We start from the raw sequence: 71,167 nt of genomic DNA, 5'->3' as shown, positions 1-71,167 counted from the left end.
TGCTGGGTAGGAAATTTTTGGCTGGAAGTTGTTTTCTTTCAGAGTTTGGAATATGTTACTCCAAGCCCTTCTGGCTCTCATGACTTGGTTTGGGAAGTCTGGAGTGATTCTAATTGGTTTGCCTCTGAATGTCAGGTGGCCTTTTGTTTTTGTTGCCTTTAAGATTCTCTGCTTGGCTTCCACATTAGTCATTTTGACAATTATGTGGCGTGGGGATCCTCTTCTCCAATCCTGTCTAAAGGGGGTTCTATAAGTTTCCTGGACCTGTGTATTGACCTCTTGCTCTATGTTTGGAAAATTTTCTACTATCACTTCCTTGAAGAGATTGTTGATCCCTTTGGTTTCACTTTCTTTTCCCTCCTCTATTCCAATTATTCTTAGGTTAGCTCTCTTAAAATGGGCCCATATTTCTTCAATGTCAGATTCCTGCTGTCGGATTTTTTTTTCTAAATTAGAAACTGTGCATTCATTTTTGGAGTGATCATCTTCTAGGAGCGAGATTCTATTCTCCATGTGGTCTAATCTGTTGTTTATACTTTGAATTGAGACCTTTACTTCATTGATTGCATCCTTTATCTCTTTTTGACTCTCTCTGAATTCTTTTTGAAACACCTCTATTATTTCTACAGTTATTTTCCTGATTTGATCTTCTAGAAATCTCCGAATTTCTGTTTTATCAGGTTCTGATGTTGTGCAGTTGTGGGCATTCATTGCTCCATTGTTATTCCTCTTTCCCATGATTTTGGAAGTTTGTGCCTTCTCTGGGTTCTTCCCTGGGTGACTACAACTTCACTTAAGGTGCTCTGGATCTCGAGTCTGTGGTATCTCAGTCCCCACTACTCCTTTACTGGTTTGTATCGCAAAGTCTCATACCCAGGGAGTCAGTCGAGGCTGCTTTAGACCATGGGGGAGTGCCAGGTTAGGAGTTCTCCTGCAGGGAGTTTTGACTATGGTGTGATATCTCAGCCACCACCACTCCCCCACTGGGTCAAGTCCCTGGGAGTGCAGTACTTGGATTTCTCCTCTAGGGGCTGCAGTTTGACTCACTGTTGTTGAGTGCGCTGATGGAGTTGTAGTGCTCCACTCTGAGCCTCTGCAGGGTGTGCCTAGCCCAGCCCCTGGAAGCTTTAGACGCTCCCTGAGCCAAAAAATCTGCCAAATTCCGCCCGGCTGATCCACAGCCGCTCACCTTGGCTCGCTGTCTGCCGCTCCTCTCTGGAGCCTGGTGGGCTGTTGAGTGCGTTGGTCTGGTGCCATCTGGTGAACTTGCTGCTGCTGTCGGCAGTATGGCGCTGCTGCTGCGTCCCCGGCCGTGAGGCCGGCGTATCTCTTCTGTGGCTCTGAGCTCCGTTCTGAATCCCCCTCCTCTCTGGGGCCTGGTGCTTCAAGGGAAGATGGCGCCCACCGCTCTGCGCCGTGGCTCCAGCTGCAGCACTGCTGTCTGGTTTCTTTCTGGTGTCTCATTTTTCCAGCCCTCTTTTTCTCTTTCCCTTGTATTTACATTTTTTGTTTCTCTGCTGATGGTGTTTTCTGGCTATGAAAGGCGCTGATATTGTGGTTATAGAGGTTGGTTGTTAGTGGGGCTTGTAAGCCCCACTTTTCTCCATTGCCGTCTTCTCAGAAGTCTCCAAGGTTATGTTACTTTTAAAGAATGATGATAGGATTTCTGACTGCCAGAGTCCAAAGCCCATACCCTCTTCCTGTGTGTGTGTGTGTGTGTGTGTGTGTGTGTGTGTGTGTGTGTGAGAGAGAGAGAGAGAGAGAGAGAGAGAGAGAGAGAGAGAGACAGACAGACAGACTAGGAATTGAACCAGGGCGTGTTCTACCTCTGAGCTACCCCAGCTTATTCATTTATCTTTTGCGGGTCTGGGGATGGAATCCGGGGCATTCTACCTTCGAGCTACACCCCCTGCCCTATTTTCTATTCTTTGTTTTGAAACAGGGTTTCACTAAGTTGTAGAGGGCCTCACTAAGTAGCTGAAACTGTCCACAAACTGCAATCCTCCAGTCTCAGCCTCCTGAATGCTGGGATTAAAAGTGTGCACCACCACACCGGGTTTATTTTTGATTCTTTATTTTGAAACAGGGTCTCAGAGTCTCATTGGGTTGCAGAGGGCCTCACTAAGTGGCTGAGGCTGGCCACTAACCTGCAATCCTCCTATCTCAGCCTCCCAAGGACTGGAATTATAAGTGTGTGCCACCACATTCGGCTTAATTTTTTTATTAATTTTTTTGAAACAGGGTTCTCACTCAGTTACTGAGGCTGTCCTTGAACCTTGGATCCTCCTGTCTTAGCCTCCCAAGGACTGGGATGATAGGCCTGGGCCTTCACATCCAGCTCCTTTCTACTGTCTTACACTGTTTTTTCTGAAATACTTGCGTCTGAGTTGAGTATATCTGAGGCGAGGGGACTGTGTTTATTTGTGCATGGAAAGTGAACTCAGGTTCTTGGACATGCTGAGCAAACACTTTCTTACTGAACTACTCCCCCAGCCCTCATTTATTAATGATTTGTTTTATTTACCCATTTAACGATACTTTGAACATTATATGTAAGACATGTAGTGCACAGTACAGAAATGAAGGATAGGACCCTTTATATTGCTTAGAATTTAGTGGACCTCAGAGAAATAAATGATCCTAATACAGTTTATATTATACCAAGCTACACAACAGGCTTTATGGGAGCATGTGGAAAGGAGGAGCGGCCAGCCTCTCCTGGTGTGGTGGGAGCTGAGGAGAATGGTGCAGAGGGCACCACAGATAGAAGACCTGCAGGAAGAGGTGCAGACGTTTGTTTACCCACCTCCTGTAGCTGGTCAAAGGAGGCAGAGCAGAGACTTAAGAGCGGCAGCAGCTGAGGTGCTGGGGTGTGGTGAGCCAGCAGAGCAGGTCATACGCTGCTCCCGGGGCGTGGCGATTTGGCTCAGCTCGGTGGTGCCAAGGCGGAAAAGAAAGGGTGACCCAGGCCTCCTGCTTGCTAGGTAAGCTCTGAGCTCCATCCCAAGAAATGTTAATCTGGGAGTGGTGGCACATGTGTGATCCCTGTACTTGGGATTACAGTTCCACTCTCTACCTACTTGTAATCCCTGTGGTCACAGGTTCAGTTCCTAATCCCCCCCCCCCCCCCCGCCACACACACACACATTAAATCATCCATGGCCATTAGGGTGAGAACAAACCAAAACTCCAGAAGAATGTATTTTCCAGAAATTGAGGCCCAAGTGAAGTGTCCCTGAGAATTCTCCTAAAGAGTTTTCTGTGGCATAAAGTGTGATTCAGCACTGTCCTTAAACACATTTTATAATGTGCCTAGTGATGACTGCCACGGTGTATCTGCTGGCGATGGCGGGTGGGCCAGGCAGGTTCTCATGTACTCACAGTGTGGTTAGAGACCATAAGGCCACAGGAGTGCCTATAGTGTGCGTATTTGGAAGCGTTCTCAGCAGTATATAGGAGCAGTCCAAGAGCAGAAAGGTGTGCAGTGGGTACTTCTGAAATTCAGCCCAGCTATGACACAAGTCTCAACTAAGGAAAGAGTGCCTTTATAGTTTTTTTTGTTAAAAAATATTTAAGTTTTTCCTTTTTGCTGTTTTTTTTTTTAATAACTTAGACTCTTTACTTCTAAGTTTTATAAGTTAGTATGCTTTACAAAATGCCAAAGCCAGGGTTGGATTATGGCTTTTGCTTCTTGATGTAAATTTATTGGATATAATGGTATTGCAACATATTTAGTTAAAATTATTCTTAGACCTATAGGATATTCTTCATACAGTAACAGACTATAAAATTTGTATTTTTAAAGTAAAAACTTAGCCAGGTGTGGTGGCTTATGCTTGTAATCCCAGCGCTTGGGAGGCTGATACAGGAGGATCGCGCAGGTTCAAAGCCAGCCTCAGCTACTTAGTGAGGCTCTCAGGAACTTAGTGAGACCCTGTTTCCAAATAAAGTATAAAATAGGTCTGGGAGTATAGCCTGGAGGTAGAAAGCCCCTGGTTTCCACCCCCAGCACCACACAAAATAATAAATAAATAAATAAATAAATAAAACCTTTGTTGATCTGAGTGGACTGGAAGAAGATATCTCTATATTGAGAAGGGCAAGATTAACATTAGCACTAAGAGACTGGGGGTTTGGCGGACTTGGATGCCCCTCCTCGAGGGTCAGGCTGTGTCTTCCCCAGGATCCAGCATGGGTCTTCCACACCCACACAGCAGCTGCTCACTGGGCACTGTGAGGAGCGGGCGGCAGTGGCCCGAGCCTGCAATCCAGTTACTCTGGAGGAGGAGTGCAAGTTCAAGGCCAGCCCAGGCAACTTAGTGAGACCCTACCTCAAAATGGATTCAAGTAACAATAACAAAAGAGGGCTGGGCATGTGTTTCATGGTAGAGCACTTGTTCAGCATGCAAGAGGCCCCAGGTTCACTCCCAGTACCAGAGGAAAATGATTAATATCCAGGGGACAAATACTACGGAAAAGTATTTATGCTACCAGTTTATCTCAAATATTTCCATTAATACCCTTAAAATACTGTATTTCCTTAAGAAAACAATTATCTGAGGGCAGGTATTTTTGTATTTTTGGAATTGAATAAAATTGGTCACTGTGTCTAATGTTTTTTTTTCCCCTCTAAAGGCATTTGGATACCTTGTGATAGAAAAGGCCCATATCTTCATCTGCTGATGGTTTGATAGTGGGCTGGGAAGGAAAGCTGTGGTCCTCCACACTAGTCAGCAAATACTTGATTTAGTATTTAGCTTAGTCAAGTAAGTTACTATATTCAAAAGGACTTTTCTAAAAGTTAACATTTTGATAACAGAAATTTAATTCTAAAGAACTTCAAGCCAGTGGCTTCTTTACTGCAGATAAAATGTTAGGGTTTTTTTTTTTTTTTTTTTTTTTTTTTTAGTAGCTTGGTTAAAAATAAATGGTACTTGGTTCTTTATTTTCTCTTTCTCTTTCTCTCTGGTGGTACTGAATACTGAACCTTGGGTGTTCTGCCACTGAGCTGTCTTTCCAGCCCTTTTTATTTTCCAAGGCTGGCCTCGAACTTGGCAGTCCTGCAACAGCATTCTGAGCTGCTGGGCTTACAGGTGTGTGCCCCCATGCCCAGATTAAGTTTTTTCCTTAATAAACTGGAAATTGTTTTCAAAGATAGAGCTATAAAGTGTTTAAAATTTTGAGCTGAAGACTTGTTTCAGTGGTAGAGCATTTGTGTGGCACATAGGAGATCCTGGGTTTGATCCAGCACCATAATAATTGAGGAAACATTTTTAAAATTTAAAATACTTAGCTGGTGTTAGCACACGCTTGTAATCTCAGAGGTTGAGAGGCTGAGACAGGATATTCACAGGTTCACTGGCAGCTTCAGCAACTTAGACCCTGTTTCAAAATAAAGAAAAACTCAGGCTCGGCTGGAGCTAGGAGTAGAGTGGCCCTGCTTTCAGTCCCAGTTCTGCTGGGGTCCAGCCCTAGCAAGAGTCGAGGTTCGTGTGCTAGTGAGAGGAGAGTCGAGGTCGTGAGAGAGAAGACAGTGACACACGAGAACAGATGGCTGCTTCTCGAACTTTATTCTGATGGAAGCTTCTCCAGCTTCTCTCTTCTTTCTTACTACTTTTCTTACTCTTACTCCTTTCAGGATTTGTTACAATCTTTATAGTCATGCAGACAGGAACTTCAAGGACAGAAAAAGTTTTTTACAGACTTCAGGGCAGGGTGCCAGACATTTAAATAATCATAGAAAGTATGCTTTGTCTCATCACAAGGCCAGCTTGAACTTAATCTTATATATTGGCCCAAACTAAGGTCAGTTTGAACTTAATCTTTGGCCCAAACTTTATCCTTGGTAAAAATATCTTTGCTGCCTGAGTCTCACAAGCCGCTGCCCATCAGTTTTAGTTATAATGCTTATACATAAAATTCCAATTATAGATGACTTCCGGGAAGATGGCGACGGAGAAAAGCAGCGTTTACGAGTCCCGCTAACAGTCGATCTCTATTACCACAAAATCAGCACCTTTCATAGCCAGAAAACACCATCAGCAGAGAAATAAAAATTAAATACAAGGGACAGAGAAAAAGAGGGCTGGAAGAACAACCAGACACCCGAAAAGAAACCAGCCTGCAGTGCCGCGGCCGGAGCCGTGCCAGCGCCATCTTCCCTTGCAGCACCAGGCTCCAGAGAGGAGGGGGACTCAGAACTGAGTTCAAAACCACAGAGGAGATACCCCAGCCTCATGGCCGAGGACGCAGCAGCAGTGCCATACTGCCGGTGGCAGCAGTGAGTTCACCGGATGGCTCCAGATCAGCGCACTCAACAAGCCACCAGGTTCCAGAGAGGAGGGGTGGACAGTGAGCTGAGGTGAGCAGCTGCAGAACAGCCGGGCAGAATTCAGCAGTTTTTTTGGCGCAAGGAGCGTCTAAAGCTCCCAGGGGCCAGGCTCAGCACACCCTGCAGGGACTCAGAGCTGAGCTCAAAACCAGAGAAGAAATACGCCAGCCTCACAGCTGAGGGCGTGGCAGCGGCGCCATATTGCCAGCGGTGGCAGCAGTGAGTTTACCAAGTCCACTACAGCTCCATCACCTCACTCAACAACCGTGAGTCAAATTGCGGCCCCTAGAGGAGAAATCCCAGTACTGCACTCCCAGGGACTTGCGCAGATAGGCTCCCTGGGTCGGAGATTTTTGAAGTCCAAGCCAGTGAGGGAGTGGCAGCGGCAGAGGTATCATACCATAGATGCAGCTCTCCATGGGAGAATGCCCAGCCTGGCACCCTCATGGTCTAAAGCAGCCTTGATTGACTCCCAGGGTCTGAGACTTTGTGATACAACCCAGTAAAAGAGTAGTGGGGACTGAGATACCATAGACTCGAGATCCAGAGCACCTTAAGTGAAGTCTTAGTGACCCCGGAAGAACCCAGAGAAGGCACAAACTTCCAAAATCATGGGAAAGAGGAATAACAATGGAGCAATGAATGCCCACAACCGCACAACATCAGAACCTGATAACACAGAAATTCAGAGATCTCTAGAAGACCAAATCAGGAAAATAACTGTAGAAATAATAGAGGACTTTCGAAAAGAATTCAGAGAGTAAAAAGAGACAAAGGATGCAGTCACTGAAGTAAAGGCCTCAATTCAAAGTATAAACAACAGATTAGACCACATGGAGAATAGAATCTCGCTCCTAGAAGATGATCACTCCAAAAATGAATGCATAGTCTCTAATTTAGAAAAAAAAATCCAACAGCAGGAATCTGACATTGAAGAAATATGGGCCCATTTTAAGAGAGCTATTTTTATTCCTAAGTATTTTATTTTATTTTATTCCTAAGTATTTTATTTTTTTTGTGGGAGATTCTGAGTGGAAGGCTTTTCTAAATTTCTTTTTCAGTGGATTTATGTTGGTGTACAGGAAAGCTTCTGATTTAAGATTGATTTTCTATCCAGATAATTTGCTGAATTTGTTGATCAGTTCTATAAGCCTTTTGGTTGAGTCTGTTGGGTTTTCTAAATATAGTATCATGTCAGGCCGGGCGTGGTGGTGCACGCTTGTAATCCCCGCGTTTGGGAGGCTGAGACAGGTGAATCGCATGGGTTCGAAGCCAACCTCAGCTACTAAATATAGTATCATGTCATCTGCAAATAGTGAAAGTTTGAGTTCCTCTTTTCCTATTTGTACTCCTCTGATTTCCTTTTCTTGCCTTATTGCTCTGGCTAGAGTCTCTAGTACTCTATTGAAGAGAAGTGGTGATAATGAACATCCTTGTCTCGTTCCTGTTTTTAGGGGGAATTCTTGAAGTTTTCCCCCATTTAATATGATGTTGGCGGTGGGCTTATTGCAGATTGCCTTAATACTGTTGAGGTATGTTCCTTCTATTCCAGTTCTCTGCAGTGTTTTTATCATAAATGGATGTTGGATTTAATCCAGTGCCTTTTCAGTATCTATTGAGATGATCATGTCCTTAAATTTATCTGGAATAACAAAAAGCCCACTTTGGAAAGCAGTATGGAGAATCCTCAGAAGAATGGGAACAAATCTACCATTTGGTCCAGCAATACCACCTCTGGGTATCTACCCAAAAGATAGGAAACCAAACTACCAAACGAATGCATGTGTATCTATGTTCATAGCTACACCATAGCCAAACTATGGAACCAGCCAAGATGTCCATCAACAGATGAATGGATTACAAAACTGTGGGATATGTACACAATGGAATTTTGCTCAGCCATTAAAAAAAAAACTCATTTTCAGGGAAATGGATGGAACTGGAGGACATTATGCTAAGTGAGATTAGTCAGTCACAAAAAATAAGAAATCAGATGCTTTCCCTAATATGTGAGAGTTAGGGAGAAATGGGTCATAGGAGGAACCCTTGAAAGAGGAAATCCTATAGAGGAGCAAACAAGACAACCTAAAGGAGGAGAAAGGAGGGGAGAAGAGGAAAATCTCTAAAACTACACAATGTACTTTAACATATCGAAGTCAATCACTAAGCCAAGCAAGGGAAGGAGGGATGGGGAGAGAAGGAGGTGGGAATTGGGTAGGGGTTAAATCAGTGATGTGTACATGTATGTACACACAAGTTTTTTACCCCAATATGATGTATGAATATAATGCACCAATAAAAATTAAAAAAAAAAACCTCAGGTTAACGAAAAAAAATTCCAGTTATACATATTGATCCAAAAAGTCCTAAAATAATTTTTTGAAGAAGGAAATGCTATACATACATCATGGGGGATCTATGCCTTTGCGGGTCCCTGATGGAGCTTTCTCAAGATCTGCATGAGATGCTGTAGCACAGTTCCAAAAGAAGTTTTTAAAAAATTTTTACTTAATATATTTTTTTAAACAGGTAATACATTCATATGATGCAAAAAGTTAAGTCTCAGCCAGGCATGGTGGCACACGCTTGTAATTCCAGTACTTGGGAGGCTGAGACAGGAGGATCTCAGGTTTGTGGCCAGCCTCAGCAACGTCGTGAGGCCCTCTGCAACTTAGTGAGACCCTGCTTCAAAAATAAAACATAAAAATAGCACTGGAGGTGTAGCTTGGAGGTAGAAGTCCCTGGGTTCAATCCTCAGTACCACAAAAAAAAAAAAAAAAAAAAAAAAAAGGTGTCTCTGGTCTCTGTCCGTGGAGCTGATCTCCCCCTCTGGTCCCCATCACCCAGTTGCTTTCCTCATAAGGAAACTAAGGGACTCTTTTAATGTGATTCTTTTCTTTCTTTCTAATTATAACAGATTGAAGATCTCAAACAGACAAATCATGGCTTGGAAGAATATGTTAGGAATCTCTTGGATAGTAAGGAGGTGGTAAGCAGCCAAGTAGATGATTTAACCAGTCACAATGAGCATCTTTGTAAAGAATTGATCAAAATTGACCAGCTAGCAGAGCGACTAGAGGAAGAGAAAGACTTTGTGGTGGATACCGCCGACAAGGAACTTGAAGACGCGAAGGTACTGCTTCTGGGTTACCACTGCCCACTTCCAACCTGAGGCTATGGGATGAGATCCAAGGGACATGGTCACGGTGCCGCTCAGGCGTTTACACTTGACATTGTATTTACTGTCTGTCCTGTGGCTTAAATCATACTGGTTTTTGCATTTTATTTATTTTAAACTCTTTTGCTTAAAAAGTTTTCTGTCAGGTGATTCCTTTGGTGTATTCATTCGAGTCACCCCTCTATGCCAGTCTGGTATGGAGCTGTACCTATCCTCTGTATTTCTTTCTAATAAACTTCTTTAAATCTTAAAAAAAAAAAGTTTTCTGTCAGATGTAGTGGCGCACACCTGTAATACAGTACTTGGGAGGTTGAGACAGGAGGATCGCAGATTCCAGGCCCATCTTAGCAATTTAGTGAGACTCTCAGCAACCTAGTAAAACACTCTTTCAAAACAAAACAAAACAAACAAATGTGAAAAGGAAGCCGGGCGTGGTGGGCACGCTTGGAATCCCAGCATTCCGGAGGAGGCTGAGACCGGAGGATCACGGTTCGCAGACAGCCTCAGCTATTTAGTGAGGCCCTCTGCAACTCAGTGAGACCCGGTTTCAAAATAAAGAATAAAAAATAGGGCAGGGGGTGGAGCTTGGAGGCCAGATGTAGCTCGGAGGTAGAATGCCCCTGGTTCCAGCCCCAGACCCACAAAAAAAAAAAAAAAAAAAAAAAAGAGTGAGAAGGGCTGGGGATGAAGCTTGGTGGCAGAATGCCCTAGAGTTCAATCCCTGGTACCACAAAAACAAAAATAAAAACGCATTCCAAGTTATATATAGTAATTGTAAAACCAGCAAAGTCACCGGAGCACTCTGTGAGTAGAATGCTGCTCTCCCTTTCTAATTCTCTGCAGAGGGTCTCTAAGCAGATGCTTTCGTTTCCATCTGTGTTTTTTTTTTTTTTTTTTTTTTGGTGGTACTGGGGGTGGAACCCAGAAGCTTTCTACCTCCGGGCTCTACTCCCAGACCTACTTTTTATATTCTATTTGGAAACAGGGTCTCACTAAGTAGCTGAGGCTGGCTTCGAACCTGTGCGATCCTCCTGTCTCAGCCTCCCAAGCGCGGGAATGACAAGCATGTGCCAGCACACCCGGCTTCCATCTGTGTATTTTTATGTGCACAATTTATTTCACACTTAGTAAGAGATTTCTACCCAACCTTTAAATGTCTGCATATTTAAACTTGCCTTTTCTTTCTTTATTGAATTTCACATTCTGTATTTTGTTCAGGCATTATCCCCTCAAGATGTACAAAGCATTTTCTAAGTTGTGGAGGACCTTGCACTAAGTAGCTGAGGCTTTGCACTGTGATCCTCCTGTCTCTGCCTCCCAAGTATTGGGATTACAGCTGTGTGCCACCACACCTAGCTCATGTTCTTTTTAAAGTTTTTTTTCTTAAATTTAAATGGACATAAAATTGTTGATGCAGGGAAAACATGGGGGCTCCAGAGAAGACGACCTGGAAGTGGATGCTGTGGCTTGTCAGAAGGCCCCGCAGAAGGAAGGGCCAGACCTCAGGGCGTGAGCCTCCCCCGCGGCGCGGGTAGGAAGATGGCACGCCTGTCAGTCCAGGGCTTTGGAGCTGAGTCTGGAGGGTCTTGGGTTTGAGGCCAGTCTCAGCAACTTAGTGAGGCTCCCAGCAGCATGGCAAGACCTTATTCCAAGGACAAAAACCAAAAGACTGGGGTGTATCTCAGAGGTAGAGCGCCACCCCTGGGCTCGGTCCCTAGTCCACAAAAGTGAAAGTAGGTGCCTGACCAACCCCGGCACATGAGCAGCAGCAGCTCCGTTGCCTTTCCAAGTCACTGGCTGCATCATCGCCGGAGAGAGTCCTCGGCTCGCTTTGGGATGAGAATGTCCAATTCGATTGCTGCGAAAGACTGCTTGGGTTTCCATAGCGTTTGAGATTTTTCTCTAAATATGTGAACATAGGGTCTGAGGCTAAACATGTTAATTTGTTTGGAATTGAGAGAGGATGAATTCTTTTTTAGCGGGAAGAGTGTTTTAGTTTGAAGGTCAACAGACTTAATTTCTCCCATTTAAGTGTTTGAAGAAGCATATTATCTATTGTGTGTAGCAGATTATTCCTAAACCTTAATGCTTCAGACAAGCATTTGCGTCCCAGGTTTCCTGGGCTGGGGTGGGATGGCTTGCCCAGCTGCTTCCTGTTCAGACAGCTGTGAGGAGGATGGCGCGACGGGCCTGACCACCTCGCTGCTCAGACCTCTCACCCGCCTGAATTCCGAGGGCCGGAGGCTTCTGTCCAGGCCCAGGTTCTCCACCTTGCTGCCGTATTCTCCTTGGAGCCATCTACAGTGGGCACAGGAGGGACCACAGTGCCTGCGGTGGCCCGGGCTGGCAGGGCATCCATCTCTTCTCCAGTGAACACAAGGCCCAAATCCAACCCGTTGCTAGGGGGACGAAGATTAGGCTTTACTGTTTTGAAGGAAGGAGTGTTAGGACTTTCACCATCACAGCTACCCCTTCCCTCTTTCCTCTGGTCTTGAGCTGCTCAGATAATAAAATGTGAAGAAGCGGTTGTAGAATTCTCAGTTTCTTTTCTGTAGTTTATGTTTAGTAGATGCAGAAGTCATTGGTGGACGGACCTCTGGCACCTTTGTCTTTATTGTTACCTTTGTATGTGATTCACTTAATCAAAATTATTCCAGTTTTTTTTGTGTGTGTGTATGTGTGGTACTGGGGATGAACCCAGGGGTCTTTTAACTCCAAGCTACACTCATAGACCTATTTTATTTTTATTTTTTTGTAACAGATTCTCACATAGTTGCTGAGAGCCCTAATAAATTCCTGAGGCTGGCTGTAAACCTGCAATCCTCCTTCCTATCCCAGCCTCTCAAGTACTGGGGTTACAAGGGTGTGCCACCACGCCTGACTAGTGTGCCATTTCTTTATTAGGTTTGTTTATTTATTCATTGTAGTGTTAGGGGTTAAACCCAGAGGTTCTTTACCACTGAGCTACATACATCCCCAACCCTTTTTACTTTAAAGGTTTGAGACAAGGTCTTGTTAAGTTGCCTAGGTTGACCCCAAACTTGTGACCCTCCTGCCTCAACCTCCCATATCTCTGGGATTACAGCCATGTGTCACCGTGCATGGCCTTGTTAAGTTTACTTTTTCTGTTATTATTTGCAGCTGAAGCATTAGAGTATTAGAGATCCCTCAAAAGACAGGGATCTTTACCTGGTTTGTTTGCTTTTTTAAAAAATTTCATCTTTCTAGAACAGATATGAGTGTTCATTGTATATTTTTTGAGTGACACATTACTGTCTCACATATATTTTGACCCTTTTTCCTTTTTACTAGGATGTATACTCCAAGAAAGTGGATACTTTGTCTCTTTTATTCATTGCTTTACCAGCACATATCACAATGTCAGGCACGTAGTAGGCATTTATTAAACATGTCAATTAAGTGAAACACTGGGTTAACATTTTTCACTTGGGCCAGTAATACTTTTTTCAGTCAGAATTTTCTTGTGTGTGTGGTACTGGGGATGGAACCCAGGGGCATTCTATCTCCGAGCTAAACTCCTGCCCTATTTTTTAGTCTTTATTTTGAAACAGGGTCTCACCGAGTTGCAAAAGGGCCCCACTAAGTAGCTGAGGCTGGCCGTGAACCACGATCTTCCTGTCTCAGCCTCCTGAATGCTGGGATTACAAGCGTGCCCACCACGCCCGGTCTTCAGTCAGCATTTTTAAATCATTATAAAAGCATGGGCAGGGGTTTTGGCTCAGTGGTAGAGTGCTTGTCTAGTACAGATGAGGTACTAGGATTATTCCGTAGCACTGCAAAAAATAAAGTTTTTTAAAAATAAAAATTTCGGTCTACATAGAAAAATATAATGAAGAAAATAATATCTACCAAGCCAGGCGTGGTGGCTCATGCTGTAATCCCTGTGCTTGGGAGGCTGAGACAGGAGGATCCCACAGGTTCAAAGCCAGCCTCGGCTGGCTTAAGAGACCCTGTTTCCAAATAAAAATATAAAATAGGTCTGGGAGTATAGCCTGGAGGTAGAAGGCCCCTGGGTTCCATCCCCAGTACCACTAAAAAAGAAATAATGATAATAATATCTACCATAACCACACCTTGCTCCATACCTAGACATAATCTATCTTTTTTGTTTATATGTTATTGCTCATGTCTTATCTATATAGGATGTGTGTATAAATTTATTTTTATGAGAAAGTGTCATAGTATTATTATTATTTTTTTTTTGCAGAATTGGGGATTGAAACCTGCGGCAGTCTACCTCTGAGCTATGTCACCAGTCCTATTTTCTATTCTTTATTTTGAAACAGTTTCACTAAGTTGTGAAGGACCTCATTAAGTAGCTGAGGCTGGCTATGACAGGAGAATCACAGGTTCGAGGCCAACCTCAGCAACTTGGTGAGAACCTGTTTTAAAATAAAAATAAAAAAGTGGCTGGGGATATAGCTTGGAGGTACACTGCCTGAGTTCAATTCTCAGTACAAAAATAAAAAAATAAATAAGCAACAATTCCAGTAAATTTAAATGTAAAATATAGCAGGTATGTTAACTTTCTGTTGCTGTGACAGAATACCTCAGAAAAATAAACCTGAGAGGAGGAAATGTCTCCCTTGGTTGACAGTTTCCGAGGTGCTAGCCAGGCTCTCGGGGTGCTGCGAGCCAGGACCCCAGGGTAGACGCGTGGCCAGTGGAAGCTGCTCACCGCTTGGTGGCCGGGGAGCAGAGGGAGGGAAGGGGCTGGGGCCCCACTGTGTCCTTCAGGCACCCAGTGACCACGCGCCCACCACCAGCCCCACCTCCTGCATCTCCCCGCCCACAGCAGCACCATCAGCTGGGGAAGTCTTCCACACAGGAAGGAGCTTGGAGCACCGTTGAGGCTGCAACTGTCAGAGCAGTCGGAGGGCAAAGCCCAAAATTAAACGTAGGCACGGGACCAAGAGGCTCGCTTTTAGCCGAGAGCTTGGTTACCTTGCATGAAACCGAAACCCTGGTCATTATCCTTTAGAAGTTTAATGTAAATGTGTAGTGTAAACATACATTAGATGTAATATAGGTTACATAGTATATAACATATATAATGTGAATATATGGTGTAGGTATTTGCTAAGTATTTGACTGTAGGCTCTATAAGACTGGGTATGCTCAGGATCATAGAAATGGTACAAGTAAGCCGGGCGTGGGGGCCCACACTCGTCATCCCAGCACTCGGGAGGCTGAGACCGGGGGATCATGGTTCACGACCAGCCTCAGCCGCTTAGTGAGGCCCTCTGCAACTCAGTGAGACCCGGTTTTAAAATAAAGAATAAAAAATAGGGCAGGGAGAGTAGCTCGGAGGTCGAATGCCCCTGGACTCCATCCCCAGACCTGAATAAAAAAAATGGTACAAGTAATATTTTGTGAATTGAATTGAACTAAACTTCTAAGAGAGTTCTGAGGAGAAAGCAGTCTCTTGTAATGGGTAATTTGGGAATATCTTCATTCCGGTCATTCTTTTATAGACTCCTTATTTTCAGAATTATAATTAATACTAACAGTTTGTTCCAGTTCATGGGGAGTAACTTTTCAAAATGAAATCAACTAATATATTGTACAAACATTGTGTAATTTGAAGGAATTGTATTTTGTCCTTGGTTTACCACCAAAGGTAGGTAAGCACAGAGGTTGTTTTTTCTTAAATATTCACTATCTTCATGTTTTTAAGTGACTTCCTACTTTATTTATTTATTTATTTATTTATTTTTGGTGGTACTGGGAGTGGAATCCAGAGGCCTTCTACCTCCGGGCTATACTCCAAGACCTATTTTATTTGGAAACAGGGTCTCACTAAGTTGCTGAGAGCCTCACTAGGTAGCTGAGGCTGGCTTCGAACCCGCGCAATCCTCCTGTCTCAGCCTCCCAAGCGCGGGGATGACAAGCACGCACCACCACGCCTGGCTGACTTCCTACTTTTGGTGCTCTTTCCATCCAATCAGGTTAACTTAAGCATCCTTAATATAAGTAATGGAAATTGTTTCTTATTTTTCAGATTGAACTGATTTGCCAGCAAAATAATATTATAGTATTGGAAGATACAATAAAGAAGCTTAGATCTGTAAGTCCATTTTCCATAAATGTTAAGGAATACATTTATTCAGATAGTAAGCTACAGAAAATTACAGATCTATTTGGCTCTCATGCCTCTAGTGAACAGGCCGAGGTGGCTGTTTTCAGAAGTCCGCTGTGGCACGGGCCACTTGCTGGGGGCTCCCTGGCTGCCGGGCTGCCTAGAGAGAGGACGCTGCCCTTGGCTGGTCTCCCAATGCCTTTAGCTCTGCTGTCATTTACAGTGATGGCTGTGAAAAAGTCTTAGAATAGACCATGGATTTGTCCACTCAGTAAACTTCCCTCATAATATATATAAAATATATATATATATTTTTTATTTTTCTTTTTTCGGTACTGGGGATGGAACCTAGAGGCATTCTACCTCTGAGTGACACCCCAAGCCCTATTTGTTATTTTTATTTTGAAACAGGGTCTCACTAAGTTGCAGAGGGGCTTACTAAGTAGCTGAGGCTGTCCGCAAACCATGATCCTCTGGTCTCAGGCTACCAAATGCTGGGATTAGAAGCGTGCGCCACCACACCTGACTTAATTTTTATTTTTGAAACAGAGTCTCACTAAGTTACTGAAGGCCTCACTAAGCAGTTGAGGCTGGCTGCAAACCTGCTATCCTCCAATCTCCCTAAATACTGGGATTACAAGCGTGTACCACCATGACTGGCTTAAGAGAAGTGTTTCTAAATACATTAAAGTGAATTGGAATTTATGGAAATGTACTTGAAAGTACTGAATATGTAGCATCCACTTAATTCATTTATTTGTTGTCATACAAAACTTAGACACTATAACATATTTGTTAAGAGTAACCTGTAAGCCAGCTACAGTGGCCCATCCCTGTGATCTCAGGACTTGGGAGACTGGCAGGAGGACTGCAGGTTAGAAGCCAGCTGGCCTCAGCAACTTAATGAGACCCTGTTTCAAACTAAAAAGAGATGGGGGTGTAGCTCAGAGGTAGAACACCCCTAGATTCAGTCTCCAGTACATACACACACACACACACAAAAACCCAAACAATAAATTACTGATAAATAATTTTTAAGTATTCTTTTTAAAGAAATCAAATTTAATGTTTCTAAGGGTCCTATTTAATTTTCTTTAGAAATGCACGCTCTAGTTTAGCTTGAAATAATGGTCTAATTTTTTCCTCCTCGGCAAGATAATTTTAGAGACCGAAAAAGCACAAAATAAATCTCCTTCCAGACTTGATTCCTTTGTCAAGACTTTAGAAGCTGACAGAGATTACTACAAAAGGGAAGCTCAGAATCTGAAAAAAATGATGAGAAGTAGGTCTAAAAGTCCAAGACGTCTGTCTCCATCTTCCCGGGTAGGTTTGGAAACATAAATACTTGGCGTTTATTGTTCATACACTGACTTTTGCTGGGCGTGGTGGGCAGCTTGTCATCCCTGCATTTGGGAGGCGGAGACAGGAGGATCTCATTTCGCAGAGCCTCAGCTACTTAGTGAGGCCTCTGCAACCCAGTGAGACCCTGTTTAAAAATAAAGAATAAGTCGGGCGTGGTGGCGCACGCTTGTAATCCCCGCGCTTGGGAGGCGGAGACAGGAGGATGGCGCAGGCTCCAAGCCAGCCGCGCTGGCTTAAGAGACCCTGTTTCCAAATAAAAATATAAAAAATAGGTCTGGGTGTGTAGCCTGGAGGTAGAAGGGCTTCCAGAAACCCCAGTACCACCAAATAAATAAATAAATAAATAAATAAATAAATAAATAGAATAAAAGATAGGGCTGGGGGTGTAGCTCAGAGGTAGAATGCCCCTGGGCTCCATCCCCAGTATGATGAAACAAAAAACAAAAACACTGGCTTTTAATCTTTGATTTCCTCAATGTGGGCGCAGTTCAGTATTGATTTGGTGTGGGTGGCTGTGCTAAGAGGTCCAGAGGCAGAGGGCTCTGGTGGCACAGTGGACCACAATGTTGTTCTCTGTTCCCTGGCGAGTAGAGGTTGGGAGGTAATAAAGCACGTTGGAGCAATTTGGAATGAAGCTGCTGTTAAGGGGTGCTTCTTGTTACACTAGTAGTGACTTCCTTCCACTTCAGTGAGTAGTAGCATCTTTTTATTGGCACCATATGTCAGTGCACATTTGTTGACCTCAGCATCACATTTGCATTTCTTATATAACAATTGCAGGGGGCGAACTGTGATGTGGAGCTGCTGAAGACAAGCACGAGAGATCGCGAGGAGCTCAAGTGTATGCTGGAGAAATATGAGCGCCATCTGGCAGAAATCCAGGGCAATGTCAAGGTTCTTACATCAGAGAGAGACAAGACCTTCCTTCTCTATGAACAGGTAACTTAACTCATAAGAACACATTTTGTAAGCAATCATTTCACTTCTAGGGGTTTCTAGTTATTATTTTAGTTGTCATTTTGTGGTCCTGGTGATTGAACCCCAGGGGCATTCTACCTCTGAGCTACACCCCCAGCTTTATTTTTTATTTTTTTGTGGTACTGGGCGGTGGAACCCAGAGGCTTTCTACCTCCGGGCTACACCCCAGCCCTATCTTATCTTTATTTGGAAACAGGGTCTCACTGAGTTGCTGAGGCTGGCTTTGAACCTGTGCGATCCTCCTGTCTCAGCCTCCCAAATGCTGGGATTAAAAGCGTGTGCCACCACACCCGCCTTTTATTCTTTATTTTATTTTTGTTTTTGTTTTTTGGTGGTACTGGGGTTCCTGAAAACCCTTCTACCTCCGGGCTACACTCCCAGACCTATTTTATACTTCTTTATTTGGAAACAGGGTCTCCTAAGCCAGCGCACGCGGCTGGCTTTGAACCTGCGGGATCCTCCTGTCTCCACCTCCCAAGCGCGGGTGTTACAAGCGTGCGCCACCACACCCAGCTTAGTCTTTATTTTGAAACAGGCTCTCACTAAATTGTGGGCATCACTAAGTAGCTGAGGCTGGCTGTGAATCTACGCTCCTCCTGTCTTAGCCTCTCAAGCACTGGGATTACAGGTGTACACCACCACGCCCAACTAGATATTTGTAATTCTTAAAGTTCAGTGAGAGTGCTTAAAGCTGCCAATCAAATTAATCTAACATTGGATAATTCAATTTGTTGTTAAATATTCTTAATGAAAAGTAATTTATACATTTCCAATATAATAAGTATATGAGTACACCGGTTATTCCCATACCTCCCAAAAGATCAGAGCAATGGACCAGCAGGAAGAATTGACAGGCTTTCAACAGAAGCGAGCCCTGTACATGATTGGAGATAGGGGGAACTGGTGAAGAGGGAGCTGTTCAAACATAAGAGGAAGTAATTATCATCGCGTTGAGGCTTTCGGAAGATGTGATAGGAAGTGAGGTTGGGGTCTTAGTCTTTTCTGTGGAACTTGAGAAGAAGGTCTCTTCCTCTGAGACCCTGAGATGAGCTCAATAGGTCACTCCCAAGTGGAGAAGAGAAGGCAAGGAGACCTCTGCGGCGAGGTGGGCCTGAAGCCATCTGCAGGACATGGATGGTGCCAGGGCCCGAGCAAGGGCAGAGAGCGGGCTCTGTGAGGCCCGTGGGCCAGGAAGCGGGGATGCCTGTGACCTGAGGTGGAAGCAGACACATACGGAGAGAGTCACTAGACCAGTGCTCTCCATGAATGTGCCGATTCGGATTTATACTGCAGAATGGCCAAATGGAGCATACCAGGTGTATTTCTTAACAAAATGTTCTCTGTTGCACTTTTACCAAATTAATTTTATTTTAAAAATTTGGCAGAGATGGTATAAAGGGAATTTCTCTCTCTCTCTCTTTTTTTTTTTTTTTTGGTGGTACTGGGGTTCCTGGAAGCCCTTCTACCTCCGGGCTACACTCCCAGACCTATTTTTACATTTTTATTTGGAAACAGGGTCTCCTAAGCCAGCGCACGCGGCTGGCTTCGAACCTGCGCGATTCTCCTGTCTCTGCCTCCCAAGCGCGGGGATGACAAGCGTGCGCCACCACGCCTGGCGGGAGTTTCTCTTTAAATTCATTAATTTGCATTGTTTGTAAGGCTTAATTTGAGAATAAAAGCACAGCTTTTTGCTGCATGCATACTACTATAGCTTTGCACTGTAACTGGTGGAGATATTCATGTATAGTTTCAAGCTTGTTTTACAAACTTCTTTCTGTGTATTTAAATAATAGGCACAGGAAGAAATTGCCCGACTTCGACGAGAAATGATGAAAAGCTGCAAGTCTCCTAAATCAACCACGGCTCATGCCATCCTCCGAAGGGTGGAGACGGAGAGGGACGTGGCCTTCACCGACTTGCGCAGGATGACCACGGAGCGGGACAGCCTGCGGGAGCGGCTGAAGGTCTGCAGAGCTCCTCTGCCTGAATGCAGGCGAAGCGCCCACAGTGACGCTGACAGACTCTGTTTTGTCTTTTGTTTTTACACAGATCGCTCAAGAGACAGCATTTAATGAGAAGGCGCACTTGGAACAAAGGATAGAGGAGCTGGAGTGCACAGTTCATCACGTGAGGTCCCCTTGGCCGCGCCTGGCTTCCCTCCCTCTGTTCCTTGTTCAGAGAAGCTCTTCTATATTTCTAAGAAACATACAAGTGTTTGTTGTTCTGAAATACTTAAAGCGATATGCATGGTATGAATTGTCACTTTTCTTCTTATTTCCTTCTAAAAATGTGAGTAATTCTGTGTGTGTGGTTGCAAAGTGTGTTCTTTTTTAAAACAACTATCAGGGTGTGTTCTTGGGATTTTAACAACATCCTCATTTTCTCATTTTCCTTTTTTTTTTTTTTTTGTGGGTCTGGGGATGGAACCCAGAGGCATTCAACCTGCGAGCTACACACCCTGCCCTATTTTTTATTCTTTCTTTATCTATTTTCTCTTTCTCTCTTTCTCTCTCTTTCTTTCTTTCTTTCTTTCTTTCTTTCTTTCTTTCTTTCTTTCTTTCTTTCTTTCTTTCGTGGTACTGGGGTTCCTGGAAACCCTTCTACCTCCGGGCTACACTACCAGACCTATTTTTATATATTTTTAATTGGAAACAGGGTCTCTTAAGCCAGCGTGGCTGGCTTGGAACCTGGGTGATCCTCCTTTCTTCGCCTCCCAAGCGCGGGGATTACAAGCGTGCGCCACCACGCCCAGCTCTTTATTTTTTTTTGAAACAGGCTCTCACTAAGTTGCGGAGGGCCTCTCTAAGTAGCTGAGGCTGTCTGCAAACCGGATCCTCTGGTCTCAGCCTCCTGAATACTGGGAAGCATGCGTCATCACATCTGGCTCTTTATTTTTTTACATATTGCCAGATATGATGATATCAAGGATTTGAGGTGCTTTGAGTATATACTTTGAATATATACTTTAGATGTTATGACTATATAAACAGAATTGAGATAATCTGACCTTCTATTACCAAGTTTAATTGTATATACTTAAATTTCTCTGTAGCAAACACTAGATAGGAGAAAAATTATTTTCATAATTCTACTTTATATGTGTGATTTATTAATGTTGTTTAATAAGAAATTCTTTGGTAGCTAGAATATGCATGTAATAGTCAAATTGAGCCATACTGAGACACATAGAGTGCTATGAGGCTTTATTAAAAGGCTGCTCAGTAGCCAGGCGTGGTGGGCACACTTGTATTCCCAAGCATTTGGGAGGCTGAGACAGGACATCGTGGTTCGCGGATGGCCTCAGCTACTTAGGCCCTTTGAAACTCAGTGAGGCCCTGCTTCAAAATAAAGAGGTAGAATGCCCCTGGATTCCATCCCCAGCACTGTAAAAAATAAATAAAGCTGCCAGCGGCTTGCCTTGTTCCTACCACACCGCCTTAGCCACGAAGCCGCCGTGCTGGTCTGACCTCACCTCTTACTGAGTTTTTTTTTTTTTTTTATGGTACTGGGGTTCCTGGAAACGCTTCTACCTCTGGGCTACACTCCCAGACCTATTTGGAAACTGGGTCTCTTAAGCCAGCGCGGCTGGCTTCGAACCTGCACAATTCTCCTGTCTCTGCCTCCCGAGCGCGGGGATGACAAGCGTGCCCACACGCCCTGTGCTCTCACTGAGTCTTGCCGTGAGCCTCAGTTTGTAGAACTGAGAACTGCTCCGGCCTGGAGCGATGCCGTCACCTTGTCCTTCTGCTTCTGTAGCTCGATGATGAGCGGATGGAGCAGATGTCAAACATGACGTTGATGAAGGAGACCATAACCACTGTGGAGAAGGAGATGAAGTCCCTCGCGAGGAAGGCCATGGACACGGAAAGTGAGCTTGGCCGGCAGAAGGCCGAGAACAACTCTCTGAGGTAAAGCAACCTGCCAGCAGCGGTCAGCTGCAGCTGCTAGCTCGTCCGCCACCTTTTCGACTATGTTTCTTTTTTTTCCTTTGTGCTGTACTGGGGTCGGAACCCAGGGGCATTCTACCTCTTATGTTTTTATTCTTTATTTTGAAACAGGGCCTCCTTAGGTTGCACGAAGTAGCTGGGGCTGTCCTTGAACGGTGATCCTCCCGTGACTCCCAAACACTGGGATTGCAAGTGTGGGCCCCCATGCTAGCCTGTAGCATATCTTACAGTGATGATTATTTGATTTTAATCTCTGAGAGGATATCATGAAGCAGTTATAGGAACCTCAAGACACATTCAGATTTTTCCAAGGCCAGTCACAGACTAGTAATGGTGCGCTTCCCTGGGCGCACACGTCACATCTCGGCTGGGTGATGCCCCACCTGGAACCAAAAGAGCTTTTACAAAGTCCTTCTGGTTCTGAGCATATTTTACTTCAGTATTTCCTTTTTCCTTTTTATTTTTTGTGGTTTATATTTATTTTGGGGGAGTTAGCTCAGGGACATTCTCTCTCGGAGCTATACCCTTAGCCCTATTTTGTTTATTTATTTTTTTTCTGTGTGGAACAAGGTCTCTCCAGGTGACTGAGACTCTTGCCCCATTGCTGAGGCTGGCTGGAGCTCTCACTCCTCCTGTGTCAGCCTTCCAAGTACTGGGTTGCAGGCCCATGCCACCACACCTGGCTTTACTGGGTTGCAGGCCCATGCCACCACACCTGGCTTTACTGGGGTGGCAGGCCCATGCCACCACACCTGGCTTTACTGGGGTGGCAGGCCCATGCCACCACACCTGGCTTTACTGGGTTGCAGGCCCATGCCACCACACCTGGCTTTACTGGGGTGGCAGGCCCATGCCACCACACCTGGCTTTACTGGGTTGCAGGCCCATGCCCCACACCTGGCTTTACTGGGGTGGCAGGCCCATGCCCCACACCTGGCTTTACTGGGGTGGCAGGCCCATGCCACCACACCTGGCTTTACTGGGGTGGCAGGCCCATGCCCCACACCTGGCTTTACTGGGGTGGCAGGCCCATGCCCCACACCTGGCTTTACTGGGGTGGCAGGCCCATGCCCCACACCTGGCTTTACTGGGGTGGCAGACCCATGCCCCACACCTGGCTTTACTGGGGTGGCAGGTCCATGCCCCACACCTGGCTTCCACTCTACTTTTATAAACTTAAATTCTCTTCTGGAATATGAACAGAGTAAGAAAATACAAGGCACAGGTTTGACAGTAACTGAGAGCAAGGGTGACTTAGGATATAATTAGGAGAGAAATAGCATGTGATAGAATTCCTGTTAATTGAATGCCAAGCACTTAGCTCCTCCAACATACTGGCATTATAGCAGTAAGAAATGTCAATTCAAGCAACCTATAGACAGTAAGGATGGGAGAATACACTTTTGGAAGATCTCTTAGTGTGCTAGTATCTGTTCACATGAAACATGGAGGTCTACAGACCCACTAAGCATGAATCTCATTAATCCTGTGCTTGGCAGTCTAAGGCAGGAGGGTCTCAGGCTTGTGACCAGCCTCAGCAGCCATAAATAAAAGAGGGATATGGGTGTAGCCCAGAGGCAGAATGTCTCTGAATTCAATCCCTAGTAAAACACACACAGTGGTTCATGCGAATGTGAAATGTGTTTTTGACTCACAGATAATACTTGGTTCACATGTGAATTCTCAGTCTCCATTTGATCTTTCCAGGATCTTGTATGCGTAGGTTAAACCACTTACCAGGACAGATAATTGCTAAAATTCTTACTTTTTTTGTGGTCCTGGGGTTGGAACCCAGGGGCTTTCTACCTACAGGCTACACTCCCAGACCTATTTTATAATTTATTTGGAAACAGAGTCTCACCAAGTTGCTGAGAGCCTCACTAAGTAGCTGAGCCTGGCTTCGAACCTGTGCCATCCTCCTGTCTCAGCCTCCCAAGTGCAGGGATTATAAGCGTGTGCCACCACGCCCAGCTCCCTTTACTTTTTAAAGACATTTACTCTAATAATATTATGAACTCGGGTAAAATGAAAGTAATAACAGAACAAGAGGACAACCACAAAGTAAACCTTGGGAGATAGAAAAAAGTGTGAAAAAATTGAAGTCACTCGCGATTCTGTAACCCGGGAAAATATTAATAGAGAGAGGTTCCCAACTGGAGCTTAACTTGTCTCTACGTATGCATACGCTTTCTGTGTGATTGAGATTGGTCCTTGTATCGTTTTATGTTTGGCTGGATTCATTTAATTATACATCACACACATTTACCTATATCATTACGAGATATTTGAAGACATTCTAGTAGTTTATTATACTGTTCTAAGAGATATAAGTTTGTACCTTTGCTCTAAGAGTTTGGTTAAAGTATAGCAGAAATACAGTAGACTGCATATCTTATGTGTGTGGTCTGGAGAGTTTTGGCCTGGGTACGTATGCACCTGTAAGACCAGCCCCACGTTCTGAGCAGTGGCCTGGTCTTCCCTCCAGAGCTGCATCTAGTGTTGTGATTTTAGCTTTGACATTTAGCTATATGATCCAGTTCAAGTTAATTTTTTGTATGGTGCAAGATGTAGGTTGAAGTTTACTTTTTACATGTGGGTGTCCGGGTGCCCCAGCACCACTTGGTGAAAAGACTTAACTTTGGTGGGTTGCTTTGCACCCCTGTGGGTCAGTTGTTTGTATTTCTTTCTTTTTTAAAATTGTGGTGAAAAGCACATTGCAATCTACCTGGTTAAACACTGATGTGTACTGTACAGTTCTGATAACCATAAGAACCCTGTTGCACGGGTCCTATACCTAGCCCTCCGTGTCCACTGAAGAGCACCCCCATCCCCTAGCCACTGCTTCACTAAACTTGGTGAGTTGACCTCTACAGGTGGGGCATTGTGCAGCGTTTGGCTGTGCCTGTCTATTTAACTACTGTAATGTTCTCAAGGTTCAGCTTGTTGTCGCTATGACAGAATCGCCTCCTTTTCAAGGCTGAGTAATCTCTTGAATGTATATGCCTCATTTTCTTGATCCATTCATAGACGTTTGGATTGCTTTCACCTCTTGGCTATTGTGAATGGCCATGAACAGAGGAATGCAAATATCTCTTTGAGATTTTTTTTTTCCGTACTGGGGATGGAACCCAGGGGCATTCTACCTCCAAGCTATACCCCCAGCCCTATTTTTTAGTTTTTATTTGGAAACAGGGTCTCACTGAGTGGCAAAAGGCCTCACTAAGTAGCTGAGGCTGCCTGTGAACCACAGTCGTCTTATCTCAGCCTCTCAAATGCTGGGCCACCATCCCAAGCATGCGCCACCATACCCGACTCTTTCTTTGAGATCTTAATGTCTATTCTTTTGAAATAATACCCAGAAGTGGGATTATTGGATCATATAGTAGTTCTATTTTTTTTTTTAGTTTTTCAGTTTTATTAAGGTATAATTATTGAACAAAAATTGAATATACTGAGGTGTACAGTGTGGTGTTTTGATGTACATATATTGTGAAGTGATTACCTCATTCAATGTAAGTGACATATCTGTTTCCTCCCATAGTTCCTTTTGTGTGTGTGAGGTGACAATATTAAAATCGGGTCTTTTGGAAAACTTCAAACCTATGGTATCTTATTATCTGTGGCAGGGTGTCTCATTGTTAGCCATGCCTCCCTGCTCCTGGTCACCGCTGCATCTGGTCACCCTGCGCATTTGTCTCTTGACCCTTAAGACTGCAGGTTGTACGCTTTGAGCGGAGTCGCCCTGCTTCTCCACCCCCAGCCATGGCGACTGGTAGCTGCCTTTCTACTCTCTTTTTAGTTCTTGGACTTTTTTTTTTGGTACTGCAATTGAACCCAGGGGCATTCCACTTCTGAGCTAAACTTCTAATCCTTTTTATTTACTTAATTATCTTATTTTTTGCAGTACTAGGGATTTGTGAGCCCAGGGGCATTCCCTGAGCTACAACCCCAGCCCTATTTTATTTTTTTATTTTGAACAGGGTCTCGTCAGTTGCTGAGGCCGGCCTGGAGCCTGCAATCCTCCCGCCTCAGCCTGCCAAGTCCTGGGATTGTCCTCCCACGTGCCCGGCTTGTACCTGCCTACACTCCCACCCGACTGTGGAAGGGCTTCCTTTTCTGCACAGCCTGGCCATCTCCTGCTGTCTTCTGGCCCTTTGGCACCAGCATCCTCTTGTCCACGGGAGTGACATCTCATTATGGTTTGGGTTTGCATTTTCCTGCCTAGTGATGTTGAGCACCTTTCCGTGTACCTGTTGGCATGCATGTCTTCCTTGGGAAATGTCTGTTTGAGTCCTTTGCTTGGCTGTGTGTGTGTGTGTGTGTGTGTGTGTGTGTGTGTGTGTGTGTTGTGTGGTACTGGGGATTGAACCCAGGGGCATTCTACCTCTGAGCTGCACCTTCAGCCCTGTCCTTTTTTTTTTTTTTTTAATTATTATTGTTTCTTTTTTTTTTTGTGGGTCTGGGGATGGAACCCAGGGGTATTTGACCTCCGAGCTATATCCCTTGCCCTATTTTTTATTCTTTATTTTGAAACAGGGTCTCACTGAGTTGTAAAGGGCCTCATTAAGTAGTAGCTGAGGCTGTCCGCAAACCGTGATCCTCTGGTCTCAGCCTCCCGAATGCTGGGATTACAAACGTACACCACCACGCCCGGCTTTTTTTTTTTTTTTTTTTTTTTAAACAGGGCCTCACTAAGTAGCTGAGGCTGGCCATGAACCTGGGATCCTTTCTGTCTTCGCTTCCCAAGTACTGGGATGACAAGTGTGCGCCACCGCTGCCCACTCCTTTGCTTGTCTTTTAGTTTTTTAAAACCATTTTTGCTGTTTAGTTGAATGCATTGCTTCTATGTTTTGGACATTAGCTCCTGTTATACAGCCAGCTTGCATGTTCTCCCCATGCTCTGCCTTTTAATTTGGTGATGGTTCCCTCTGCTGGACAGAGGGAAGAGCTCAGCTGATGTGGCCCCCATTTGTTTAGTTTTGCTTTTGCTGCGTTTGTTTTCTGTGGTTTAATGTTTCAGTTCTTCTGTTTATTTCTTTAGTCCATTTGATTTGTTGGAGACTTACTTTGCCCCATTGGCTATTCTAGCTCTTTGGCATTCTGACCTTGGAATCAGCCTCACAATGTATAAAAATAAGCTGGCTTGGAAGCTCGTTGGCGTTGGGAGCGGTAGTGACAGTGTTGAGCCTTCTCATTTCGCCATCCACGCAGCTGTCGACTTCCCTGGGCAGGTCTTGCACGTTAGGTGCCCAGTTCTCCCTGTGTCGTTCTCATTTCTATGCGGTTGGTTATAAATGGAATTTTCAAATTTCACTTTCCAACTGTTTGTTTTAGCGTGGGAAAGTGCAGTTGTTTTTAAATAAATAAACTTTACAATTTAGAACAGCTAGATTTGCAGAAAACTTGTGAAGACTGGAATGTCCCTGCACCTCACACCTAGTCTTCTCTAGCACGATGTTTCACGGTACTAGAGTATGTGGTCGGTCCTGTGAGTCGTGGCTGATAGAACGCACACTCTGCAGGTTTCTCCATTTCTCTCCTAATGCCCTTTTCTGTTCCAGGACCGTGCTCCCAGTTCCACGTTGTACTCAGTGCTCGTGCCTCCTCGGGCTTCTCCTGGCTGACAGTCTCAGGTCCCTGCTTGACACTTGGGAGGAGTGCTCAGCAGGTGTTTTGGAGCCGGCACTTTTGGAGTTTGTCTCCATTTTCCCGTGGTTAGACTGCGGAGCCGTGTTTGGGGACAGGACTCAGAGACGCAGTGCCCGGGTATGTCTGTCGGTCCGGGTGATGGCCCATCCTTGGTTTCATCTTGGCCGCTCCCTAGCGTCCCGCCTGGAAGTCTCCAGACTCCACCCAGCGGTCTGTGCTTCCCCCTCAGCCTATGTTTTGAGCCTGCAGCATCCAGCTCTGGGCCCTTGGCGGTTGTTAAGGACAAAGGGCTGTTACCCTTAACCGAAATGACGGAGAAGTCAAATTTCTTCCTTAAACTTATAAAATGTTCATCTTTTCTATTCTCTTTAGAAATAACACAAGTACATAATACATGCAGAGTAGCCAGTGATGTTCATCTCAATAGATCCTACCCATTCTGCTTCAATTTAAATAAAATCATATGTTGGGAAATGAACTGCTTTGGCTTGAAAGCTTACCACAGTTTTACCTTCTTAACTGAGGTGAATATAGCTCATCCTCGGTGTCAGCCTTACTGAGCACCACAGCCACTCACGATGCCCAGAGAGCTATTGGAATTCCTTTGAACTGGTCGGTGTTCGCCATGGTTACACGTAGCAATTCCTGTGGTCCCACAGACAGACACCTGAAATTTGTAACCACATGGACATATTTTTATCATCTGCTTATCAATTAGATTATAAGGTAGATTACAGAGGGAACATGTACAAATTAGTATTAAGAGGGAACCACCACATTTTAATGTTATTTACTAATTTCCTCTGTGTGTGTGTGTGTATGTGTGTGTGTGTGTGTGTGCATGTGTGTGTGTGTTTACTGGGTATTGAACCCAGAGGTACTCTGCCTATTAGCAACAACCCTAGCCCTATTTTATTTTTAAAGTTTCATAACATGGCCTTGCTAAGTTGCTGAGACTGGTTTTGAACCTGAGATCCTCCCATCTCAGCCTTTCAAGTACTGGGATTACAGGTGTGTGCCACCTTGCCTGGCTACACACTCCTTTCAAATGTATCTTCTGTGTTTGGGTATTACATTGTACTAATAAGGAGAGGCATGGGTGTTTTTAAGACACTTAAGTATTTCCTTCCTTGAAGTAAAAATTGTTATATTAAAAGATAAAGACTAATGACTACAATGCACCAATAAAAATTTAAAAAGGTAAAAGACTAGGAAAATTCAAGAGCAACAGAATCACTTTTTATGGAAACAGTTTTGTTTTTTAACTTTGCACCCAAGGATGACTGCTACTTTGTAAAACAGTTTCCCAACAACAAAGCTTTTAGCTCAAACAAACATTTCTTCTGCTAAAAGTACTACAATAAAAACGGAGCAGACTCTGGGCGAAGCCACAGTCCTGGCTCCGGGACTCAGGGAAGCAGTCTCCAACACAGTGGCATCGAGCTCAGACGTCATAGCTGGTGGAGAAAAGCAGACTGGGGAGGAGAGGCGGGTGGTGGTCCCCAAGGCCGAGTGGGAGGAGAGGCGGGTGGTGGTCCCCAAGGCTGAGCGGGAGGAGAGGCGGGTGGTGGTCCCCAAGGCCGAGCGGGAGGAGAGGCGGGTGGTGGTCCCCAAGGCCGAGCCTCGGCTGCTCTGGAGTCCGGCAGCAGAGCTCGGTGGTGCACACTACCTTGGCGCTTTCTCGCTCTTTAAGACACCGCACACCTCCTGCAGAGCTAACTGGGACTTCAGGAGATGAGCGGGTTGATTCAGGGGTCCTGGCTTCAAGCAAGTATACCGGGCGCAGGTTGGGGGTCCTAGAAATCTCGCTGGCGCTCTCAGTGGTGAGCATCGCGAAAACCTGCACATAACCTTCCAAGTCTGAGTGGCCGCTGCAGAGTGACCAGGGGGCTGGAATGTCGGTGGGGCAGGGCCTGCGCTTAGGAAGCCCAGCCGGTCCCTGGAACGCCCAGCGAGAAGAGCGCGGCTCCCAGCCCTGCTGCTGCTGCTGCTGCTGGTCCAGGCCCTTCCCCTTCAGTTACCTTATGCGCAGCCCTCTCTTTTCTGCTGACCTTTGACGTGCGTGCCCCGCTCCCGGGCTGTCTGTCTGGCTTTTTCTTCCTCTGCATTTTAGACTGGGCCGTTCTGCGGACCTGCCTCCCTGGGCTCTGTTGGAGTCCTGAGTGCCAGGATGACTCCCGCTCCCGCGCTGTGGTTCTGTGTCGTTGCTGCTGCTCTTCCCTAATTTGTCATAATGATTTCAGATTTCCCACTTCATAACATCCGTCTCCTATCTGAGACCTCATGCCATTTTCTTTTCTTGCTTTTGGAGTGTCTTGTAACTTTTGTTGTTGACAACAGTGTGTTGTGTTAGGGTCCAGAAACAGGTCAGAATGTGAGGAGCTGGGTCTTGCTGCTTTTCATGGTGTCGTCTTGGCCTCCCACATGCAGGGATGGAGCCATGTGCCGTGACACCTGGCTGGCTCAGTGTGTTACAGGGATCTTATGGCTGTTTTGGAAAATATCTGGTTCTAATGCCGTGTGTGTGTGTGTGTGTGTGTGTGTGTGTGTGTGTGTGTATTACTGGGGACTGAACCTAGGAGCATTCTACCTCTGAGATAAGTTATACCCCAATCCTATTTTATTCTTTTATTTTGAAATAGGGTCTCACTAAGTTGCAGAGGGCCTAGCTAAGTTGCTGAGGCTGGCTGTGAACCTGCGATCCCCTGTCTCAACCTCCCAAATATTGGGATTACAAGTGTGCGCCACCATGTCAGCTTGTAATGCAGTTTAATAGCGTGAGTGAAGCCGCCATGTACACTGGAATGTTTTGCATGTGTATGGGGGATGGGAGAGACACTAACACCATAACACTTTCATAAGGTTTTACAGTGCTTTATTGGTGCATTCTAGTCTCATATCACAGCGCAGGGCGTGTGATGGTGACAGGCACACGGCACTTGCTGGCTGTCCCCTTCCCTCACCTCCTCCCCACAGGACGCTGAGGCTGGCGCTCGTATTCCCACACACCTGCCTGTGTCGGGAGGTGATTCTCGTGATCCCCCCTCCCTACTCCTCCCCGCCCACCGCTCTGGCTCCACTGGGGCTTCTCCTCTGAAGTTACTCTGGGACCTGACCACGCCACGCCCTAGCCTCCGTAGGAGAACATGCACGACCTTCACTGCCCGTGTCTGCCTGTCTCGCCTGACGCCGTGTCCTCGGGGTCATCCGTTTCCCTGAAATGACGTAACTGCTCACCTTCCTGGCTGAGCAGGATCCCATGTGTGCCCGCCATCATCTTGTGACCCTCTCACCTGCCGACGGACACCGAGGCCGGCCCACGTGTGGCCGTCCTGGACTGTGCCGCTCGGGTACTCCCAGAGCTTCTGCCTCGCGCAGCACGCCGGGTCGGCCTGTCCCCGTCGGCCCCGAGGTGGAGCAGCCTGAGGGGCCTGCCTTGGCATCTGTGGCTGCATGTTGGCATGAGAGGAGGGGCTTTAGAGAGATGATGCCAGGGCCTGCCCCGGGGCCACCCCTGCAGGATGGACCCGGGGCTGCTCTGCCAGGAGGTGGGTCTTGCTGAATTGTCCAGGCTGGTCCTGGGATTGCAGTCCTCCTGCCTTAACCTTCTGAGCAGCTGGATTGCAGGCTGTAGCCGTCGTGCCTGGCTGAGCTTTTTATTCATTGTGTTACTTGTATGGCTGCTGTCTGGGAATTTGCTTGTCTTACTGCTTGAACATAATCTCAGGATTCACAGGACGTTGCGCACACATACAGAAGCGCACGCACCCTTCACTCGGCTGTCCCCAGTGGCTGCTCATCACGCGTACTTCCAGTACAGAGCTAAACCCATGTTTGCGTAGTAGCCAGGGACTATTCCCCGTGTAACAGTTTCCAGTCAGAAAATAATGATTTGGAGCCGGGCGTGGTGGGTACGCTTGTAATCCCTGCGCTTGGGAGGCTGAGGCAGGAGGATCGCGCAGGTTCGAAGCCAGCCTCAGCTACTTAGTGAGGCTCTCAGCAACTTAGTGATAACCCTGTTTCCAAATACAATATAAAATAGGTCTGGGAGTATAGCCTGGAGGTAGAAAGCCTCTGAGTTCCACCCTCAGTGTCACCAAAAAAAAAAAAAAAAAAAAGATTTGGAGGGCTTATAGCCTTTGTATTACAAGGCTTAAAAATATTAAAGATTATATGTAGGTGGAAAAACCTGGATTCAACTTTGAATTTGTATGGTTACTTTAAAATGTGTATAGCCCCCCTCAAAAAACACTGAATAGTGAATACCAACAAGCCAATAGGAGCTTATGTTTGAGTGGTGGAGTGAGGGGCCCTTTGGCCCTTTACTTTCCAAACTTCCTATGATGTGGTTTTATGTTTAAAAAAGTATATTAGTGTCCTTAAATGTTTTAGACTTAAATGCATTAGAAGTTAACAAAACATTAAAATTTTAGAATTAGTTTTATTATTAAAATATTTGCAGACTTTTATATGAAAATACAGAAAAAGATCTTTCTGATACTCAGCGGCACCTTGCTAAGAAAAAATATGAACTGCAGCTTACTCAGGAGAAAATTATGTGCTTGGATGAAAAAATTGGTGAGTTTTTCCCTCTGATATTATTTTTATTTTTTCTTTAGTCTGATAGAAAATTGTGTTCCCTTTAGTTATAACAAGGATAAACTTAGAAACAAGCCCTTAGCCTAAAAGTTTATAAGTAAAAAATAATGGGAAATGCATTTTTCTTTAATAGTAAAATTATTTTAATGAGATTTAGGACCATATTAGAACTTATAGGTTGTTAGTGAAGAAGTAGCTAAACAAAGCAGCAACATTAAAAACTTATGATGTCCTCATATTTACAGTTTTGTATAACGCAGCTTAGAGCTGTTGTCACGGCACATTGTTGTGCTTGTATGTGTGTTACTTTTGGTGGAAAGTATATGTATGTTTGGTTGTATGACATTACTTGGGTTTATAAAAATAACTTTTATAAAATTTCCTATATATGTTTCTTACCACTTATGTATATGAAAATATGGTCATAATTTAGTCTTCTTATAAGTAAAAGGTAATTTTTTCAGAGCTATGAGAGAGTCTATCTTAAGACACAGGAAAATTTTTAACATGTGCTCTTCTGTGTGTAATGTCTAGTATGGCATTAATTTAGGTAACGGAGTTGCTATTTATTGAGACAAGTATTAAAATGTAATATTGACAGAGAATTCTTTTTTTTTTTTCTGCAGTACTGGGGATGGAACCCAGGGCATTCTACCTCCAAGCTCCACCCCCAGACCTATATTTTATTCTTTATTTGGAAACAGGGTCTCACTGAGTTGTGGAGGGCCTAAGTAGCTGAGGCTGGCCTTGAACCACGATCCTGCTGTCTCTGCTTTCTGAGTGCGCCACCATGCCTGGCTGAGAATTTATTTTTTTAATATGTTGAGTCCAAGTGAAGATGTAAAATCAGATGTTTAATAAATAAGTTTGTGTCTCAGAAGAGAAATCTAAGCTAATAATATATATTTGCTATATGTCACTATATATTTTAAAACCATGAAATTGTTGGGCGTGTTGGCACACCCTTGTAATCCCAGTGCTTGGGAGGCTGAGACAGGAGGATCGCACAAGTTTGAAGCCAGCCTCAGCTACTTAGGCTCTCAACAACTTAGTGAGACCCTGTTTCCAAATAAAGTATAAAAGAGGTTTGGGGGTGTAGCCCGGAGATAAAAAAGCCCCTGGGTTCCACCCTCAGTAACACACACACACACACACACACACACACACACACACACATATATATATATAACCATAAAATCACCCAGAGGAGTGTAGAGAATGAGGTGAGGATGCAGGCCTGAGTGGGTGCTGTCCCAGGGGTGAGGGAGCAGAGCTTTCTGGGCGGGTGTGACCCCTGCAGACACTGCTGAGAAGCAGGTGCGAGGAGGGCGAGGCGGGGGCCTCAGAGTGAGTGGCTGTGGGACAGGCTGGACAGTGGTGGGCTTAGCTGCGCAGGCGGCAGTGGAGTGGAGGCCAGGAGGCCTCTGCAGAGCTGGCCAGCGGGAGGGAGGCAGGGAAGGGGAAAGCAAGGAGGCCGCTCAGGGCGTGAGCTGAGGACAGGAGAGCTTTGAACCCGTTGCACGGCTGGCTGACCAGCAGCAGGAATGAGCGAGTGCAGAGCCCACTGTGTGGGCTGCCTTAAGGCCGCGCGGGGTGAAGGGGCGCCGTGCACCCCGGCGCTGCCTGGCACAGATGGAGCGGGCTAGCCAGGATTCGCCTGGCGGCTTCAGAGCTGCATGGCACAGGGAAGCTGGTGGAGAGCACGGGCCAGGCTTCTGGGCGAGGGAGGGCCAGCGCGGGAGTCTGCCCGCCCCTGCCCGCCCCCGGCTTCGGATGCCCGGGCCTTGCTAGGGCCCCGCTCAGAGTCAGCATGGGCTGGGGGCAGGGGTGCGCTGAGCGCACATGCTGCCCTGCCCACCCCCAGGAGCCAAGCCAGGCGGAGGGAGAACTGCAGCTGGAGGGGCGCCGCTCTCCTCCGCCACCTCGGCTTGCAGGCAGAGCCTCGCTACCTGGACGCCTCCCACCCGGCAGGGATTCTAGAAGAATCTCCATGTCAGTGACATTTGACTTAATTGGCTGTATTAGGAAGCTTTGTTACCAGTTTGACATACAGCAGTCATTCTAGGTAGACAGAGGGGGGGAAACTCAGGAGGGCAAAGGCCATAGGGGTTTTGATGCTCCACCTACTTCGTGCTCTCCTCTCTGCCGCATGAGGACTTAGGGCGCAGCTTTCCTCTGCTAATGGATTCAAGGCTCTTACGTGTACTTCTACATTTATGAACCACTTAGAATTTCACAATTCATTGCAGTTTTTAATCACTAACAACAAAAAGCATTTTTCATTGGGATAGAGTCTTCTTGTTGTTAACTGTAGACTGTAATGTAGGAGAACTTTGAGAAGTATTTTCACCTGCTTGATTGGAAAAAAGATGTTCTCTTGATTAAAACAACACTCCTGTGATGGCATAGATAACTTCACCAGGCAGAGCATCGCGCAGCGAGAAGAGATCAGCATTCTCGGGGCCGCCCTCAACGACCTGGCGAAGGAGAAGGAATGCCTGCAGGCCTGCTTGGATAAGAAGTCAGAGAACATCGCCTCGCTCGGAGAGAGCCTGGCAATGAAGGTGCAGTTGGGGGGAGTGGGGGGGGAACCGAGGTGGGGGGACCGTGGCCAGGGGGGCTGAGGCAGGGGGGGCTGTGGGGGAAACCACGGCTGGGGGACTGAGGCAGGCGGGGGAACCGTGGTTGGGAGCCGTGGCACACCAGAGGTGCTCAAGTATTGACCTGGCTCCCTTGAATCTGAACGGAAGGACTTTCTCAGAGTTTTTTCTAGAGAGCCGAAACTTTTAAATCAGACTCTGAAATATTCGACGATAGCCTTAGGAAGTATGTGTACGAACCTACTGGCTAATGTTTTAAATTGGTTTTCTTTCTATCATGAATTAGTGACTAATATTCACTGGCAATAACTAAATCAAATGCAGAAAAAAGCAATAAGACAGTTTCTCCCGGAGCCGTTTCAGGCAGCCTGGGGGGCTGCTTCCTCCGTGACGGCCGCTGTGGTGGTGAAGCGGGAATGCGGGTCTCATCCCCCAGCCTCTGGAGGCAGGCTGCGTGGTGTCGCGCAGAAAGCCAGTTGGTGATTCCGACCCCTCTTGTGCTGTCACTGAGAACAGCGGAACAGGGTTAGCCCAGAGACACTGGCGCTCTTCCTGGGCACGAGTGTTCCCAAGCCAGTCCCTGGCGTGCTTCCCACGGACGTCTTCAGCAGTGACCGCACCGTTAGAATACGGTCTTTCCCAGTGAAGGGAGCTCATTCACCAAGTACCCACCCAGCCACCCACCCGTTCTTTCTACAGACATTTGTTGGCAGGTGCCAGGTTAGGGTGAAGCGGAGGCAGGATGAGCTGTGGAACAGTAGACGCATGTGTGAGGTGCCCTAGGCCTGTGCGCAGGTGTCTCGGAGTCTTGACAGCTTCCTGCTTGGGCCTGGGAGTTAGCGGAGGGAAGAAGGAAGTGCGAGGAAGGCTTCCAAGGAGCGGCTCTGCCTGGGTTTCCTTGAAAGTCACCAGAAATTAGCCAGAAGATGGAGCTGGAAAGGAAAGTGGGGCGGCCATCCAGGCCGGCAGAGCAGCCACAGAGAAGCCAGGGAGTCTCATGGGAACTCCTGACCACGTGGCATGGCCAAAGAATAGTTTGCAAAGGTGTGGAGGGCCAAACGAGAGCCGGGACAGAAAGCTAGCTCACAAAGACGGGGCGTTGGTGGGGTCTCCACCGTCACGGTGTGGCTGGTTGATACGGTAATGTAATGAAATCGTTGGATCTTTATTTTATTTTATTTTATTTTATTTTTTGGTGGTACTGGGGTTCCTGGAAGCCCTTCTACCTCCGGGCTACACTCCCAGACCTATTTTTGCATTTTTATTTGGAAACAGGGTCTCCTAAGCCAGCGCGTGTGGCTGGCTTCGAACCTGCGCGATCCTCCTGTCTCCGCCTCCCAAGTGCGGGGATGACAAGCGTGCGCCACCACGCCCGGCATGGATCTTTATTTTAGGACAGATGTTCTAGCATTTGTAAATCCATAAAAGGTGGATTATGAGGAAACGGGAATAGCATCAGGGACACCTGTGCGGAGACAGAGGCGTGTTGGTGAGGCAGGTGTGAGGTGGGGAAGCTGGGCCCCAGAGGCGTCCTGAGGACAGGCACAGGATTTGTGGTAGGACCTGGGCTGCGCTCAGTGGCCCTTGGGACATGCAGATGAATATTCGAAGGCTCTTGGGGTTTTAGGTTTGGAGAAAACACTGAATAATAAACAGACTTGTGAGTATGAGCTTAGCTGGAGTCATCAAAGGTCACGGAACAGCACAAACTGCTTTACTTGCTGGAAAGCCTGACTCATTATTTTTGAAATTTTATGATTTCTTAAGTGGAATTTTTCTTCTCCTTATATTTAAAACTTTTTTTGTTGTTATTAGGGATTTAATCTAGGGGCATTCTACCTCTGAGTTACACTCCCATTCCTGGTTTTTTTTTTTTTTTTTTTTTTAATCGTAAGGTCTTGTTAAGTTGCCGGGACTGGCCTTATAGCTGTGATCTTCCTGGGATTACAGGTGTATGGCACCATAGCCAGCCAAAGCATTTTTTGAGTAGCTAAGCATAATATCCATTTAATTAATTTGCAGTACTGAGGTTGAATCCAGAAATATTCTACCTCTGAGCTATAACCCCAGCCCAATTTTATTTTCTATTTTGAAACAGGGTCTTGCTAAGTTGCTGAGGCTGTCCTTGAACCTGCAATTCTTCTGTCTCTCTGCCTCCCAAGTACTGGGATTATAGGTGTGAGCTACCATGCCTGGCTCATAATTTCCTTTTAAAGCACTACTATTTAGAGACAAAAATCATATCTTTCAGAATCTCATTTTTCTCTGCCATAACTAATATTTTATATATATTTCATTCTGCTCACTATACCAATGTTAACTTTCTTTCATAAGGAATACTGAGTCACAAGTTCATTTCAAAATCAAAAATCTTATATAAGATATTATAAAAGTAAGAACATTTGTCCTCTAAAGGGAAAATAATGTTTAAAGCTCGTGTTAGTTAAAGAGACAATGTTCTCTGTGACATTTCAAGACTGAACTAATAAACACCCTTCAGTGAAGAATAGGACTATTTTATAGTCTAATATGGAGGTTATAGAAATGAATTAATTTGGACAAGTCTGTGTTATTGTGAATAAGGAGAACATTTTCTGGTGATCATAGATTATTTTGTGTATGTGGTATTGGGGATGAAACCCAGGAGCATTCTACCTCCAGGCTACCCCCTGTCCCTAGTTTTTGGGCCTCACTAAGTAGCTGAGGCTGTCTGCAAACCCAGATCCTCCTGTCTCAGCTTTCCAAATGCTGGCATTACAAACATGCACCACCACGCCCAGCCAAATTCATAGATTTTTTTTTTTTTTTTTGGTGGTACTGGGGTTCCTGGAAGCCCTTTTACCTCCGGGCTACACTCCCAGACCTATTTTTACATTTTCATTTTTGGAAACAGGGTCTCCTAAGCCAGCGCGCACGGCTGGCTTTGAACCTGCGCGATCCTCCTGTCTCCGCCTCCCAAGCGCGGGGATTACAAGCGTGCGCCACCACGCCCGGCTAAATTCATAGATTTTTGAGTGAGAAAAATCAGAATTACTTATATAGTTTTTCTTAGTACATTTATGATCATCTCAGCCAAAATGAATCCTCCCAGTTCCCATGAACCTTTGTTCCTGGCTCTATGAACATATTGGAATATTACATTTCTAGTTGGTAGATTTGAGGATGGGGGTATTAGGATCCTACTAAGAGAAAAATAAGGGGACATATTCTTGTATCCTGCTCAGTAATTTTGTTTCCCTGGATACTTTACAATGTTCAGAAATATTCAAGGTGAACTTCTGAGTAAGGAAAGTCTCCTTTTAAGCTTATAAAGCATATTTCAAGCTTAACCAAATAATGACCTTCAAAAACACTAGAAGTTCAGTTAGCTTTTCAGAATTTATTTTAAAATGTATTATATTTTTAAACTGTGTAAACATTCCATCTTAAGCAGCGTTTTGTGTTTGGGATTTTTCTCCATGGGTTTGCTTTTCCTAAAGGTGTTTAACTGTTGTTGTTAATGGATGTTTAGCCATACTTCAGTCATTGCTGCCAGGTGTAGAATCTTGGATTTCATCGGAGAGCAGACCGGGAACGGAGGCCCAGGTTCCCTGGGCACATGATGAGGGAAGCTAGCGTGAAGCCGGGAGTGAGGCTGCTCCGGAGCTGCGCTTTGCAGGCAGGGGCAGAGGTGGCTGAGGGAGCTGGGTGGGCCTTTCATCGCTTTGCTTGGTTACTTAGGCCTTAAAAGGCCAAAGGCAAGGGGAGATGTTATTACTTAGTGAGGGATAGTCTACTCTTCTGTACGGCTGATGTAGCGCGAAGGATGTTACATACCGTGGTATAGTTAGGCTAGCTCAGGCTCAGCAAGGGTGTTAAAGGAGCCGTGCTCATGGTGGAAGGCAGGAAGGCACTGGGCCTGCTCCAGCCTCGGCGGGCCCACCCTCTGCTCCAGAACGCCAACACGGGGCGGCGCGGGAAGCCTCTGGGCACAGTGGGTGTAGACGGGGTGCGGGACGCCTCTGGGCAGAGTGGGTGTAGACAGGGCGTAGGGACCCTCTGGGCACAGTGGGTGTAGACGGGGCGTGGGGACCCTCTGGGCAGAGTGGGTGTAGACAGGGCGTGGGGACCCTCTGGGCACAGTGGGTGTAGACGGGGCGTGGGGACCCTCTGTGCACAGTGGGTGTAGACGGGGCGTGGGGACCCTCTGGGCAGAGTGGGTGTAGATGGGGCGTGGGGACCCTCTGGGCACAGTGGGTGTAGACGGGGCGTGGGAACCCTCTGGGCACAGTGGGTGTAGACGGGGCGTGGGGACCCTCTGGGCACAGTGGGTATAGACAGGGCTTGGGACACCTCTGGGCACAGTGGGTGTAGACGGGGCGCTGGAGCCTCTGGGCAGAGTGGGTGTAGACGGGGTGCGGGGACCCTCTGGACAGAGTGGGTGTAGATAGGGTGCGGGACGCCTCTGGGCACAGTGGGTGTAGACGGGGCGCTGGAGCCTCTGGGCAGAGTGGGTGTAGATGGGGCATGGGGACCCTCTGGGCAGAGTGGGTGTAGACGGGGTGCGGGACGCCTCTGGGCAGAGTGGGTGTAGACGGGGCGTGGGAACCCTCTGGGCACAGTGGGTGTAGATGGGGCGTGGGAACCCTCTGGGCACAGTGGGTGTAGACAGGGCGCTGGACCCTCTGGACACAGTGGGTGTAGACGGGGCGTGGGGACCCTCTGGGCACAGTGGGTGTAGACGGGGCGTGGGGACCCTCTGGGCACAGTGGGTGTAGACGGGTACTGCTGCCTCTTACCACACACTAAGAGTGAAAGGCATCTGTAAGGACCAGACTGGAGCGGCGTTTAAAGATGATGCTGAAGACACGCAGAGATGACAGGCTTGCTCGAAGACTCCGCTTGTTTGTTTGACAGTGCTGGGGTGAGTCAAGGGCATCTACCTCTGCGCTACACCTCCAGCCCTATGTCTTGTTCTTTATTTGGAAACAGGGTCTCACTAAGTCGCAGACAGCCTCACTAAGTAGCTGAGGCTGGCCGTGAATGTGATCCTCCTGTCTCCGCCTCCCAAGCGCAGGGATGACAAGCGTGCGCCACCACGCCTGGCTTAGTTTAAATAGGAGCAACCGTAGGATAACTTTGTTTAATGTTTGTTACTTTTCCAGGAAAAGACCATTTCAGGCATGAAGAACATCATTGCCGAGATGGAGCAGGCGTCACGGTAAGTCATTCGGCAGGTGTGTGAGCTCTTCCTGGGGCAGGGTACTGAATGATGCGGAGACTTAAACGGGCAGCGGCGTCTTGTCTGAGGCCCACTCTGCGGTGCTCACCCTCCAGAGTTCCCTCAGTCTGCCAAGGGAAGTAAGGGAAGGCGGGCATTTGCCAAATTAAACGAAAGGAAGGGCAACGGACTATAAAAAATGGCAAAACACCCGAGTCAGGTTGGAGAATGTCTGACCTGCAGGTCGTGAGTGTTGTTGGAGCCTGCAGTGTGGAGGCGTGAAGGGAGAAGCTGAGCAGCGGAGGGAGGGAGCTGAGGGAGCAGCGGTCTGGGAGAGGGAGAGGCCCGTGGCAGGGAGCGGGTCCCGGTGCGGGTACCTGTCTGGCTGTGCGACACCATTGGCTGAGTTTTCTGCGAGGGTGCCCAGGCAGAAGAGGTGCCCTAGGCTGGCTGTAGGGATGGGGCTAGAAGGAGTGAGGGGCCTGGAGGAAAACTGCAGGCAGACGCCAGGTTCCCAGCAGGGCCTGGCTTAGGAGTGTGCCGGAGCCACCTCCGAGTCTGAAGGCCTTGGGGACCTTGCGGCTGCGTCCTGAGCGTTGACGGAGGCTGAGCTGGCTGAGGCTCAAGCCTGAGGGACAGAGGACAGGGAGTCTGCAGAGGAGGTCAGGCCCTCATGGCGGTGAGTGCAGGCCTTCTTGAGTGTCAGGCGTTGTGAGACGTAGCCAGTGCTGGGGGTGGAAGCCAGGGGCATTTTACCTCCGAGCTACACCCCAGCCCTATTTTTTTATTCTTTATTTTGAAACAGGGTCTCACTGAGTTGCAAAGGACCTCACTAAGTGGCTGAGGATATCCTCAAATGGCGATCCTCCTGTCTCAGCCTCCCAAGTGCTGGGATTACAAGCGCAGGCCACCACGCCCGGCTCCAGCTGCCAGGCACTTTTCACAGTGAAAGGATGGTGATGGAGAAGCGCTATGCACTGTCTTTGCAGTGTTTAGTCTGCAAAGATGAACATGTCTAGAACCTCTTCAGATGTTTTCGTGCTCACTGTCCATCTTCTGCTTGTGAGAATTGGTTATTCTGTTTCAGTAAAATGTCTCTTATGTGCTGTTTGATTTGTGGAATAGACAGTCGACCGAAGCCCTAATCATGTGTGAACAAGACATTTCCAGGATGCGTCGGCAATTGGATGAAACAAACGACGAGCTGGCTCAGATCGCCAGGGAGAGAGACATCCTGGCTCATGAGAACGACGGTCTCCAGGAACAGTTTGGCAAAGCCAAACAGGAAAACCAGGTATATTTGTCCTGTCATCTGTTTCTCTAAGAAAAAGGGTATTTTGCCTGAGCCACAGTCCTCATGTGTAGAAAAGAACAAACACTAGCGCGCGCGCACGTGTGTGTGTGTGTGTGTGTGTGTGTGTGTGTGTGTGTGTGTTTTACTGGGGATTGAACCCAGGGGCGTTCTACCTCTGAGTCACACTCCCAGCCCCATTTTATTTTATATTTTGTTTTGAAACAGGGTCTTCCTAGGTCTCACTAAATTGCTGAGGCTGGTCTTGAACCTATCTTCCTCCAAGCATATCTTTTGGTTCTTAGTGACTTCTCATTTTTTCAGATATTATCTCCCAGTCTTCCTTTTTATGAATTATTTGTTTGGTTCCTTTGTCTACGTGCTCTTGGGCTTTTGCGTTTCCTCGCTGATGTAGATGAATTTTATATATTAAGTATACTAATTTTATTTATTATACTTATTGCACATATTTAAGATTTTATTTTGCTGGTTTTACATATAGGAGTTTGTCTTTACTGTATCATATCTAGCTGTTTTTCCCCATAGGCACTATCTAAAAAACTGAACGATACACATAACGAGCTTAATGACATCAAGCAGAAGGTCCAGGACACCAACTTGGAGGTCAACAAGCTGAAGAATATCCTCAAGTCCGAAGTGCGTACACGTTTCCCTCTGTGCGCGGCCCCTCGGGGTGTTTGCGAGTGAGCTTAGTGGTCAGCCTCAGGAGTGGCAGGGAGTCAAGCCTTCCTTTTAGTTTTGACAGTGGTGGACTGACGGTGTGCTTAGGACATCACCAGTGTCCAGAGCAGTGGCTCCGAGACTGTGCCTGCTACTTTGCTAAACAGAAGGCTAGAGCTCTAGACAGACAGGATCTTTGTGACCAGATGGGGACACACGGCCGGATTCAGCTCAGCTGCCCTCACCCCAGAAACGGGGTGAGACAGGAGGACCAGACTCAGCAGCTTAGAGGCCCTGTTTCAAAATAAAAAGTACAAAGAAAAAAAAAAGTTGTCTATTCAGCTCCCACACTGCTCTGGTCCGTGTGAGGATACAGAAGGGGGTGGATATGGTGTCCAGCTGCCAGTACGGAGGGGCTGCTGTTTGGAAGGCAAGGGGAACATCTTAGGGAATTCTTTTCACTTACTGCCTGCTCACAAAATCAGAGTTAATACAAGAAATCATTCCTCTCCTTGACAGGAAGATCAAGTAATATAGGGCATTACTGGGGCGATGGCATGTCCACACCTCGCTCCCTAACTGTAAGGGGAAGGTCGGGGTGGGTGATGCTTGGGTTACACGTGCCTGCCAGGTGCCTTCCAAGTGCATACTCAGTACACAAGAACTATTTTTGGTACAGTCATTGAAAACATCCATCAGGTTCCTGCTGGCACATTTGGGACGTCTGAATCTTGAGGGCCAATAAAATAGTTTAATGTACAGAATTAACTTGTTAATAGATTTGGCAGAGATCTTTTACTTTAGAGGCCACAAGGTGGCAATATTTAATTAATTCCAACCAGTGTTTAGGCTTAAGTAATCTTAATTGTGAGAACATAAATCTGATTTGAATGGTTTATAGAGTGAGATATAATTTATTGCAATTTGCTCATTAACCTGAGATTTCTGTCAGAGAAATGTGGTATTTATTAACAAGTAGGAGAAAAAGAGCCCTCAAGACTTTTTTTTACTAATTATTGCATTTAAATTATGCATTTAATTATGCATTTAAAAAGTAGCCTGCTTCTGACTGTTTGGCAGAGTATAGATGTGGAGCTGAATTTTTCTTTATATGAAGAAGGACCTACTTTAGTCCATTAATTGATTGATTGATTGTACCAGGCACTGGACCCAGGGGCATTCTACCTCTGAGCTATACCTTCAGCCCTTTTTATTTTTTGTTTTTGAAACAGGGTCTTGCTAGGTTGCTGAGGCTGGTCCCGAACCTGCAATCCTTCTGTCTCATCCTCTCAAGTACTGGGATTACAGATGCATGCCATCACACCTGGCGCAGTCAATCCATTTATGATATCTTTGAAGGATTAAAAAATTTGGTTCTGTGTGTCCAGTTTACATAAGAATTCATATTTATGGAAATGCTTCTCAGCATAGCTTTGGGATTTTAGTCAGGAGCAGTTATAGGCAAGTTATTATTATAGTAGGCAGGCTCAGTGAGTGACGTGTGCACGTACGCCTCTACCATCTTGCACCCCGTGATGTATGACTACAGTGCATCAATAAAGGAATTTAAAAATACAAAAAATCAGGCTGGGTAATGAATGGATGGCAGGAGCTCACAGAAGATGTTCCAAATCAGGAGAATTTCAGAAGGTGACGCTTAAGATACATATGAACTCCAAATACAGAAGCGAGGAGCCTTGGAGCCAGAGCGACGTGGAGTGAACGCACTGGAGCAGTTTCTAAACTCAGTGTGGAAAGGTTTTCTCAGGGTCACGTTGCAAACGTTCCTCATAGCAAGCGGTTTCCAGTGAGCTGGCCAAGAGTGTTTAATGTGTATCATCTGTCCAGTTTGGTAAAAGCTTAAAAGTAATGCCTCAGATTTGCTTTGCAGGAATCTGAGAACAGGCAAATGATGGACCAGCTCCGCAAAGCCAACGAAGATGCTGAGAACTGGGAAAATAAGGCTCGGCAAGCGGAGGCAGAAAACAACACCCTCAAACTGGAGCTGATCACTGCCGAAGCCGAGGGCAGCCGACTGAAAGAGAAGGTGGATGCCCTCAACCGGGAGGTGGAGCAGGTAGGCCATGCGCTCACAGCACGCCACGCCACGCCACGCCACGCAGTCGTGCTGAGAAAAGCTTTGCTGGGCTCTTCGTAGCGTACGCACATGAGCAGTTAACGTTGGCCCTCATTTTGGCAACTTTATATTCATTACCCTTTTAATATTTCTTCTATTTTTTATTTTTATTTTTCCTGATAGTACCATTACATAGATGTTAAGCTCTTTGTAACAAGCCCAGGGTTTGGAGATCGCGTTCCATTTTCTAACTCATTGTTCAGTTTGGAGGTGTGCTGTTGACTTGCCCCAAGCACACGGTGCTTCATGGGCCACGGGCCATGTCCAGTCTTCTGAAGAACCCTTGGAGGAGTTCTATTCCTGTTACAGTGGTTCTGGTTTCTAGAACTTCCTTTAAAGCCTTTGTCTTTCTGCACATGCTGCCTTTTGGACTTTCATGGTTTCCCATCAGCCTTTAGCCTAATACTTGCAGTCACTTAAAATTCCTGGTCTTAGGAGTTCGAAAGCTCTACCAGATCAGAGTCCAACTCTGCTACTCTCCTGGCCTCTTGAGGTGTGCTTCCTCCTTCAGTTAGGTCATGTTAGAGCATGTATTTGAAACAATGCTATGAGACGCATAAGCACTTACATTAATGACTACTTCTGATGACTTAATTTCTTTTCAATTCTAATGTTTCCTTTTGGAGCATACTTTGTGGGATAGTCATATATTAACTGTCATTATTATTATTATTTGCTTGGTCATTAAGTTTATTGTCTTTCTAGAAAATCTCCATAGAAAATTTTTGTTTGGCTCAGCTCTCCGCAGCCTGCTCCTGCGCTCTGAGGAAGCTTGCCTTCTTTTGAGCTACCGGATCCTTCTTCTGGACTAGACATTTGGGACGACTCCTGCTCTCCTTTTACTTCTCTCTTGGGCTTCGTTTCATAGACTGGGTTCTCTCCTATTGCTGAATGAGCTTTCTCACACATCTCCTTCGGGTCTGGACTCATGCTGTTCTTTATGCACTGAGAAAACTTTTCTGTAAGCATCTTCACCTTCTGCCACTGGGTAGCACATAGGGTCTGCAGTGTCCTGGCCTGGTGTGCTTCCAGTGTGCTTCATCATGGAGTCCGTGCTTTCAGAACTGCAGCCAGGGAACCGTTCGCTACGTAAGGGACAGACAAGTCTCCATCACAGCTCCTTTTTGGGCCCCCAAAACTTTATTTCCAGGTGTAGTTCTGGCAAGGCCTGCACCCAGGTAGCAGGTGCGGCACCAGGCTGACTGTCAGTGCTTTCCATGATGTGTTCATCTCCCTCCTCTCCACTTGGCCGTCACAGACCTTGTCCATGCCAAAGCCCTCGAGAGCTGCGGGCCAGCAGCCCGCCAGCACAGCCCGCACAGCATGATGGGTAGGCCGCCTTTCAGGCCGTCTTCAGGCTCTTCACGTGTGCACTCACACTGCCTCCCACGCCTCAAGGCGGGCACACACGGTCCCACAAGTGCTCTCTGTTGGCTACACCACTGTCAGCCTGTATTTGGATGTGTTGGACTTACTACTGTCCTGGATTACCAGTGTTTACAAGCACAGTAGTCAGTTTTGCCCTTGTCGTCTTCTAAGTTTCACTTGGTGTCTCTTAAAGCAGGACTTTTTTTTTGACAATTTAACAAACCTCAACCTGTACAGCATTTGTGGCTCAACACAGACCTCAACTGCCATGATTATTATGTACATTATATGTACACACACATATACACACACATACACATACACACATACACACATACACACACACAGACCTCAACTGCCATGATTATTATGTACATTATATGTACACACACACATATACACACACACACACATACACACAGACCTCAACTGCCATGATTATTATGTACATTATATGTACACACACATACACACACACATACACATACACACACATACACACATACACACACAGACCTCAACTGCCATGATTATGAACATTATATGTACACACACACATGCGTGCGCACACACACACACACACACATATGCTTTTTTGTACTAGGGATTGAACTTGGGTATTCTTCCTCTGAGTTGCAAGTCCAGACATTTCTTAAAAATTTTTTAAACAGTCTTGCTGCCAGGTGTGGTGGCGCACGCTTGTCACCCCGCGCTTGGGAGGTGGAGACAGGAGGACCGCGCAGGTTTGAAGCCAGCCGCGCTGGTTTAAGAGCCCCTGTTTCCATATAAAATAGGCCTGGGAGTGTAGCCCGGAGGTAGAAGGGCTTCCAGGAACCCCAGTACCACCAAAAAAATGCTGACCTTGAACCTGTGATCCTCCCATCTTAGCCTCTCAAGTAGTGAGATTACAGGCATGCCCCACCAAGCCCAGATTCTACGTCTTTATATTTAAAATGGTATTGCTATAGACAGTATATTGTTGAATCTTGATCTTGATCCAATTCTACAGTCTTTTAATTATTGTCTTTAGACCATTTACAAATAATGTAATTTTCAGTGTAGTTGAATGTAGCTCTATCATGGTTTTATTTTTTATCTGTGCCACTTATTCTTGTTTTGCTATTTTCCTGCCATCTTTTGTGTTGAGCTTTTTTTTTTTTTAATGCAGGTTTGGGGATGAAACCCAGAGGCATTTGACCTTTGAGCTACACCCACTGCCCTATTTTTTTATTTTTATTTTGAAACAGAGTCTCACTAAGTTGCAGAGGGCCTCACTAAGTAGCTGAGGCTGGTCACAAACCATGATCCTCCTGTCTCAGCCTCCCGAATGCTGGGATTACAAGTGTGTGCCGCCACACCTGCCCAGACCTTTGGTTTCAGTTTCTCACAGAAAAAAAAAAAAAAATAAATGTCCCCTATCCAGAGACTGGGTTGAGATAAATTGTTTTGTGATCTGTCTGTGAGGCTGAGCAGGTCTTACTCTCCAGAGCCCTCTTTATTGACGGTATTTGTTTTCATCAAGGATCCCAGGTAGAAGGCTCAGCTAAACCCTCTGTCCGTCCTCAGTCCTATCTCCTGGGAGCAGCCCTCACAGTTCCTGGGCCCCCTGAGAACCTGGCTTCAGGCCTGCTCATTTGCTTTCTGCTCTGGCTTTCTTTCTTTTGTTCAGGGACAATGAGCTTTTCTCTGTAAGCTCAGGTGTGAATTGAAAACAAATAGCAACCACATTACACTTCTTTTATTCAGTTTTATCCAGAGTTTTCCTCTTATGAAGTGCACACCTTCTCCTAACCTAAGATCACGGTTTGAGCCTGGATGACAAGGCTCTGCCTCGTGTCCTCATGTTCCCCTGACTCATGTTCTCGTGTTCTCAGCCTCATGTTCTCGTGTTCTGCCTTGTGTTCTCATGTTCTCCTGCCCCGTGTTCTTGTGTTCTCCTTTCTTGTGTTCTCATGTTCCCCTGCCTCGTGTTCTCGTGTTCCCCTTCATCATGTTCTCATGTTCCCCTGCCTCGTGCCCTCGTGTTCCCCTGCCTCGTGTCCTCGTGTTCCCCTGCCTCGTGTCCTCGTGTTCCCCTGCCTCGTGCCCTCGTGTTCCCCTGCCTCGTGTTCCCCTGCCTCGTGCCCTCGTGTTCCTCTGCCTCGTGCCCTCGTGTTCCCCTGCCTCGTGCCCTCGTGTTCCCCTGCCTCGTGCCCTCGTGTTCCCCTGTCTCGTGCCCTCGTGTTCCCCTGCCTCGTGTCCTCGTGTTCCCCTGCCTCGTGTCCTCGTGTTCCCCTGCCTCGTGCCCTCGTGTTCCCCTGCCTCGTGCCCTCGTGTTCCCCTGTCTCGTGCCCTCGTGTTCCCCTGCCTCGTGTCCTCGTGTTCCCCTGCCTCGTGCCCTCGTGTTCCCCTGCCTCGTGTCCTCGTGTTCCCCTGCCTCGTGTCCTCGTGTTCCCCTGCCTCGTGTCCTCGTGTTCCCCTGCCTCGTGCCCTCGTGTTCCCCTGCCTCGTGTCCTCGTGTTCCCCTGCCTCGTGCCCTCGTGTTCCCCTGCCTCGTGCCCTCGTGTTCCCCTGCCTCGTGTTCCCCTGCCTCGTGCCCTCGTGTTCCCCTGCCTCGTGCCCTTGTGTTCCCCTGCCTCGTGCCCTCGTGTTCCCCTGCCTCGTGGTCCCCGAGTCGTCTCATCTCCATCTCCATTGCTCTTCCTTGCACTCTGAGCTCCAGCCGCACGAGCCTCCTCTTCTCTTGGTACGTGGAGCATGTTGATCTCCTCACCTCCCCGGTGCCAGGGCATGTGGTGCCCGCTAGCTTGAAAAGCTCCCTCTCCGGACCCCGTGTGTCTCCCCGCCATTCCCACCAGCCTAAGAGGCATGCGTCAGTGTCCTTAGCAGACTCTTCTCCAGAAGCATCTCTTAAGATCCCTATTTTCCATTGGTCTGTGTCACTGTCTTGTCGATGATGACTCCCCCTGCCCGGAAGTCCCAGGATGTCTGAGGTCATTTGCTCTCCTGTGAGCGCAGTGACTCAGCGCAGGCTGTACGCCATAAGCACGGCTGGCGGCGCGCCGGCGGGTGGCCGGGGAAGGCTGAGTGCGCGGGCGGAGGGGAGGGTGCAGGTGAGCCGCCAGCGCTCAGAGGTCGGGCTCTGAACAGTGTCTCCACCCCTCAGCTCTGGTATCTCCGTGTTAGGGCAAACACCTTGAGCAGGTGCAGAGCACTCCCGTCAGGCCTGGTCTGGGCGAGGGGACGGGATGGTTCGAACGTTTGGCAGCGTTTATGTAACTCGATCTCCGGTTATGGTCTTAAACATGTTCTCATTTCCCATGAAGCGTTGTCTGTTTAATCTGTCCTCGCCCAGATCTTTCCCCTCAGCGGTGTTAGTGTCACAGGATCACCAGCCCTCACTTTATTATATTATAGTTGATAGCAACATGCCAGTCAAGAACTGGAAAATGGATGCTGTGAAAAGCACTTTGCCTGTGGCAACAACACGTCTGTTATGCAACAGTTAAGACCTGGCACCTGCACCCGGCCGGGAGGGCAGCCTGACTGCTGAGCGCTGCGCGTGCTGGTGTGTGCCGGGGATGGAAGCCAGGGCACTCGACCCGCACCCTCCGCCTCTCTTTTTTATGTCTTGTTCTGAAGCAGCGTCCCAGTAGGCTGCCGAGAGTCTCACTGCTTCCCAAGGCTGTCCTCGAACCTGTGACCCTCCTGTCTCAGCCTCCCAAGTACTGGGATTAAAACTGCGCCACCACTCCTAACTCCTCGTGCGTTTTATTTAAAACGTTCGAAAACGGACTCCCTTTCCTGGAGTGCTTCGTACATGCCATCAGCACTGACCCTGTCAGCTCCTTGCGCTCTCAGCGTGCGCGCATCAAGCGTCTCGCCCTCTCACGGTCTTAGCGTGTGCGCGCTAAAAGGTCTGCCCACTTCGTCATCCACGTTGTATGTTGTTTTCTCCAGTTAAAAACTAACACACACACGCGTATAATGTAATCTTGTTCTTGCAGCACTTAAACGCAGAAAGGTCTTACAAGTCCCAGATTGCAACCTTACACAAATCTCTTGTAAAGATGGAAGAGGAGCTCCAAAAGGTGCAGTTTGAGAAAGTGTCTGCCCTTGCAGACCTGTCCTCCACAAGGGAACTCTGTATTAAACTTGACTCGAGCAAAGAGCTTCTTAATCGGCAGCTGGTTGCTAAAGATCAGGAAATAGAAATGGTATGTAGCACGTTTGCAAACCTCCTTTAAAGCGAGTTATGACTGAGCCAGGTGGAGTCAGCGCACTCCTGTAATCCCAGGAGTGGGGAGGCCGGGGCGGGTGGACTGCAGGCTCGAGGTCGGCCTCGTCGCTTAGGGAGGCCCTCAGCAACTCAGTGAAACCCTGTTTTAAAATAAAAAATAAAATAGGGCTGGGGGTGTAGCTCTGGATTCCATCCTTAGTAACACACACACACACACACACACACACACACACACACACGTATCTATTAACTCATTCTTTTTGAGAATTCTCAGACCATGAATTCCTGATATCAATTTTTTTTTTCTTTTTGGTGCTGAGGATTGAATTGAGGGGCATTCTACCTCTGAGCACCCAGCACTTTTTTTAATTTATTTTGAAGCAGAGTCTTGCTAAATTGCCGAGGCTGGCCTTGAACCTGTGACCCTCCTGTTTCAAGCTTCCTCCTAATGTTCTTACCTATGGAACACAATGATAGACTGTAAGGAACTCACTTTATCCCAGAGGGAGCAGCAGTCGCAGATATCATTGTGGCAGTCTTGGAGAAATACTTAGCGATATCTGAGCTGGAAATGGAGATTGGCTACAATTTGAGTTGAATTAGACTGACAGAGAAGTCTGGCATGATCGGGATGGAGGACGGGCACTGTGTGTAGGTGCGCGTGCGCGTGCTGAGGACACAACTTCAGGTGCAGAGCGGTTGTCGGTGTGACGTGCCACAGGACTGAGCCTCGACAGTGAGCCTGCTGCGCGCTGTGAAGAGTGCTGACGGGTGCTGCTGTCTTCCTTCCTCTTGCCCTCAGATGGAGAACGAGTTGGACTCTGCTCGTTCTGAAATCGAACTCCTCAGGAGTCAGATGACAAACGAGAGGATCTCCATGCAGAATCTGGAAGCTTTGCTGGTGGCCAATCGAGACAAGGAGTATCAGTCTCAGATAGCGCTGCAGGAGAAAGAGTCTGAAATTCAGCTTCTTAAAGAGCATCTTTGCTTGGCGGAAAATAAAATGTGAGTTGCTTAGCGACATAGTAGGGAAGTCATATTTCTTTAACATTTGGCATTTTATAAGCTAGTAGAATCTTAAAGCCAGTATGTAGCTTCTATAACTTTCTGTTTATTAAATTTGGGATTTGAAATATTGTGATTTTCCAGGTATGGTGACCCATGCCTGTAATTGCAGTACTTGGGAGGCTAAGACAGGAGGATCACAGGTTCGAGGCCAATTACAGCAATTTAATGAAACCCTCAGCAACTCAGTGAGAGCATGTTTCAAAAAAAGGGTAGGGCTTTGGAACACCCCTGGGTCAATCCCCAGCATGTGCGTGCGCGCGCGCGCGCACACACACACACACACACACACACACACACACACACACGGTTTGTGATTTGCCTAATATTTTGTTTATTTTTATCTAAGATATCTAAGTTTAACCATCTCTGCTGGTTGTTTCCAACAGATATTTGCATATAATAGAATGTTGGATTTTAAATATTGCCTTTAGGAAATACAATCAGAGTAGAAAAAGAAAAGGGCCAAGCACTCTCAAACCAGAACTGCTTTTATACTGTGGGCATCTGATAGTGCTACCTAGTCCTGCTTTGCCATGGTGCAGCGTTCCCATGCCAGTGTGCCTGGAGAGCAGGAGGACTGGGGCGCCCGTCGCCCTGAGGAGAACACCTCTGGCTGGGCGGCGGAGACGCAGGTGGACGTGGCCTCCCTGGGCAGTCAGTGGTTGTCTCTCGCAACAGCTGGTGAGGTGCCTGGCTCCTTTTCTTCTGCGTCTCAACAGGCTTATTTTTATTTTTATTCTTCTCCCAAACTGTCTTCTCTACCCCACCAGTACCTTTTAATCTAACTATTCAATGTCTGGTCTGTAGAATTTTCTTATTCTCAGGAGGCAAGAGTTGGTTCTGCTTGAATTGTTGTGTTGCCAAGGGTAACCATGAAAGAAAGAAAAAAGGGAAAGTGTGGGACTGGGTGTAGTGATGCATGCTTGTCATCCCAGGACTTGGGAGGCTGAGGCAGGAGGATCTCAGGTTTGAGGCCAGTCTCAGCTACTTAGTGAGACCCTCCACAACTTAGTGAGATCCTGTTTCAGGTTAAAAAATAAAAAGCCAGGTGTGGTGGTGCACACTTGTAATCCCAGCATTCCGGAGGCTGAGACCGGAGGATTGCAGTTCACAGCCATCCTCAGCTACTTAGTGAGGCCCTCTGCAACTTAGTGAGACCCTGTTTCAAAATAAAGAATAAAAAATAGGGCAGGGGCTGTAGCTTGGAGGTCAAATGCCCCTGGGTTCCATCCCCAGACCTGCAAAAAAAAAAAAAAAAAAAAAAAAAAGAAAGAAAGAAGAATAAAAAATAGGGCTGAGGGTGTAGCTTGGAGGAGGAATGCCCCTGGGTTCCATCCCCAGTACCAATCACACACAAAAAAGGGAAAGCATAGCCGGGCGTGCGCTTGTAATCCCAGCATTCAGGAGGCTGAGACAGGAGGATTGCAGTTCGCGGCCAGCCTTGGCTACTTTAGTGAGGCCCTTTGCAACTCAGTGAGATCCTGTTTCAAAATAAAGAATAAAAAATAGGGATGGGGGTGTAGCTCAGAGCTAGAATTTCCCTGGGTTCCATCCCTAGTACCACCAAAAAAAGAAAGAAAGAAAGAAAGAAAAACGAATGCACAGGAAGTTGGAGGGCTTGTCTGAAGTGATTTAATAATCTCCAGTTTAACATCGTCAACCTAGAAATAGCACCGTCCTAAATGTTCAGTAAGTGGGGTTCCTCACGTTCTGGTCCTCAGCCCCATTCCTTCCCTGGGCTCCTGGAGCGGGCTGCACCACCCACCCGCTGGGTACACTGCCCCGGGGCACTGGAACAAGACAAAGAGACTGAATGCAAATTTTCACTGCCTCTTTCTGTCTGTTTGCTTAAAGACTGTAGATTTCCAGGAGGGTGCTGAGGAATTATTTTTTTTCCAAAAAAGGAAACAGGGAGGTAAGCCAAAGGCATCAGAAGTGTGCTCCAGCCCTGCTCTGCGTATCAGAGCGGAGCTCTCAGGGCGGCAGTGACAGGCCTCTGCTGCGCGCACACTGCTTCCTGCCGCTGTGTCTCCTGCTAGAGATCGCTTCTCACCGCTCTCTAGGCAGACGCCCTGCGGCTTCCCTCCGTCTCCTCCTCGGCTGGCTCTGTCCTCCTGCACAGCGGTCAGGAAGCTGCCCTGGGTCTTCATGACACTGCCCCGCCGACTCTTTCTGGAGGACAGTGCATTCTTGTATCTCCCATGTCCCATGGCACTGCCCTGCTCTGGGCTAGGACCGAGGAGGGTAGGAGCCACCCCCAGGAGCCCTGCTAAGCCAGGGCCCAGAGCCAGGGCCACTTCCCTTCAGAAGTGGCAGCCAGAGCTGGGCTGCTGTGCCAGCTGGGTTGCTGTGCCAGCCGGCAGGTCCTGGAGGGCTTCCTCCTGCTGCTGGAGGCCCGCCACAGCCCACTGTAGGGTGCCCCTGCTCCGCACTGCTGGTAAGTGCTGCCCCTCCGCCTGGCCGGCGCGATGGTCGTGTGGTGCTTGGTCCCCAGAGCAGGCGGAGGCTGTGTTCTGTGTGGGCTGCACACCCGTCCTGCCATCCTCGCGACCGCCTCCCCTTTCTATCTACTTGCAGTGAAGAGAAAACAGGGATAAATGATGAATAATAACGCCCCATCTGTGCAAAGGGAAGCTGAGCCGGGCGCGGTGGCACACGCTTGTCATCCCCGTGCTTGGGAGGCGGAGACAGGAGGAGCGCGCAGGTTCGAAGCCAGCCGCGCGCGCTGGCTTAGGAGACCCTGTTTCCAAATAAAAATGTAAAAATAGGTCTGGGAGTGTAGCCCGGAGGTAGAAGGGCTTCCAGGAACCCCAGTACCACCAAAAAAAAAAGGAAGCTAAGACAGGAAAGAGCTAGCTGACTGCATGGGTCCTCCAGCTTCCAGCTAGGCTAGTTTGTACATCTATGTGTCTAAGGTCGGCATAGCAGACAGTCTACTAAACGTCTCCTAACAGTCACGCTGCGTGGACCGGGCCGAGTGCAGCAGTCACAGCCCTCCTTTGAGGGTGATCAGCCCCGCCCTTTCCCTCACACAGGGCCATGCAGTCACGGCCCTCCTTTGAGGGTGGTCAGCCTCGCCCTCTCTCTCACACAGGGCCATTCAGAGCAGGGACGTCGCCCAGTTCAGAAACGTCGTGACGCAACTGGAAGCCGACTTAGACATTACCAAGAGGCAGCTGGGGACAGAGCGCTTTGAAAGGTACGCGGCTCTCGCAGCATCCAGCCAGGAAGGCATGACCTGCGAGTGGCAGGAGGCCTTGGTCACTTCATGGTGGTGAGATTCTAAGCATGGATTTAGTTAGAGTTTTATGACCTCTTCAGCAAGCTCGCTGAATGTAGAGTTAAAGCATCACTCTTTTGCTGTAGGGAGAGGGCTGTACAAGAGCTCCGCCGTCAGAATTACTCGAGCAACGCTTATCATCTGAGTTCCATGAAGCCAAACGCGAAGTGCCACTCGCCAGAGCGGGCCCACCACCGCTCTCCTGACCGGGGCCTGGACAGGTCGCTGGAAGAGTGAGTCCCGAGCCGCGGGCGTGCCTCTGTGCAAGGCTCGCTGCTGGCTCGCCGGAGGGGTGGGAGTCAGGAGGCAGGCAGCCGGTCATCAGGACGGCTCCGATCCCGACCGCCGGCTGTGCTGACAGGGAAGGGAGGGCTTCACAGCCAGCGTGTTACACAGTGCCAGCTAAAGCGAGAGTTCCCTACGGCTCTCATTAATGCGTGCCTCTGTTCTTCCCTCCTTGCTCTCCCCCTCGCCCTCTCCCCCCTTCTCCTTCTGTGGTGGTCCTGGGGATTCAGCCCAGGGGCACGCTACCACTGAGCTGCACGCCTAGTCCTGTTCTGCTTTGATTTCGTGTGTCAGGCCTCGCCGGGTCTCCGAGGCTGGCCTGGAGCCTGCGACTCCCCTGTCTCCCCCGTGCTGGACGGCAGGCGTGGCGGCCCCTGGCGGTCTCTCATCGGCTCCTTCTGGGCACGTGAACATTCTGTCTGCCTTTTCACGTTCTTCATTGCGTTGGTGGAGACGACGAGGGCTGTGCTTTTGTTGTTGTTGTTGTTGTTGTTGTTGTTGTTGTTGTTGTTTTCTCCTGTACTGGGGATTGAACCCAGGGGCTTTCTACCTCTGAGCCATACCCCCAGCCCTATTTTTGTTTTATTCTTTATTTTGAAATATGGTCTCACTAAGTTGCAAAGGGCTGAAGTAGCTGAGGCTTGTCCTCGAACCATGATCCTCCGGTCTCAGCCTCCCGAATGCTGGGATTACAAGCGTGCGTGTTTTATTTTGAAACAGGGTCTCACTAAGTCGCAGAGGGCCTCACTAAGGAGCTGAGGTTGACCTCGAACTAGAGTCCTCCCTTCTCTGCCTCCCAAGTCCTGGAACTACAAGCATGAGCTACCACACCCGGCTTTGATCAGCCGTTTTAAGCGTGTCCCATAGAGTCTGACTTAGCATGCTTATTGTGGTTCTGAAACTGTAATTTATGTTTGTATTTTCACCTTTACCAAAGAGTTATTTGATAAAAATTTCTTTTGCTTGACAGCTGGAAGGATTTTGTTTTCCAGTATTATTTTTTTGTGGTTACTGAATATTGTCTAAATACTTGTTTTTTGTGGTACTGGGAATTGAACCCAGGGTCATTCTGCCTCTGAACTACACCTCAGCCTTATTTTATGTTTTATTTTGAAACAGGGTCTCACTAAGTTGTAGAGAACCTCACTAAATTGCTGACGCTGGCCTCAACCTGCGATCCCGAGGTGCACTTTGTCTTTCACTGCAGGGCAGATTTTGTGAGCTGTTGGTGTGCACTCGGGAAGGTGCATTTTTCTTACTAGGGTATAGTATAAAATCAGTGTCTCAAAGATTTACCTTTTAGGTTTTATGTAGATATTTATTTATTTATTTATTTTGCAGTATGGGGGATAGAACCCAGGGGCATTCTACCTCTGGGTGATACCCCCAGTCCTGTTTTTTAATTATTTATTTTGAAACAGGGTCTCAAAAGTTGCAAAGGGCCTCACTAAGTAGCTGAGGCTGTCTGTGAACCACGATCCTCCTGTCTCAGCCTCCCGAATGCTGGGATTATAAACCTGCACCACCACGCCCAGCTGTAGATATTTTATATTGCTGCTTAATTTTTGTCCATTTGGCCTGTCTTATACGAAGAGTGATTATTATTATTATTATTTTTTTTTTTTTTTTGGTGGTACTGGGGTTCCTGGAAGCCCTTTTACCTCTGGGCTACACTCCCAGACCTATTTTATATTTTTAAATTTGGAAACAGGGTCTCTTAAGCCAGCACAGCTGGCTTTGAACCTGTGCAATCCTCCTATCTCCGCCTCCCACGCGCAGGGATTACAAGCGTGCGTCACCATGCCCGGCTCTAAGAGTGATATTTTAAAGCTTCCTATTATGAGTATGTTTTGTATTTCTTCTTGAGTTTCTTATAATTTTTTATATAGGTAGTTTGCTGTTGTATTTGTTGTATAGATATTCTGAACTGATCATTCATTGTGGAATGTAGCTTTTAGTTTTGTTTGTTTGCGGTACTGGGAATTGAATCTAGGGGCATTCTACCTCTGAGCTACAGCACCAGCCTTATTTTTTATCCTTTTTTCCTTTTTCTTTCTTTCTTTTTTTTTTTTTTTTTGAAACAGGATTCTCACTAAGTTGCAGAAGGCCTCACAAAATAGCTGAGACTGTGAGACTGGCCAGAACCTGCAATCCTCCTGTCTCAGCCTCCTAAGGACTGGGATTACACGCTTGGCATAATGTGGCTTTTATAGAGTCCCTGTCTGATGCCTTCACAGTTTTTTTGTGTGGCCTAACATTTATGTTGCCTGTTGTCTCCATTTGCCTGGTAAATGTCTTTATTTAGCTTTTTTGAATTTCTGAATTTTTAGTATATATCTTGTGTAGAGTAAGGGTCTGAATTTTGCTATGATCGTTTTGAATGTTGTTGTTTGTTTGTTTTAAGTAGAGAAGGCCAAGCATGGTGATACATGCTTGGAATTCCAGTACTTGGAAGGTTGAAACAGGAGTATTGCAGGCTCCAGGCCAGCCTCAGCAACTTATACCCTTGGCGGTTTATCAAGACCCTGTTTCAAAAAATAAAAAAATAGGCCAAGCATGATGGCGCATGCTTGTAATCCCAGCATTCAGGAGACAGAGACCAGAGGATTGTGGTTTGCGGACAGCCTCAGCTACTTAGTGTTGTCCTTTGCAACTCAGTGAGACCCTGTTTCAAAAACTAAAAGACTAAAAATAGGGCTGGGGGTGTAGTTCAGAGGTAGAATGCCCCTGGGTTCTACCCTTAGTTCTGCTAAATAAATAAATAAATAAATAAATAAATAAATAAATAAGGACTGGGGATATAGCTTGAAGATAGGATGTCCCTGGGTTTAATTCCCAGGAACCTCCCCAAATAAAATAAAAATACAAGGGAGCTGGATGAGTTACAGCCTTGCGTGACTGGCGTGGCGCTGTGTTTGGTCTCAGCGCTAGCACCTCCCCTGCAATGGTCACTCTCTGCACGTGTGCACTTTACTGTCTCTCCGTCGCCTTAGTTTTCCTGCTTCTTATATTAATTATTGTGCCTTTAATTCCCACTTTTTCTTTTCTTCTTCTTCTTTTTTTTTTTTTTTGGTGGCACTGGGGTTCCAGGAAACCCTTCTACCTCCAGTCTACACTCCCAGATACCTATTTTTTATATCTTTATTTGGAAACAGGGTCTCTTAAGCCAGCGTGGCTGGCTTTGAACCTGCGCGATCCTCCTGTCTCCACCTCCCAAGCTCGGGATTACAAGCGTGCGCCACGACGCTCGGCCCACTTTTTCTTTCTCAGTATTTCATCACCAGGTTTTTTGGGGGTGCTGTGAATTGAACCCAGAGTGTTCTGTGTCTGAATTGAACCCAGAGTGTTCTGTGTCTGAACTACACCCCTTCCTCTTTTTATTTACTGATTTGAAACAGGGCCTTGATGAGTTCCTGAGGGTCTTGCTTGGTGGCTGGCGTGTGTTTAGAACCTGCAGTCCTCCTGTCTCTGCCTCTCAGTTGCTGAGGTCACAGGTGTGCGCCACCATGCCGGCTTCCCCGTTGGCTTGAACACCTGTCACCTGTCCAGCAGCTGTCAACGGGCTCAGTTTGCTTCTCAGCGCCTCCTCCGCACATACCTCCGTCCCTGCTCTTCTCAGCCATTTGCTGCCTTCCGTCCAGCCGTCCATCTGCTCCAGGTTGTAATGTCGGAGGCGGCAGCCTGCAAACCACCTCTGCTGCTGCTGCTTTCCCTGCAGAGCAGAGCGAGGCCACTGCACGGTCAGTGCCGGGTCTGCCGCTGCGGAAAGTGTTTAATGTGTACCATCTGGCTGTATTCCACAGCCACTGGGTTCTGATTGAGGTGGTTTCCAGAACAGGACAGAGTTGTGTTTCCCTCCCCAGCTCCTGCAGCTCAGAATCTCACAGGCCAGGAAGCCGGCCTTGGTATAAGATGGCTAGCTGGTCGAGGCTTTATTCAGATCCAACCGGCTTTTACACGTCCCACGCGTGCGTTTGTGTGTGCTCTCTACACACTAGAGCAGTGGTGCTGTCGTCACCAGTCAAGGTTCTGACTGGGAGTGCGCGGAGGCGCGTGGCCTTTCCTGCGCCCCTGGAGCCGTGAGCCTCCTCCGCGCCTGCCTCCACCCTCCTGCAGCCTTTGCCTCCGGCTCCGTGTCTCTCTCTGTGAGGAGGCTGTATACAGGGACCCGTACACAGAACGGGATCTTTGGAACTGGCTTTTTTCATGCAGCGCGATGCCCATGTGATCTACCCAAATTGTGGTGGAGATCAGGAGTTCATTCTTTCCCCTTAGTGAGTAATAGGTCCTGGTGTGAATGTGCTATGGCGTGTGAAAACTGAGTGAAAATGCAGTGCACACACTTGGCTTTGCGGGAGCCGGGGTGATGTCTCACAGTGCTGTCACAGTGCACATTACTGCTGCTGCAGTCCTATTAAAATATTAACCTGCACGTGTTTTCTCTTATAGGAATCTTTGCTATAGAGACTTCTGACATGAAGAGATACTTCGCGTCCTGGAGAAGGTCAAAGTCACAGATGGATTTTTTTGCTATATGATTGCGTTTATCTTTTGGATGCTTGATGTGTTCAGTGTATATATATTAACCTGGCCTCCGAGTTTGTCCCCACGTGGCACGTTGCAGTGACCCCAGATGACTGATAAATAAAAATGCACGTGGCTCTTTCTGTCCAGTGACAGCGAGCGCACAGTGGGTTTGCTTCACTGGTGGACGCTGATTGTTAACCATCCAGAGTAAATAAAGAAGCTTAAAAGAGGGAAAAGCGTTTTTACAAAACTGATTTCCTGTCCTTTCTTGTATCTTCAATAATTGGTTGGTTAATTTTTTTTTCTTGTAATTGTATTTTCATGGCTGGAGAAGTTGTGCCAAAAATAAGCACAGTCTACCCAGACTGGCCTGGGGCCCCACGCTGCATTTTGGAGCCAGCCTGATGGATTCCACGCCGTGCCACGGCTCGCAGTACAGAACGTAGGGCCGTGTCAGGGCGCTGGCCCAGCTGTTGGCCACTCAGACTAGGTAACACAGCTCTGCAGCTGTGTTTACTCCTGCTGTTGTTAGAAAGGTAGGTGATGATGTCTGTGAAGAATGTAAGATTTTAGAGATCTGTATTTTTAATAAGCTTTCCTTAAGACATTAAAGTACTACAATCAACTTATTGCCATTTTAATTTTATTTTTTTCTGTAGCCGCTGTCCCTAATACAGAATAACAAATTCAGTGATGTTCTTTTCTCCTACAATCTCCTGATTTTTTATCCATTCATCGGCTTTGATTTAATGTTGACATTAGAGTCTGACTGCTACTGTATTTTACTGATATAAGCTATTTGTATTGACATTTTAATAAAAAGTCCTGTCATTAATACTGCTCCTGTCATGTGGACAGCCTCTCATTGTCCTGGGTCCTTATTCAGCGTGACGTTGTGATACAGTGCAGCTCCCGGTAGATCTCCACTGACTGTCGGCACGCTGACGCTTCACCAGAGATCAAGGCTGTGTACGCACCTGAGTTGGGTTTAAAAGCCTTCTTTTTTCTTTTTACTGGTCTTATTGAGGACATTACAGATCAGTAAAGAAGAGTGACTTAAATAAGATTCCTTTCACAGCAGCCGTCTTTCCTGGCGCTGAGCAGTGCGCTGACACGCAGGCTGGCTGGCGCTGCTGCTGCTGCTCAGGCACTCTGCTCATCCCGATGGAGCGTGGAGTGTCAGCTGTGCTTCACACTTACCACGTTAAGGTAAGAGGCGTGGAGGGCGGCGGCCCCAGGAATAAGGCAGAACTGTCCCCAGAGCGTTTCCATGCTTGACACTAGACTTGAGCCAGTAAGTACAAAATGTCTAAAAAGGAAAGTCATATGGTGGGCAGAAAGGGCCCGTGTTCTGTGTTAAAAGTTCAAGGAAATGATTTTTTTGTTAAGGCAATAATTCAAGAACACTTGTTTTACACGAGAGTCTAATCGTTTGGCATAATTATGTCCTCGCCTATTGATAAAGTACAGATCACGTGATGGGAGCACACTCCCAAAGCCGCAGGAAGAGCTCTCGATGCTCACGTCATGTGGAAGCCAGGGTGTTGGGAAAGGAAAGGGCAGTCCTCTGAGAGGTCTCAACACAGACCCTTGTGTGTTGAGTTTGCATGTACCACCAGGACCGTTCCAGTCTTTGCTTCTTCTCGGTGCCTCTGAGCCACGCCCAGCTCCTGCCAGGTGTGGAAGAGCTACCAGAGCTCACAGGGGGTGTTTCAAAAGGAGCAGGTGTCCTGATCTTGGGAATACTGTGGTTAGAGCCATCCCCTGTATTGTAACTTAGCTACCGCAGAAATAATGTTAAGTGTATTCTGATAATAATACAAGTTACATAAAACCTACAGCCAACTAAAATGTTCATGATGTAAAGAAAATTTCTAGCGGATTAAGACTAATGACCACAGTGATTATAAGTGCTTCATCCCGGAAAAATAAAAAAAGAAACGAGAATATGAGTGGAAGCTACTGGATTTCTAGTTACTTATGGTGTCCAAAGAGTTACTACTTCAAGAACCTTATGAAACTATGCATCCAGGCACTGAAATATATTTTCTTTTTTGTTGTTGTTTTCTTTTCTTTTAAATTTTTTATTGGTGCATTATATTCAAACATCATATTGGGGTAAAAAACTTGTGTGTACAGACATGTATACATCACTGATTTAACCCCTACCCAATTCCCACCCCATTCCCTCCCCGTCCCTCCTTCCCTTGCTTGGCTTAGTGGTTGACTTCGATATGTTTAAGTACATTGTGTGTTTTAGAGATTTTCCTCTTTCCCCCCTCCTTTCTCCTCCTTTAGCTTGTCTTGTTTGCTCCTCTATAGGATTTCCTTTTTCATCTAGAGTTCCTCCTATGACCCATTTCTCCCTACCCCTCACATATTAGGGAAAGCATCTGATTTCTTATTTTTTGTGACTGACTAATCTCACTTAGCATAATGTCCTCCAGTTTCATCCATTTCCCTGAAAATGATGTAATTGAGTTTTTTTGATGGCTGAGTAAAATTCCATCGTGTATATATCCCACAGTTTTGTAATCCATTCATCTCTTGATGGACATCTTGGCTGGTTCCATAGTTTGGCTATGGTGAATTGTGCAGCTATGAACATAGATACACATGCATTAGTTTTGTAGTTTGGTTTCCTATCTTTTGGGTAGATACCCAGAAGTGGTATTGCTGGATCAAGTGGTAGATTTGTTCCCATTCTTCTGAGGATTCTCCATACTGTTTTCCAAAGTGGTTGCACTAATTTGCAATCCCACCAACAGTGTCTTAGAGTTCCCACGTCTCCACATCCTCGCCGGCATCTGTTGTTGTTTGTGTTTTGAATGATTGCCATTCTAGTTGGAGTTAGGTGGAATCTCAGGGTAGTTTTGATTTGCATCTCTCTGATTGCCAGTGATGTTGAGCATTTTTTCATGCATTTATTGGCCATATGAATTTCTTCTTTTGTGAAGTGTCTGTTTAGTTCATTTGCCCATTTTGTTATTGGATGCTTCATTTTCTTAGTGTTGAGTTTCTTGAGTTCTCTGTATATTCTAGATATTAGTCCTCTATCGGTGGTGTAGGTGGCAAAAATCTTCTCCCATTCTGTTGGCTCTAGATTGAGGTTCTTGATAGTTTCCTTTGCTGAACAGAAGCTCTTCAGTTTCATGCAATCCCATGTATTGATTCTCCTTTTAATTTGTTGTGCCTTTGGGGTCTTGTTGAGGAAATGTTTGTCTGTACCTATGTGTTGTAGTGTTGGACCTATGCCCTCTTCAAGGAGCTTCAAGGTCTCTGGTTTGATTTCCAAGTCTTTGATCCATCGTGAGTTGACTTTTGTACAGGGTGAAAAAGTGGGATTAATATCCAATTTTCTGCATATGGTTAACCAGTTTTGCCAACACCATTTGTTGAAGAGGCTATCTTTTTTCCAGTGTATGTTTTTGGCCCTTTTGTCAAAAATCAATTGGCTGAAAGTGTGTGGACTTGTTTCTGGGTCTTCTATTCTGCTCCATTGGTCTATATATCTGTTCTTTTGCCAGTACCATGCTGTTTTTATTACAATGGCTTTGTAGTATAGTCAGGTATTGTGATTCCTCCTGCGTGGTTTTTGTTGCTGAGAACTACCGTGGCTATTCTGAGCTTTTTGTTATTCCAGATAAATTTAAGAACTGATTTTTCTATGTCTGTGAGGAATGATCTTGGTAGTTTAATGGGCATTGCATTAAATATGTAGATCACTTTTGGGAGGATGGTCATTTTAATGATATTGATTCTGCCAATCCATGAACATGGAAGGTTTTTCCATCTTCTAAGATCTTCGATTTCTTTTTTCAGTGTTTTATAATTTTCTTTGTAGAGATCTTTTACCTCCTTGGTCAAGTTTATTCCTAGGTATTTTATTTTCTTGTGGGAGATCCTGAGTGGAAGTGTTTCCTGAATTTCTTTTTCAGTGGATTTTTGGTTGGTGTACAGGAAAGCTTCTGATTTTTTTAAGATTGATTTTGTATCCAGATACTTTGCTGAATTTGTTGATCAGTTCTATAAGCCTTTTGGTTCAGTTTGTTGGGTTTTCTAAATATAGTATCATGTCATCTGCAAATAGTGAAAGCTTAAGTTCTTCTTTTCCTATTTGTACTCCTTTGATTTCCTTTTCTTGCCTTATTGCTCTGGCTAGAGTCTCTAGTACTATATTGAAGAGAAGTGGTGATAGTGGACATCCTTGTCTCATTCCAGTTTTTAGGGGGAATTCTTGAAGTTTTTCCCCATTTAATATGATGTTGGCAGTAGGCTTATTGTAGATTGCCTTAATAATGTTGAGATATGTTCCTTCTATTCCAATTCTCTGCAGTGTTTTTATCATAAATGGATGTTGAATTTTATCAAATGCTTTTTCAGCGTCTATTGAGATGATCGTGTGTTTTTTGTCTTTGATTCTGTTTATATGATGAATTACATGGATTGATTTTCATATATTGAACCAGCCTTGCATCCCTGGGATGAACCCTACCTGGTCATGGTGAATGATTTTCTTGATGTGGTTTTGAATGCGTATTGCTAGTATTTTGTTTAATAGTTTTGCATCCAAGTTCATCAGCAATATAGGCCTGTAGTTTTCCTTCCTTGAACTGTCTTTATTCGGTTTGGGTATTAGTGTGATGTTGGCTTCATAGAATGTATTTGGGAGAGTCCCGGTTTTTTCTATTTCCCTAATTAGTTTGAGTAGTATTGGGGTTAGCTCTTCTATAAAGGTTTTATAGAATTCACTTGGGAAACCATCTCGTCCTGGGCTTTTCTTTGATGGTAAGCTCTTTATTGCTGTTTCAATCTCTTTGATTGTTATTGGTTGGTTTAAGTGTTCTATATCTTCTTGACTCAGTTTAGGAAGGTTGTATTTACCTAGGAAGTTGTCGATTTCCTCCAGATTTTCCGTTTTGTTAGAGTATAATTTTTCAAAGTAGTTTCTGATAATCCTCTGGATTTCTACGCTGTCAGTAGTAATGTCTCCTTTTTCATCCCTTATCTTCATAATTTGGGTTGATTCTCTCTTTTTTAAGTTAGGTTGGCTAGTGGTTTATCAATCTTGTTAATTTTTTCAAGAAACCAGCTTTTGGTTTTGTTGATTTTCTGTATTGTTTTTTTATTCTCTATTTCATTAATTTCTGCTCTAATTTTAATAATTTCCCGTCTTCTGCTGGCTTTGGGGTTCAATTGTTCCTGCTTTTCAAGAATTTGAGGTGTGTCGTTAGGCTATTTATTTGAAGATTTTCTGTTTTTCTTATGTGAGCACTCAGTGCTATAAATTTTCCTCTTAATACTACCTTCAAAGTGTCCCAGAGGTTTTGATATGTTGTATCTTTATTTTCATTTGTTTCCAGAAATTTCTTTTTTTTTTGGTGGTACTGGGGTTCCTGGAAGCCCTTCTACCTCCGGGCTACACTCCCAGACCTATTTTTGCATTTTTATTTGGAAACAGGGTCTCCTAAGCCAGCGCGCGGGGCTAGCTTCGAACCTGCGCGATCCTCCTGTCTCTGCCTCCCAAGCACGGGGATTACAAGCGTGTGCCACCACGCCCGGCTTCCAGAAATTTCTTGATTTTACCTCTTACATCTTCTATGACCCATTCTTCATTCAGAAGTGTGGTGTTCAGTCTCCACATGTTTATGTTGTTTCTCTGGGTCTTCTTATAGTTGATTTCTAGTTTCATTCCATTATGGTCTGAATTGACACAGGGAAGTATGTAACATTTTAAAAATTTTCTAGTGCTCATTTTGTGTCCCAGGATGTGATCTATTTTGGAGAAGGTTCCGTGAGCAGCTGAGAAAAATGTAAACTCCGCTGTAGTTGGGTGAAATATTCTATATGTGTCCAACAGGTCCATTTGGTTAATCTTTACTGACCCTTTGTCTGGAAGATTGGTCTAGTATTGTGAGAGGTGTGTTTAAGTCTCCCAGTATTATTGTGTTGGGATTTATGTGTGACTTCATGTCACAAAGAGTTTGATTTATGAAAGTAGCTGCCCCTATGTTTGGGGCATAGATGTTGATTATTGTTATTTCCTCTTGCTGGACTATTCCCTTTACCAGTAAAATGTGACCTTCTTTGTCTCTTCTAATAAGTTTGGGTTTGAAGTCTAACTTGTCTGATATCATAGTTGCTACTCCTGCTTGTCTTCGAGTACCATTAGCATGGATTACCTTGCTCCAGCCCTTTACCTTGAGTTTGTTCCTATCTTTACTTGTAAGGTGTGTTTCTTGTAAGCAGCAGATGGATGGATTCTGGCTTTTAATCCATTTTGCCACTTTATGTCTTTTTTTTTTTTTTTTTTTTTTTTTTTTAGTGGTACTGGGGTTCCTGGAAGCCCTTCTACCTCCGGGCTACACTCCCAGACCTATTTTATATTTTTGAAACAGGGTCTCTTACGCCAGCGCGGCTGGCTTCGAACCTGCGCGATCCTCCTGTCTCCGCCTCCCAAGCGCGAGGATTACAAGCGTGCGCCACCACGCCCAGTGTACTTTATGTGTTTTTATTGGGGAGTTGAGGCCGTTTACATTCAGTGTGATTATAAAGAGATAATTTTTAATTCCCAACATGTTAAGATCTTATTTCTCTTTGAGATACTGTTTATTCTTCTTTGCTTAGTTGTCTGCTGCATTGGAATTCTTGTTTCTTTGTTTCTGGCGTGTATTACCCATTTCCTCTTTGCAGTTAATCTCCTTGAGTATTTTTTCTCTAGTGCTGGTTTTGAAGACATAAATTCCTTCAGTTGCTGTTTGTCGTGGAAGCTTCTTATTTCCCCATCTAATTTGATGGATAGTTTTGCTGGGTAGGAAATTTTTGGCTGGAAGTTGTTTTCTTTCAGAGTTTGGAATATGTTACTCCAAGCCCTTCTGGCCCTCATGACTTGGTTTGGGAAGTCTGGAGTGATTCTAATTGGTTTGCCTCTGAATGTCAGGTGACCTTTTGTTTTTGTTGCCTTTAAGATTCTCTCCTTGGCTTCCACATTAGTCATTTTGACAATTATGTGGCATGGGGATCCTCTTCTCCGATCCTGTCTAAAGGGAGTTCTATAAGTTTCCTGGACCTGTATATTGACCTCTTGCTCTATGTTTGGAAAATTTTCTGCTATTACTTCCTTGAAGAGATTGTTGATCCCTTTGGTTTCACCTTCTTTTCCCTCCTCTATTCCAATTATTTTTAGGTTAGCTCTCTTAAAATGGGCCCATTTCTTCAATGTCAGATTCCTGCTTTGGGATTTTTTTTTCTAAGTTAGAAACTATGCGTTCATTTTTGGAATGATCATCTTCAAGAAGCGAGATTCTATTCTCCATGTGGTCTAATCTGTTGTTTATACTTTGAATTGAGGCCTTTATTTCAATGATTGCATCATTTATCTCTTTTTGACTCTCTCTGAATTCTTTTCGAAAGTCCTCTATTATTTCTAAAGTTATTTTCCTGATTTGATCTTCTAGAGATCTTTTGATTTCTGTGTTATCAGATTCTGATGTTGTGGGGTTGTGGGCATTCATTGCTCCATTGTTATTTCTCTTTCCCATGATTTTGGAAGTTTGTGCCTTCTGTGGGTTCTTCCCTAGGTCACTATGACTTCACTTAAGATGCTCTGGATCTCGAGTCTGTGGTATCTCAGTCACCACTACTCCTTTACTGGGTTGTATCACAAAGTCTCAGACCCAGGGAGTCAATCAAGGCTGCTTTAGACCATGGGGGTGCCAGGCTGGGCATTCTCCAGTGGGGAGTTGTGACTATGGTGTGATATCTCTGCCACCGCCACTCCCCCACTGGGTTGCACTGCTAAAATCTCCGACCCAGGGAGACTATCTGCTCAAGTCCCTGGGAGTGCAGTACTGGGATTTCTCCCCTAGGGGCCGCAATTTGACTCATGGTTGTTGAATGCACTGATGGAGCTGTACTGAACTCGGTGGATTCACTGCTGCCGCCCTTGGCAATATGGCCCCACTGCCACGCCCTCGGCTGTGATGTGGCATATTTCTTTTCTGGTGTTGAGCTCCACTCTGAGTCCCTGCCAGGTGTGCTGTGCTCGGCCCTTGGGAGCTTTAGATGCGACAAAACTGCTGACTGCCGCCCGGCTGTTCAGCACCTGCTCACTTCGGCTCGCCATCCACCCCTCCTCTCTGGAGCCTGGTGGCTGGTTGAGTGCGTTGGTCTTCAGCTGTCCGGTGAACTCGCCACTGCTGCTGGCAGTATGGCGCTGCTTTCGCATCCTCGGCTGTGAGGTTGGCGTAGCTCTCTCGTTTTGAGCTCCGCTGAGTCCCTGCAGATTGTGCTGATCCCGGCCGTTGGGAGCTTTAGATGCTCCTTGCGCCAAAAAAACTGCTGACTGCCACCCAGCTGTTCAGCACCTGCGAGCCGAGCACCTGCTCACCTCGGCTTGCTGTCCACCCCTCCTCTCTGGAGCCTGGTGGCTGGTTGAGTGCGTTGGTCTTCAGCCATCTGGTGAACTCGCCGCTGCTGCCGGCAGTAAGGCGCTGCTGTCGCTTCCTTGGCCGTGAGGTTGGCGTAGTTCTTCTCTGCTTTTGAGCTCCGCTGAGTCCCTGCGGGGTGTGCTGATCCTAGCCCTTGGGAACTTTAGACGCTTCTTGTGCCGAAAAAACTGCTGACTGCCGCCTGGCTGTTCAGCAGCGGCTCACCTCGGCTCGCTGTCCACCCCTCCTCTCTGGCACCTAGTGACTGGTTGAGTGCGTTGGTCTAGAGCCATCCGGTGAACTTGCCACTGCCACCAGCAGTAAGGTGCTGCTGCATCCTAGGCTGCGAGGCCGACGTACCTCCTCTCTGGGTTTGAGCTCCGTTCTGAGTTTCCCTTCTCTCTGGAGCCTGGTGCTGCTAGGGAAGATGTAGGCCACTCCACTCCGCGCCACGGCTCCGGCCGCTTCGCACCGTGGCTCCGGCTGCTCCGACCACTCTGGCCACTTCACGCCGTGGCTCCGACCGCTTCACGCCACGGCTCCGACTGCTCCGTGCTGCGGCGGCCACGGCACTTCGGGCTGGTTTCTTTCTGGTGTCTTGTTTTTCCAGCCCTCTTTTTCTCTGTCCCTTGTATTTACAGTTTTTATTTCTTTGCTGGTGGTGTTTTCTGGCTCTGAAAGGCGCTGGTTTTGTGGTAATAAAGTTCGATTGTTAGCAGGACTTGTAAGTGCCGCTTTCCTCCGTCGCCATCTTCCTGGAAGCTCCCTGAAATATATTTTCAAATGGTATTCTCATAAGGGTTTGCTATTTTTCTTTCCTGTCTTCCAAAAACATTTTCCTATAAGTCCTTGGCTTTTGTAGAATCTCCTAACATTCCCAAAATGTGCTCAAAGTTGCATTTCTTACAAAATCAGGAACCATTTACAACTCAACTTACGACCCGCATTTGCTTTCAGTAGCGTAGGATGAGTGTACGAATTGGAAAAAGGATCTTCAGAACACGTGCATCTGTGGTCTTCTCTGCAGCAGCATCCATAGCAAGCCCTAGGTCACCGAGTGACACAGCTGTCACCCGGAGCAAGTCACGTGCGAACAGACAATGTCAGACTCTGAAAGTGAAGAAAAGCTCTGGCCTCGTACTGTAAGAAGTGAAAGCTCAGGATCGTCGGACCACCTCCTCAAGCCCCAGACCTGTTCTTTACTCTGTATCATATTTCTGCATAGCCAGAATGAGATAGTCTCTTTAAACATTTTATAGCTGGGCAAAGTGGTGCAGGCTTGTAATCCTAGTACTTAGGAGGCCGAGACAGGAGGATCATAGATTCAAGGATGGCCTCAGCAATTTAGTGAGGCTCCTAGCAACCTAGTGAGGCTTGTTTCCAAATAAGAAAATAGATCCAGGAGTATAGCTCAGTGGTAGAATGCCTTTGGGTTCCACTCCCAGTACCACAAAAAATTATAATTTCCCAATTAAATTTAAGAACACTTGATGGGCATTTATTAAAGATTTATATTAAGCTGGGCGTGGTGGTGTACACTTGTCATCCCCGCACTTGGGAGGCTGAGACAGGAGGATCGCACAGGTTCACAGCCAGCCTCAGCTACTGAGTGAGGCTCTCAGCAACTTAGTGAGACCCTGTTTCCAAATAAAGTATAAAATAGGTCTGGGAAAGCCTCTGGGTTTCACTCCCACAAAAAATAAATGAAAGATTTATATGAAAGCCCCAGAGCATCGTCACTGCACTGTCAGGTCTCTGCAGAGTACCAGCATCATCGAAACATCACTGGTAATTCATGGTAGGTCAACGTGGACCTTTTTCTTTCCAATAGATTTTTTGAGTTAAAAAGCATTCCTTAGTCTTTTAAGGGGTGTGTGAGTGTGTCAAATGAGTGCATTATAGTTTAGAAAAGGATAATTTTTGTAATAAGATTATAGAAGCAGAGGGTATTTTTATTACATCAGACCAGTTGTCATAGGTATATGTTAATGTTTGAGTTTTAACGATTCATAGAATTCATAGAAATAAGCAACATTTGAAATCACATGATAAGCATGCAATTAAAAATATCCACTACAAACGAAGTAATCGGGTACCTTCTATTAGGTAAAAACTCCACAAGAGGCCCGTAAGTGCAGTTCTTACAGCAAGAGGTATTGTGAGTCACAGGTTGAGTTGACGTGGAAGTAACGCCTCCCCGCAGGAAGATGATCGCAGTATCGCCAGATGTTAAGTCCGCTTCCGGAAGATGCGTTGAAATATGATGTGGACAAGAAGAATATAAGTTGTTTGTTGTCCCATCTCTTCGGTCATTCCTAACCCTGAGCTCACTCAGTAGTGACTTGAGAACCTTTACAAAAGGCGCAGTGAAATTAACTGGCCTCGGACTGCAGTGTGTAAGGCAGAGGCTGCTTCACAGCAGTCCAGAGAGCATGGCCGCGTTCTGCTGAGTTCCACACAGCTAACTTAAAGAGATGGTCGTCATAGTTGGGGATATTTTACTTGTTGTTTATGCTGGTCCTTCCAGGCCACCTTCCTCACACAGTCAGCACGGTCATGCCACGCTGGCCTTGACTCCGGGGCCAGAGCTGCTTCTCCAACTCAGCTCATCTCTTCCCTGCCTGTGGCTTGTCCCTTCGCGTCTGCATGTTACAGTAGACGGCCTTTCTTAGTTTGTGGCATCGATATGAGCCATGTGCCTGGTGCTAAGACCTGGCCTGCTGTGTTGCCAGCACTTCAGAGACACGGTCCTGTCCTCAGGGGCATTACCGAAGGAGTCGGACTGGACTTGAGTTGGTTGGTTGGTGTGGCTTGCAGAGCCATCGGCATCTGTGAGGTTGCTAGAGATCTTAAGTATTTGCACATCTTCGTACGTGCGCAAGCCACTTTGAAATATGTTTGCCTGATCTGCATGATTGATGTATTAGACTAGAACTGCCTAGAACTTTTGTCAAATATCAGCTGTTATTTTCTTCTTTTATACTGGGGGTTGAACCTAGGCGCGTTCTACCTCTGAGTTATACCCCAAACCACTTTAATTTTCTAATTTTGAAACAGGGTCTGGCTAAGTTGCTGAAGCTGACCTTGTGATCCTCCTGTCTCAGCCTTCCAAGTCCTGGGATTACAGGTGCATGCTACCATGCCCAGCTTCAACTGTTTAAATTATTTAGTGTTTTAATTTGGGGGGGAATATTTGCAGCTCTGAATCCAAGAGTAGTTAGACATTGTGGCAGAAGCCACAACCTCACCTACTCCGGAGACTGAGGCAGGAGGATCCCAAGATTGAGTCCGGCCTGAGCAATTTATTGAGACAGTCTCAAAAAGGTTGGGGCTGTAGCTTCATCCTAGACTGAACCCCCAGTACTGCAGTAATAAGTATAATCTAAGATCTTAGAAGGGTGCCAAGTGCATGGTACGTTTTCAGTCATGATAACTGTTATGGGGCCTCCCTCATTTATCTCATAAATTGGGAAGGACCCAGAAAGACCTGTGTCCCCTTCAGTTAAGTGCTGAAGGGAGTGAGTTTACCAAGGTCACCACCAGGAATTCTAGGGTGCCTTTCTAATACTCTCGCTGGTGGCTGTCATCCCGCGCCACGTTGAGGGTTAGCAGGGTGGGCTATACACACAGTGACTCGTACTCAGCCGTGAAGAAGAAAATTGGTCATTTGCGTGAGGGCTCATGGAGCTGGAGAAGATTAGCCCAAGGCTGGCCAGTGTCTGCCCGCAAGGGAAGGGGAAGACTGGGAGACAAAAGGGGCGAGGTCAACGGTACGCTTTAAAGAGCATATTTCAATAGACTTGTCTTCAGCGTGCAGAAGTGTGTTCAGAGGGGCCCTGGACGCCAGGCGGAAAGCACCTGGATCTTGAGGGAAGCCAGGGTTTGAGCAGAACCCTCACACGTGGGCATCTTCTCTTCACACGCTTTTCCAGATTTCT

General features: G+C 46.5%; 1 protein-coding gene across 3 annotated transcripts; it reads left to right on the top strand.

Moving 5' to 3' along the window:
• Window positions 1-16,881: 16,881 nt before the first annotated feature.
• TSGA10 (testis specific 10) lies at window positions 16,882-58,747 on the top strand (the record flags this gene model as incomplete). Of its 3 annotated transcripts, XM_080711164.1 has the most annotated exons (16): window positions 16,882-16,932; window positions 17,752-17,910; window positions 19,743-19,913; window positions 19,999-20,076; window positions 21,706-21,857; window positions 32,008-32,123; window positions 34,554-34,708; window positions 39,889-39,944; window positions 41,070-41,238; window positions 41,782-41,892; window positions 43,808-43,993; window positions 49,408-49,617; window positions 50,443-50,645; window positions 53,803-53,907; window positions 54,075-54,221; window positions 58,723-58,747. In XM_080711164.1, 16 exons carry the CDS (start codon window positions 16,882-16,884, stop codon window positions 58,745-58,747), a joined length of 2,094 nt encoding a protein of 697 aa, XP_080567290.1. The 3 variants fall into 3 exon arrangements, with proteins under 3 accessions (XP_080567290.1, XP_080567291.1, XP_080567292.1); XM_080711165.1 differs by lacking the exons at window positions 49,408-49,617; window positions 58,723-58,747 and having other exon boundaries at window positions 54,075-54,225; XM_080711166.1 differs by lacking the exons at window positions 32,008-32,123; window positions 34,554-34,708; window positions 39,889-39,944.
• Window positions 58,748-71,167: the final 12,420 nt, after the last annotated feature.

Source organism: Muscardinus avellanarius (assembly GCF_963383645.1).
Source record: "Muscardinus avellanarius genome assembly, chromosome: 15".
Classification (NCBI taxonomy): domain Eukaryota; kingdom Metazoa; phylum Chordata; class Mammalia; order Rodentia; family Gliridae; genus Muscardinus; species Muscardinus avellanarius.
The sequence above is the reverse complement of the archived record's forward strand: the minus strand, read 5'-3'. Positions and strand labels throughout refer to the sequence as shown.